The sequence below is a fragment of the Crinia signifera genome, chromosome 5 (assembly GCF_055691185.1).
Source record: "Crinia signifera chromosome 5, ASM5569118v1, whole genome shotgun sequence".
Classification (NCBI taxonomy): Eukaryota; Metazoa; Chordata; class Amphibia; order Anura; family Myobatrachidae; genus Crinia; species Crinia signifera.
In genome coordinates this window covers 58,142,496-58,214,584 of record NC_139221.1, presented here as the reverse complement: position 1 = coordinate 58,214,584, position 72,089 = coordinate 58,142,496, and the positions used below count along the sequence as shown (strand labels likewise).

General features: G+C 42.8%; 1 protein-coding gene across 2 annotated transcripts in view; it reads left to right on the top strand.

The window, feature by feature from the left end:
- The window catches only part of LOC146080243 (uncharacterized), a 332,057-nt gene extending 331,019 nt beyond the window's left edge, over positions 1-1,038 (top strand). For both annotated transcript variants that reach the window (XM_083187285.1, XM_083187284.1), the window contains one exon: positions 207-1,038. In XM_083187285.1, coding sequence (XP_083043411.1) covers positions 207-659 — 453 coding nt within the window. In that variant the 3' untranslated portion in view covers positions 660-1,038. The remainder of the gene's footprint in view (positions 1-206) is intronic.
- Positions 1,039-72,089: the final 71,051 nt, after the last annotated feature.

Genomic DNA, 72,089 nt, shown 5'->3' with positions numbered 1-72,089 from the left:
GGAAGTTGTCCATATCAACCAATCATATCCTACCTAACATTCTATAGTACTTAATAGATACTACCTCAAAGGTAATTGCTTGCTATGGTCCACTTCTTCACTTGTCCATGCCTTCATTCTTCAAATCAGATGGTGATACATTGGCCACAATATCGAATACAAAGTCAAGGAGCATCAAATAATGATTTTGTCTTTCTTTCACCCAGCTGAATGAATTAAACCAAGAAAATGGATGTTTGCGGCAGCAGTTAGAAGATGAGAAGCTTAGATGCCAACAGTTCGAACTTAATTTGCAAACATGCAATCAGACACTCTCTAACCTTTTTGCTCATGTTAAAGTTAAAGATAAAGAGCAAAGAGATTCCCTCTGGCTGGAGTCCCCGCGTAAGAATGTTCTATCCGTCAACCATAACGGCTTGCCATATCAGAACTCGGGGTCTCAAAAACCGTTACAGTTTCTCTCACAACAGAAAGAAACCAAACTTTCAGAGAGGGACATGGGACAGATAATGACGCAAGATTCAGAAGACAAAACATTCTGGATACAATGTGTTGAAGAACTTTCTGGTCAGCTACAAGAGAACGCGGAGCACTGGACAGAAAAAATGAATGGCCTAACGGATAAATTACACAAATTTAAAGGAACACTTAAAAAATGAAAGATTAGCACAGATTAATATATTTTTGGATTTTAATTTTATGCTTTTGATAAAAAAAATGTTTTTATATTTTACAGAAACAATGTAAACATAACATGATAAAATAAAATCAATGTCATAATTACTGAGAACAGGTATTGAGTTAAGTCAAGGAGTAGAATGGCATAAGAAGTCTGTACAGTATGATATATTGCAGTTCTTGGTGAAAATCAATCCAATTATCTGTACTTATTCCAAGAGCATTGGATGTCTTCTATCGGTTCTAATGATCTGCAGTCAATACCCTATAAGTTAAGAGTTTTGCAGGGTACACTTTGGATGATATGTCAGAGTTCAATTGAACGTCTGACATGTAAGATTAAAAAGAGTGCTAAAGAAATATATAATAAGTTGAAGAGTCTGTGTGTGTGTGTGTGTGTGTGTGTCCGTCGCATTGCAGACACACCGTGGCACTCAGAGACACCAAATTCAGCAACAAGATACCTCTGGACCCGGTGGTGTGCACCTCGAAGCCCTTTTTGGGAAATTTCACTTAGAAATGTAAAAAACACCAAGTTTTAATTTTCCTTCATTGATGTTCTGGGGAAAAGATCGACGATCTGGGAAACCGTTTGCGAAGGAACAACTCCACACCTGATTTCATTGCTGTCATTGAGTATGAATGACACATTCTAACATTATGGTGAAGGCTTTAAACAATTAGGAAATAATTGAGGATATACATAAACCACACATAACACACATACACGTACGCATTGTATACGCACACACACACACACACACACACACACAACACACACATTTATACGTAGAGCACCTCACACACTTACACATTGGACAGATACACACACACAACACACCACATGCAGTACAATACAAATCAGTACACACTACAACACACACCCAAAAACAGTACAACAAACACACAGAACACACACACTTAAACATTGCCAGGATACGCACAGCACACTACACACACATATATACGTAGCACACCTCACAAACTTACACATTAGGCAGATACACACAACACACACATAACACACCACTCACAGTACAACACACACCCACATTCACTACAACACACACCCAAAAACAGTACAATACACAGAACACACACACTTAAACATTGCACAGATACACACAGCACACTACACACACAGAGATTTATAAATAGTACACCTTACACACTTACACATAGGGCAGATACACACAACACACACATAACATACCTCTAACAGCACCACACACCTACACTCACCACACACACCCAAAAAAAGTACAACACACACAAAACACACACTTAAACATTGCACAGATACACAAAGACACAACACACACATACTGTATATACATAGCACACCTCACACACTTACACATTGGACAGATACATACAATACAACACACACAACCACATACACTACAATACACACACAAAAACAGTACAACACACACAAACACACAGAACACATTAAAAATAATTTGCCGTTTATTTAACAGTCTGTACCGGCAAATAAAAACTGTACCTAATGTACCGTTTCTACTTTGTTCCCCATATCCGTCTCTCCAGTCCTCCAGCCTGTCACTGCGCTCCCGGGCCAGTTGCACTGAGCAATCTTTGTCCCGGCCAATGCACCCATTGTTCAATACAAAGTGGGTACACTGCACTCACCCTGTTGGTCAGTTGGATATCAGGCATAATTGGTGTTTGGTACACCTACAGGGGGTCCCCAGTTGATGAGAAATTTTCACTACAGTATCATGGTGTTCAGGTGTTCTTTTAGGGACCCCTTTACAATCCCGTTGGTCTCTTCTCCTGGAGCCTACGGTCTCCCTCAGTGATTGACTATCATTAAGGGAGACCATAAGCTCAAGGAGAAGAGACCTACAGGATTGTAAAGGGTCCCTAAAAGACCACCTGGACCCCAATTGGAAATCCCCCTATGTTGACACTGTGACCGTGACACTGTAGTGAAAATCCCATCAATTGAGGGCCCCCTGTAGGTGTAACAAACACCAATTATGCCCACAATATCCATACCCCCACCTATAGATTTGTTTCACAACCCACCCCATCCAAACAATTATCAGTTTGAATCAGAACTTATTTTTTAATCCTACTTTCATTTCTTGATTGTACTTCTATGTACACTTACATTTTTTTTTCACGATTTATTGAGTAAATTGTACTCTTTGTAACATGGCAATTCTTTTTCTCAGTCTTATTCTTCAACTTCTTACACTCAAACCTTATCAATGCACCCATTTATGATTGTGATGGCTGGATCAGTGGATTGGCCCGGTGGGTGTAGGGAAGAATTTGGCCCATTGCACCCATTCCCAGTGGTGCATTACAGTGGTGCGGGTGGTGTGTGTCGCGTCATGACATCATGTGGCCAGGCCCGCGGACCTGCTCCCACACTCAGGGGCTGCCCCACTGTTTGGTAGAGATGCCCGGTGCATGTGCTTTACAGATCCCCTGACCTCAGAGACTGCTGCAGGCAGGTTCGGTGAGGGGAGTGGCAGTGGCAGGGAGCAGTGAATTTTTAATTAATTATGGCGCGGTAAGTAACGCCCACCCCGGTCCCCACGCATTCAGCGCCTGTAATTACACACCCTAGAAACTGTACCATTGAAAGTATAGAAATGGAGGTATGGCCACGTCCCTTTCTGATTTTGTACCGATTTCTGACCCTCAGATGTTGGAGGATATGTCATACAGTAGGTGCTACATCTCAGGAGTGGATGTGGAATTCATCAACACATACAAGTTATCAACTCAGGAGTGTTGTGTTTCAAACAACAACACCACACCTGATTTCATTGCCGTCATTGAGTATCAATGCAAACACATTCTAACATTATGGTGGAATCTATAACAAATTACAATCTTAGGTCTTTGGCACAGCATACTGTAAGATGACATTTTTCAGCAATTTAGGAAATAAAGAAACCCCAAGGTTTTCCCGGGCAACGCCGGGCGGGTCAGCTAGTATATATATATAGAGAGGTAGATGGCCTGGCACTCCCTCAGCTGGGATTCAGTACCTGGGTGCCTTCTGGAACAAACAGGTAGTCTCGTAGGAAGGAACAGACAGCGGCACTCCAAGGGTTTTCAACAGCGTGGAGTGCCGCTTTCTGTTCCTTCCTACGAGAATATATATATATATATATATATATACTGTATGGGTAGAAATTTTTTTTAAGAACAAAATGTTAAAAGCAATCTTTACAATCCTTTTAGAAGGTTTTTTTGAGAAAGTTCCCGTTCTCAGCACTGTCCCTAGTCTTACCCTATTCCTTTTGCAGTATTCCTAGTATTCCTCAGCCAAGAAGTGGCTGTCCGCTGTGAAGGACTTGAGCTCTGGGAGGCTAGTAGGGATTGCCTCCTAACACGGAACATACAAATTTTTGAACATCTGACATATCGTGAGCCGTTGGCAGCTATGCACCAGTGATATGTCTTTGAACGGTGTATTTTGCAGAAAAAAACGTATATAGTTCATTGCGTGTTACTGAGCCTGTATACGGAATTTCATACCTCCCAACATGACCCTCTCCGGGAGGGACACATTGCTCTGCTCCTGCACTTAATGTATGATTGCCATCACCTGTGCTGAAGCACCTTTCTTATCAATGAACCTGTTCAACACAGATGATGGTTATCATGCATTAAGAAGAAAGTCCAGGAGCAGAGCATTATGTCCCTCCTGGAGAGGGTCATGTTGGGAGGTATGGAATTTAAAGAGTCATGTCAATGCAAAAAGGTTCCATAATAACACTGATATAAAATAATAAGTCTATTGCATTTTTACAAATACTGTATTAGGATACATCTGCTGAAACATTGTGAGCCTCAGGACAATCTCCTCATAAGAGGATCATTAATCACAACAGAAAAAGGGGGTGGTTCCCCTGCAAGAGGGGAAAAGGTGGCACTGTGACGTGAGGTGGTTCACTGGCTGTTGCAGTTTTAGGTTAGTCACACCTGATACATAAAACAAGGAAAGAATGGGGGTTGCAGCGCTCAAATAAAATATGTAAATAGGTAAAATTTAAAGATTGGACTAATTGTACATAAAAGATAATTTATTAAATTAAAATTAAAATGTGACCATTTGGTGAGAGATTAGTCTCTGATAAATCAGGAGAAATGCAAATAGTGCCTCACACAGGGGGGTATCTTGGCTACCTTTGATAAAGGACAACCTTTCATAAAGCTACTGAGACAGCGAAATGCATCAGGCTGTTGCCCACACTTGCACTTTGCACTGAACCAGACCAGCCCCAGGATATCTAGCTATTGGACCTACAATTTATTTGGAAAAGGACTTTATCCGCCACGCATACTGATCAGCAATACGGTGATTAACACTCCCCTCATCCGGACAACGATTCAGCTGTATATGTCCTGGCTTCCTACTTCTGGGAGGAATCAGACGCCTTGGTCTTCAACTCAATGTAATTATTATTCCTTTACCATTGACTGTGCTATGTTCCACCGAGGCAGTCAAGATACCCCCCTGTGTGAGGCACTATTTGCATCTCTGATGATCAACAAATGGTCACATTTTAATTTCACACTTTAATTTTAATTTAATAAATAGTTTTATATGTACAATCAATCTAATTTTAAAATTTTACCTATTTATCTATTTTATTTGAGCGCTGTAACCCCCTATTAATCACAACAGTACTGTATATGCATTTACTGAACTCTTGAAAACTCCTATGTGCAATAGGAAATTAAGTTTCCCATTGTCATGAATTGTGATCTCAACTGCCTACACAGGGTTAAACATTCATTCATTGCTGTATCCAAACCTGCCTACAGATATTCTCAGTGAATACCTGTCACCTTGCTCCTCACCTGGTTAGCCCAACCAATGAGCTGTCACCACTCCCTATTTAAACCAGACTCAGGGAAGAACTAATTGCCTGAACAACTGTGTTCCTTTCAAGGATCAGTACATCCTGTTATTTACAGTGACTACACCACTCCCTACACCACTCCCTATATAAACCCGACTCAGGGCTTTCACCGTCACTGCAGTTATATAGATTGGTGCCGTGGCTTAGTGTCATACACATATAAGTTTCTAGCGTTCCACGCCCAATCCATACTGTGTACCTCTAGTTCACCAGATCTGCTACTGTACTATGCTACTTTGAATGTTACCTTGCTTCTGGTGTGAGTCTCTGTCCTGACTGGTCTTAATTGATCATAATGTGAGAGTTGCATGGTGACCTGGTGGCTCCTGGTTCCATTTTAGTGTCCTTGCATAATACCAGTTTGCAGTTCCTATGTGTCAATAGTTGGTCTGATACCCTGTATAACCTATGAGTAAGATTAACATCAAGCCTTCTCAATTCCTGTATGCCTCGGCTCATACCCAGAGCCCTGAGCTGAATCCAATGTACCGTATATCAGAACTGTGCTGCCCCTCCTATGCAAAGGGAAAATCAACCACAAATGTATCCCCAGACCTCCAAGAGAAGCGTATACAGTTAAAAGATCACATGAGTGAGAGAACTGATATGTTCTTCTTGTTTATTTGATCAACTATTGTTACAATTCCCATATTTTATAGAGAATGGATCGTAAAATGGTGATGATCTCCACTGCTTTATTATTTTTAGGAAATCTCTGCAAATGAAACGTTAGGTGCAATCTATTCCTGACCCCACCGATATAGAAAGCACAATACTCCTATTTGAGACTCTGAGGGGCACATTTACGAAATCTAAAAATGAAAAGAACTGATGTTGCCCATAGCAACCTATCAGATTATGGGGCTATTCAATCCCTGCCGCTTTTTCAGATGGGGAAAATACCAGCGGACGCCTATTCAATTCTGTCTTTCCCAACAGCATTGAAGAGGCAGATCGACAGAAAGTTCCCGACATTCAAAGCTGTCAAGCCCATTTTGCCGAGAGCTGCTGTGGATTGTCGCGATCACAGACGTATCTAGACAATCCACGGCCGTTTACGCAGCCACGCCCCCTTTTTGCAGATCAGCAGGCGGGACATTGAATCACAGCATGCTGCATGGCGCAACAGACTGTAAATAGTTACACCTGGCGATTGCCCAGAGTTTATTGGTATCCACGTGTATATGCACCCATGCATCATAGTCACGGACGCACTTGCTGTGCCAGCATGACTGTGTTCTTAGCTGCTTATCAATAAAGACAGCACATTGATGCTTATGTCCAAATCTGCATACAGATAAGTCACCGGTCATCTGACCACAATCACACACACTGCTGCTGACCACAGTATTCCCAGGTATGTCCATATGCGTCCACTACCACTGGAATTCATTGTTGTGTATGCACCTGCAACTTGCTGCTGGGGGGAAATTCACTGCCGCAATACATGAGAACACATTGTGGCAGGGGAGGCAGGTCAGATCTGTATCCTGTATCGCCCTCATTTTGCCCTTAGTGATCCTTGCCTATGTGAGAACATTCTGTTACAGCACAGTTAGCCCCTCTTAAATAGTAAACATACATGTTCAAGGCCAATGAGCCCTGCACGTACACATAGGGTGCGTATTACCAACAGGCCCATAATCTGTAACTATTCTGTTCATAGTATTAATCAGAGCAATGCTTCAACCACTGATTTTATGCCTGACATTAAAAAGTCATCTGATTGACATGATGTGACAGATGATTTGATGAAAAGAGAATTAACTCGTGGCTTTTTGTTAAAAATACTTTATTATTTCAGGAACATACACTGTTCTGTATCACCTTCACTTTTTATTATTCAGATTTACGCTAAGACAGCAGAAAAAAAATCAAGAATAGTGTAGTTGTTTAACTATCCCACTCTCAAAGATATGTAAATCAAAGACGAACCTCAATCTTTTATCATAGAGAGAAATAGTGTAAATCCAGGAGGCCTTGTCAAGCGATTACATTTCTTCATTTCATAGTAAAGTCTTCAGCAGTCCTGATTACATCCTGCCTAGGGGTTTTGTCAATCACTTTCCCCCACAATAAAGATTTGCATTTGCAGTCAATTTTTAAGTTCATTTTCTCCTGAAATTGATACATATATTTTTTCTTTATATGAGTGTCCTGTATTACTGCCGTTCCGGCTTAAGAGTGAAATATCCGAACTGTCTATTGTCATCAAATAGCATTGTATTGGGTCAAACATTTAACCTGCTCTATTCATCAATGCTTGCATTTGTTCCAAGGTGCAGAACTTGTCATATTCCCTCTAAGTTGTTAATTTCTTTGCTGGCATTGCCAATGAAAATGTTAAATAATTTGGAATCAGGTATACCAGAAAAAAACATCATGGCATCCCATTGGCATCATTTGTACCCACAACATTTGCAAGAAAATTAAATTGGTGTTAGATATAATGTTCAAAACCGTGTTAAAATAAAAAAAAAGTCACAATAATAGAATAAATTGTACATCATTTTCTCATATAAATCTATATTTTTTTTAATGTCAATTTTTTTATGGAAAATGTATTACCGAATATACTCAAGTATAAGTCGACCCAAATATAAGCCAAGACACCTAATTTTACCACAAAAAAATGGGAAAACTTATTGACTGAAGTATAATTCTATAATGTCTCACTCCTTTCCTACATCTTTCAATCCATCTTCCAGACCTGCATCTCCCACCCTCCTTCCCTACACTTCTACTTCCCACTGCATCTCTCCATCTTTGGGCCCCAGCTGCAGGCAATGTAGGTGCGGGATGCAGCCTCCGCCTGGGGTCCCAGCTGCTGGCAGTGAAGATGTTGTTTCCTGGGGTCTCAGCTGCTGGAGCCTGGCGGTGCAGGATGCGGCTGCTGCTCAGTCCCAGATGTGGCGGTCTAGGACGCTGCTGCTGCCCGGGGTCCCGGCTTCCGGCAGTGAAGGTACGACAGAACCTTCCATGCGGCACCATAGTTACGCCACTGGTGGCCAGGCCTCCTACACTAGACATGTCCTCAGTGCAGGAGGCCGGTGGCCATGTTCCCAAAGCCGCTGACTCGAGTATAACCCGAGTATAACCCGAGGGGGGCTTTTTCAGAACAGAAAAAGTGCTGAAAAACTCAGTGTATACAGTATTTTGCATCTACTATGAACCGTTGGAGTATAGATGTATAGATGGTGTAGGTCCCAGTTCCGGATCTGGTATGCCTCTAAAATACCCAGCAAGTTCCTTAGGATTCCAGCAACAAACACCCAGGGTCCAAATGGAGTAGGCAAGACACGCTTGTCTACACCAAGACTCCACCATCTATACTCCAAGGACCTGTGGACAGAGCGACACTCACCAACCATTGCATGCTGTCATTTCTTTTAAAAATTGTTTACATCTTAATAAAACTCCGTTTGTTTTGAAGTTATGCACTATGTACCTTCTATGATTTTTTGCATATCACAATCATATGCTGCTGAGGGGTGATTGAAAAAAGTGTACTTCTAACTGGAGAAAGTGGATGTGAAAATCTTGCAATCAAGTGGAAGGACACAATACTTTGCTACCCAGAACAGAGTACAAGGAGGAGGTAGCAACAAAGTAGGGAAGTATGCCTCAAGGCTAAGTATGGAGGTGAGGTCTTAGAGGTTCCACAGCAGCCACTTGCAAGTACAACACATAGACATCCTTGATATTTTGATAGGCAGACTTGGTGGCTCCCCCCCAGATCCCGGCGCCCTAGGCAGCTGCCTAAAGCTGCCTAATGATAAAGCCGGCCCTGGTTGCGTGATGTCAGTTCCTGGTGGGATATGAATGTATTCATCACAACCGCAGAGTAAGTCTCTGGCTTCTCCTGGCCTGCATCTCCTAGTGGGGCCCAGTGTCATTCTATGGTGAGCCTGTAACAAGTGATTTTGGTCAATTTCTCTTGGCTGTGAAGTCTTCGCTAAGTGTACTCATCCATTTACACAGTGTACACATTCATTTGCAAGGCTGTATTTCACTATATCATGGCGGCATCTACCTGATCGCTACCTGATCGCTGACCACTGCACATATGCGGCCATGCGATCTGGTCTGAATTACCTCCATAGTGACAAGCTCTGACATTAGGGACAACACCACTAACTGTATTTTCCTTCATGTAAACAGGTTCCTACTGTAATGCATGGGGGTAGCTTTCAAGTGAAACACTAAATTCCATGTCCAGTAAGACTACTGATCAATATATAACTTTATTTTGGGTGCTGCTGGCCTTCTAAGGGAAGGACAGGTCCGGGTGTTATTTGTGACAAAGAAATTAATATTACGAATTTCAACAAATGGAAGCTAGGGCTGGTCATCTTTTATATTGCATTTGTTGAAATCCTTAATAATAATCAGGGACGAAGAGGTGAGAACTGTTTTCAAAATGAGGAAAAGGTGACAACTGCTTTGAATATTATAGTAACTAGGCTGGTCGAGAAATGGTACTCACCGTGCTTATGCTCATGGTCAAAGAAGAATGTCTGCCATTGTATGACAACAAAACTTTCCCCTCAGCCACTAGCCATTAATTACATTTTATTTTACATATCCCTGAATATCACATTAACTACCCAGAGGGGTGTTCATATACCAGGTAGTGGTAGAGGTAGTGATTTTGAAACACAGAGTTCTGATGTTATCACTGAGTTTAAATTGGAAAAATGGGGCAGTACGGACAGTGTAATGGTAACTGCCCCACAGCACTGAGGTCATGGGTTCGGTTCCCACCATGGCCCTAACTGTGCGGAGTTTGTATATTCTCCCCGTACTAGTGTGGGTTTCCTGTACTCTGGTGTTCTCCCACATAGTGGTAGATTTTTCGGCTCCTGATAAAAATGAACCCTAGAATGAATGAGTGTGCATGTATTGGGGCAGCACGGATACACCATCCGTGCTGCCCCAAAACAATCACACTCATGGTTAGCATTACTGCCTCACATCGCTGAGGTCATGGGTTCCATTCCCATCATGGCCCTAACGGTGTGGAGTTTGTATATTCTCCCCGTGCTTGCATGGGTTTCCTCTGGGTACTCCGGTTTCCTCCCAGATTCCAAAAATATACTGGTAGGTTATTCGGCTCCTAACAAAAAATGAACCTTAGCATGACTCTGTGTGCGTCTGCGTGTACATGTGGTAGGGAATATAGATTGTAAGCTTCTCTGTAAAGCTCTGCAGAATATGTGTGCGCTATATAAGAAACTGTTAATGAATAATAATAAATAAATAAAATGAATGTACTGTATTACAACAAGACAGGAACAGTTTGGATTCAAGTCAGTTCTTCTCACAAGGCAACATTTATTTGTCCCAGACGCCTCAGGTCTCACTTGCTCCCAATCATTTTAGTTCTGAGCTTTCCATTAAAAATGACAATTAACTCATTTGCAGATCTGAATTGATGTGAGAGCTGAGACGCCCATCTCTAATGACTGCAAATATTTCCTCTTATGTACATCATTCATATTAAAGTATATTTCTATGCTTAATATAGTTTAATATAGTCACATCAGTCAATGGAGGCTTCTAGAGTCCATGTTATTTATAGTAGATAGAGCAATATACTATGGGGGTTATTCTGGTTGATTCATTCGGATGCAAATATAAAATCGTTCCGAGTCAACCAGAACCCGCCCTGCGAATGGTAGTACGCCGGCCCACCATTCACACGGCGCGTACGTTCGCATGGCACGTGAATGGATGATTTACATATACATCCATTCGCATGCCAGTGGGAACCTCCCACATCTTTCGATAGTTGCTGACCATCGAAAGATGCGGAGCACACACGCATATATAAAGTGACTGGTCACTGTTATATGCATGTATTTTCTCACTAGCATGGGTGGGCAGCTGACATCCAGTGATGTCAGCTGCCTGCCCCTGGCGCCCACATCACTGGGCGATCATGGGAATGGCCATTAAAAGCTGGGTGTTCCCATGGGTGGGTAGCTCTACCTGCCGCCCCTCCCACCGGCCGCAAGGTTGGGTGCGTGCATGCAGCGAACAGTATGTCCGCCATGGGCGCACGCACCCAGCACCTGCAAATGCGCAGAAATGCATCTGCGCACGTGCAGACGCTAAACATCGCCCCCCCCGTGCGAACGCATATGCACTAACGAACGGACCTGAATAGGGTCCTATATGCATACAAACGAAGAACAAGAGGGAACCTTGATTTTAACATTTAAAATATTTATAATATTTTATTTTCCTTATTAATAATCTTGTAATAAAGGTTCCCTCACCTTTGTTAGATGACATAACTATGCTGGTCTTAACTTCATGCGCATGACCTTATTTATTCCGTGTCTACATATTATAAATGTAGCCAGTGTTGATTTCCAAGCCATTAAGGCACAACATCTGGCTGCCGGTCAGATACGTGCAATCATTTTTAGAAGCTGTCTCTATGTTTTCCAAAGGCTTAGCAAGTAATACTGGTTCTATAGGGAAATCCATATCTATCACTGCACTCTGTCACCGTATCTGCTTCATGTAACTACGATCTAATGTCTGGACAGTGTTAGAATAAAAAAGTAGCAGATCTTTTTGTGTCCACGTTATGTCAGCAAAATCCATCCATTTCTGGTCAGAGGGAGCAGTTCTGACTACATAGTCGATAGTTCTTTTTGATGTTACTCGTTTTTCAGAAAGCGGTTTGCCAAGTGTTTGCTTTATCCACGAGGCCTGAACTTTCTAATTTGAATACATTTCCCAATCCTACTAACATTTGTGTTTAAACAAGGCTGATAAATAGTACATTTTAATATTTATCCTAAAATGGATTATCTCAATTCCAGGTCTGCATTATATCTGTGACATACTGTAACAGCGCAAGGAATCCACTTCATGGTCTCCTACGAAAATGAAATAGCTAATTCTAATACTTGCAAAATGCTCGGAAGATTGATGGTGCTTTCAGTGGGACCAGTTCTCTCAAAGCATCCTGCCCATCTTGTCATCTCACTTCCAGCATTGATAAGTTGACAGTCAAATGATACCATCGCTGTCAGAGGCGTCCATACAGTATCTACCTACCATACATTTCCTCCCCGTGGGGAAAGTAGTTTGCTGTTTTTATTCTGCTATTAGACTGCACCTCATAATTTTCTTTTCACTTTAATATATTTTATCAAAACTATGAAACTTGTCTACGTAAATAACGTGGTTTAGAATTTTTTTTTTTTTTTTATTGAAGCAAAGTTTAATACATTCACATCAAGTAATCAAAAAATCAAAAATATATATGCATGTAAACATTGTCAACAAAAGCGTTAATGTATGAAGTCATTGTTTTGGTGGTCATTATTGTACATCATGCAACCTAACATAATAAAATAATGTTGGCCTAAAGTATTCAACCAATAAAAAAAGGAACAAAAAGAGAAATGATAATCATAATCGTTTGTGCATGCTCGACTCTCCTCCCATCCGACAAAGACAAGAAAAATTTCATAGGGCAATATGGATGGTGTAGTGGTTAGCATTACTACCTCACAGCGCTGAGGTCACGGGTTCGATTCCCACCATGGCTCTAACTGTGCGGAGTTTGTATATTCTCCCTGTACTTGCGTGGGTTTCCTCCCACAGTTCAAAAATATACTGGTAGGCTAATTGGCTCCCAACAAAAAAATTAAACCTAGTATGTCTGTGTGCGTGTACATGTGGTAGGGAATATAGATTGTAAGCTCCTCTGGGGCAGGGACTGATGTGAATGTTCAAATATTCTCTGTAAAGCGCTGCAGAATATGAGCTCTATAAGAAACTGCTAACAAATAAATAAATAAATAGGTGGGTCTGCTGTTAGAGTTTGTGCCATATACCATGTGTTACTGGTAAAAGAGTTATGGATTTGACAAATTGAAAATATAGCTTCTAGGAAATGTTGCACTTTTTAATTCCTCTCCAAAACCACTCCCACCCACTCCATACGAAAAAGGTAAAATAATTTAGCTTTAAATAATTGGAACAATGGTGATTCTGGTTTTACCCATACTTGTAGAATCGCCTTATGTGCTACTGTACAAATAGCAAGCAATTTCCTGGTGCCTCTAGTCACAGTTAGATTATTCGGGAGAATTCCAAAATCATCTAGTTAGTTTACCAAATTTTACATTGCATAATTACTTATCAGAACCCAAAAAGTGTCTAATTAAGTGGCATTGCCATAAACAATAGTAAAGGTCAACTAGCTGATATCTGAATTTCCAACAATTGTTGCTATTTGAGAGTCCTGTTAAAAACCGTCTGTGGGGGGATAGATACGTTCTATGTAATATGTTTAAAAACATTTCCTGATATTTTGAGGAGGAATACATTTTACATGCTTTTAATGTGCTATTTTAAAACATCATTAATATCCAGAGATGGAAAGTGAATTCTCCATTTTGCTATACCTGTAGAGTTTAAAGAATAATCCAAAATAACTTGAAAAAATGTATAAGCAATGGAGATGGCTTTGAAGACTGAGGGGGGGGGGATCAATCTCGGGTCACAACTGTAGATCTGTCCCGACAGAAGTGACCATGGCCCGTTTTCATTTTGCTCGACGTTATATTGCCAGGCGGGATTCAATGTCCCACCTGACGACCAGCGAAAAGGTGGCGTGTCCACATAAATGCCCATGGATTGTCAAGATTTGGCCATGACAGCATTGAATAGCCCCCCTCCCTGTCGGAAATAACGGCGGGGATTGATTACCCCCCCTAAAGGGTTCTTTTTGGAGTCATTTATCAATGGGATTAAGCCAGTCATTATGAGAAATGTGTTTCGTGAGAGAGCTAATATATTGCTGGGCCAACAGAAAAGCTATCGGATAAGAGCCCACAATTGGAAATCTCTCTGCTGCTGCCTGGAATGTAAGTGGCCCTTGATTATGATGGTCAACTAGATTACCAACATTTAAAACACCCCCCTGCGCATGTGTAGACCCCCCACCATCGGAACGGGGCAAAATTTGTCCCCTTTCAAGCCACACTGAATCACCTGCCAAGCCTCAAAAAGTTGTACATGGTTTTGCCCATTTTGAGAACAAATTAGTCCTGCGTTCCAGTCTGAATTAGGCTCACTGTGTGAGGATGTATTCGCGTATTATAATTGATGATTATCTAGTCATAGTATAGTTATTAGAATATGGGGAAACTCTTTTGAACTTTGTCACCTTTATAATCGAAAACAAAAGTGATGAAATTGAGTAAATCAGATTTGGAATGAAACAAATGGGGCATATTACAGACAAGTGGCAGATGGCCGGCAATGTTCTTGTGGACTTATGGAGAACCAAATATGAATAATAAAATATAAAAGTAACAATTGGTCCTTCAGTCGCTGCCAGGATTAGATGCAATTGACAAATCTACAGTAGAGTTAGGTTGAATGAATATTACAATGAATCCAGTGCTGATCAGAAACAGACCAAACTGGTAAGTACTGTAATGTTTGTTTTTCCATAACTAGACAAACATTTGTGTTTTTAAAATTTGTATAATTTATGTTTTAGTTTTTTTTTACACTGTTATGTGGTACTCATCTGGCATGGGATATAAAGAACTTTGGAGAAATAGTTATTATCTGGTTATTTTTACCACCGTTGCCTATAACTCCAGACAACCCTGCAGATTGGTAAACTTGCAGTTTTGGCATAGACCAGGTGGAATTCCATTGCAGCACAGGGCTATGGGCCTAACTCGAAGATGTGCGCAAAGGCAATTTTCTCTTCTTGAAATCGCAACTGCTGATATCAGCAAGAGAAGCTGTCGCCCAGAAATGGAAAGAAATGTCCAGAGCTGTCACATCTCATTCACATTGTGATTGTATACACAGGCTAAACACAAAAATGGGGCACATCGGGCTTAAGGGATGCCCTATGGATAAGCAGACTGAACCTAGCAGTAAACATGCAGATTACATATTTTTATTATGTTAATATTCGCAAGTGTTGTAGCAGCCACTCCCCCAATCAGTTACTTCCTGTCAATCTCCGTGCGATTAAACATCACTGTGAGTTTGATTGCAGCGGTACCTAGTAGGAGAGATAAACTGCACGCACAAACAAGTTCAGCCACTGAGTGCCCGGCTCATATAAAATGTTGTATATAGAGACAAGACTGATAGCCAGCAACATCAGATTTTTTAAGAAAAAAGTTTTTATGGCATATTTGATTTAAAGTGCAAAGTGACAAAAAATACAAAAAGAGGAGTCCAGCTGAAAAAGCATTAAATACTTAGCGGTAACAGCATGATGTAAATAAGAGCCAGTCCTCCTCCACCAAAGACCTTAACACGACGGCCGTTTCGGTGCACACTGGCACCTTAGTCATGAGCAATTAGATCAAGCAACCAGTGCGGGTATTTATGCTACAAGGGGACAGGTTTGATTGGCTGACTCCAAGAGCGCGAAAAACGGCAAATTCCGGAGACCGGAAGTATTGCCACGCGCATACGTCCGTGTATCCAGTGACGTACACAGGCCGGAAATGATGGACGCGTCAGAACGGGGCTGTAGACGCCAGAAGTGATGAAGCTGCACGGTTACCACAGTAACCAGTAAACATAAACAAAGCACAAGCCACACTAACGGGATTAATGAGCGTGATTAGCTATACGCATGGCCGGAATTAGTAAGTATAGCAGCAAAGTTATGGCGAGCCTTCAAACCTTCCCCGTAGCAAAAACACACATACAAAAAAATTTCAAACACATATAAAGAATAAGAAAAAGAGAGGTGAGGAGAGAAAATGTAAAGATAGAAGAAGGCATAATAAACAAGTTAAATAAAGAGATGCCCAACTGACCACCATCAGGTTCACTAAAGGAAACAGTTGAGCGAGAACTCCTCATTAAGTCCCCGTGGGGCTAGGGACTGTAACCTGTGTATCCACATACACTCTTTTTGTAGAAGGAGTTTGTCCCGATCCCCTCCTCGTCTCAATGGTGGGACATGGTCCACAGGCATGAACCTAAAGTCCCGGATGCTGTGTTTTTTATGAAAAAAATGCCTGGCGGCGTATTGCAATCAATGGTCGTCATGGCTTTCTTCAGAGACGATCTATGTTGACCAACACGTTCTTTGAGTAGGTGTATCGTCTTGCCTACATAGACCATCTGGCAGGGACATACGATAACATATATGACATAGCGTGTTTCACAAGTCATGTGGAAGCGGAGCTTGTAATTCTTCCCATTTCTGGGGTCTGTAAATGTGTCACCGGAACATATAAATTGGCAGTTGACACAGCCATGGCACCTGGTTGCCCCCGGCTTCGTAGATAGCCAGGATCGGCTTTTTATGGGACCAATGTCCGATTTGGCCAAAATGTCTCTGGAGTTACTGCTCCTTTTGTAACAAAACAGTGGTGGGTTTTTGCAAGCTAAACCCACCCTTTCGTCGCTTTGCACAATATGCCAGTGTTTAAGTACGGAGTTACGTATATGCTTGGAAGCAATAGAGTAGGTAGAAGAGAAGATTATCCTATCACCCACGGGGTCTCTACTCGTTTTGGTCAGAGATTCTTCCCTGGGTAGGTCTTCACAGTACGTGACTGCTTCACTAATCTCTTTGGAGTCGTAACCCCTCTGTATGAATCGTTGTCCCATCTCAAGTAGTGCAGGTCGCAGTTCATCCTGTTCAGAGGTAACGCGAACCACTCGCAGCAATTGAGACAGAGGCAGTCCATGTTTCAGAGGTGCTGGATGGAAGAAGTCTGCCATAAGCAAAGTGTTCTTATCAGTTTCCTTCCTATAGATTCTGGTGGAAAGTTTCTGCATCTTTTTAAAAACACACACATCAAGGTAGTTGATCGTGGTCTCGCTAAAGGATAAAGTGAACCTGATAGTGGTGGGCAATGAATTAAGGGCATCAATGAAGTCGGTCAGTTGGTCAACACTCCCTGTCCAAACTAAAAATAAATTGTCAATATAACGAACATAAAAATGTATGAACTGGGAAAAGAACGAATGTGACATGATATGTTGGGTTTCATAAAGATGCATAAAGATGCATAAAGAGGTTGGCATATGAGGGGGCCATGTTTGACATTTACATCATGCTGTTACCGCTAAGTATTTAATGCTTTTTCAGCTGGACTCCTCTTTTTGTATTTTTTGTCACTTTGCACTTTAAATCAAATATGCCATAAAAACTTTTTTCTTAAAAAATCTGATGTTGCTGGCTATCAGTCTTCTCTCTCTCTCTCTCTCTCTCTCTCTCTCTCTCTCTCTCTCTCTCTCTCTCTCTCTCTCTCTATATATATATATATATATATATATATTATTATTTTTTTTTCCGGAGTGCCACCCACCTGTATGCTGCTGTATATATATATATATATATATATATATATATATATATATATATATATATATATATATATATATATATATATATATATATATATATATAGACATTGTAGGGGCTCTGCACACACTAAATTAACTGATAATAAATAGTGGAGATTTGGATCATGAATTGATCAATGCATTTAGTGTGATAGCTATGTGTATTGTAGCCATTTTCAGCAATAGTGTTAGGACCTGCAGAAAAGTGGGGTCCCGTGAAGGGGGCTGTAGGCTTAAATCCATTAATCAATTCATGAACCAAATCTCCACTATTTATTATCAGTTAATTTAGTGTGTGCAGAGCCCCTACAATGTCTGTTTAAACAATGTGGTCACAAGCCATAGGGCACCCCAAAACTAGGAAAGGTGAGTGCCGATGTTTAGTGTATGTATATATATATATATATATATATATATATACATAACAGTGTATATATATATATATATATATATATATATATATATACATATATATATTCTCTGGGGTGCTGCCTCATTATTTCTCTCTATCTATACTCCTCATACATGAGAGAAGGCACTGGAGCAGCAGAGATTTTTGTTTTGCAAGTGCCGGGGCACAGCCTCTGTGTATACAGTATATCCTGTATACATATATATATATCACAGTTACACAAACTCTATAACATGAATGTATGTTGCTGGAATATTTGTGAACGGTTGATCTTGCAAATGGCAATAAATGTTAAACTGCAAGATTCAAAAAAATATCTGTGAATATCTTGTTGCAATCTAAGATAAATATGTCTTTATGCAAATCAATCTTGTATTGAGATGTGGAAACAAGCCTCGTCACGGTTCATGGCCAGAGACATCTGTAACGTGTAGTACCCTAAGCCATGTTCTACTGGCACCAAGCATAGTTGTGACAAAGAACCATTATTTTAATAGTTTTTTCGCTGTTATTTCAATTCATGCATATGAAGTGTGATACAAAGATAATGTTCTTTGCAAGTCAAAGGAAATGTGTTCCCCGCGGTATTAAATTCTGGAAACAACTACTGTAGCACAACATAATTGCTTTAAGGAATCAAGGAATTATGACATTGTGGTGCTGGTTTTAAAGGCTGATGGACAGCTGTTCTAAAAACAAAAAAAAACAATTAAGCTGGACTGTGTGTGTGTGTGTGTGTGTGTGTGTGTGTGTGTGTGTGTGTGTTGATAAAGCTTATTGAAAATATCACAATTTATTATAGTTACTGTATGTGCAAAATGAGAAAGTTACAGAAAGGGTATGGATCAATAGGTCACCAGCATTACGGCCGACAAGCATTAGGTCGACACCATTAGATTGACATGCATGACTTTAGGTCGACAGGGTCATTAGGTCGACATGGGTAAGGTCGACATTGAAAAAGTTGAAATGTTTTTTTTTTCCACTAGAATGTCAACACAGTCAACATAAATGCTAAAACGTAACCTAGTGGATGGTAGGGTATGAAATACTGCCTGTTGTCACATGTTGTGCCAACATGGACACAAAAATGTACCACCACGTCCCCTTGCATGGCTCCCTACACTCGCCATGCTTCAGGCACACTATTTTATTCTCCCACCATGCCCTAGTGGATGGTAGGGCATGAAATTCCGCCTGTCGGCACATGTTGGCTCAAAAAACAGTTAAAAACCCCATGTCGACCTAATTACCCTGTCGACCTTGCCCATGTCAATCTTATGACCCTGTCGACATAATGACCTTGTCTACTTAGCCCATGTTGACCTTAAGTCATGTCGACCTAACTGCATGTCGACCTAATGGTGTCAACCTAATGCTTGTTGACCATCATGCTGGTGACCCAATGACCGTATCCCTACAGAAAGAATACCGGGTTTTAAGTCTCAAAGGGAACACACTTTATATTGCAGTGATTATACCGGAACATTTTCATTTATAATACACAGCTAGTAGGGGTACACTTTGTATCCACTTGGCATATCATTGCCACTTCCAGCAATAATGAACCACAAAATCTAACATTATGCGCTGGCATTTCTAAGAAGATTCCAAGAAGATGATTAAACTGGGTCATCATGTCATTTAACAAGGTTAATTCCATTACTACTGTGTGTGGGTTTTCTGTGTATATGTTTATGCATTATCTTTCAGTTTTAGACCCACCACTAAAAAGAGGACACCAGATCTGATATAATAATATATTATATTTTTTGTGTCACACATACATCTTTTACCAGACATGACTTTGAGGTCCACTTATACTTGGGTGAAAACAATGAGTTTCTGATATTTGCATTGGTCTGTCTACAGCGGTAGTATATTAAATATATTAGTGACATGGATTATACAATAACATTACATTAAGGTGGCCCTGCATATGTCATAGGGCATTCGGAGGAAGGCGTACCTGCACAGAGGTGTCATGAACGTACCTGAGCATGTTTATCCACTTTTGGCATCCACGGTGTTAAATATCTCTGCATTTGGTTCTGTATATACATGTATTTGCTGCACAGTCCTGAAAGGGTGCTGGGGTCTCACCTGAGCATTGTTGAGATGCACAGGGTGAATGCAGATGTGCACTAAATCCTATTTGTTACTGCAGCAACCATAGCTAACACCCACAGAGTAGCTTCAACCACTGGAGCAATTACTGCAAATACAGTCATGCGATTTTACTCTGCTATCACTTCATCCTTCATGGCCAGAGCACATACTGACATAGAAACACCAGTGATAGGTGACAGTGAGGTTCCCGATGATATTATAATTAGATAAGCAAAATAAGTTATCTCTGATATATGCTGATGAATGACATGCACATATGCACTTAAAGTTATTAAGCCCAGTTTTATGACGCCCAGCAAACTTTGAAGCAGTTTGACATTACTACAGATGTAGCCTCACTTATTCATCCCAACGGCGCGCCTAGACACAGGTTTTGGCGCCACTCTTCTCCTCTCCGCTCACCTGCTCCGAGGGTTGGGGGGGCCACCCACGGATTACCACGCTCCAAAGGGGGGGTGCATCTCTGCAACACCAGGAGGGGGGGCGCCTACCAGGAGGGTGTGCAGCGGGCGCCTGCCGCGGATGGGGTAGCTGGGAGGGGGGCTTCAGGGAGGATGCCGCTGACGACCAGCACGGGGGGCAGTGGGTTTAATGCTGTTTTGGGGGGAGATCATACGGCTCACTGGACTCACCTGCTGTGATGAATTCCATCCTGCTGGGACCTGGTAGCTTTCTTCCTGCTCTCCTCAGTGGTTCAGTACTACCCTCCAGTGGCCAGCGCCCTAGGCAAATGCCTAAAGCTGCCTAGTGGTGGCGCCGGCCCTGTCTGTTGGACTCAATGATGCAGGATAAAATACAGCATGTAATACACACCTCCACTACTGGGTGCATAATGCTCCACTAATCCAGCAGTGCAGGGGCGTAACTAGGACTTGGTGGGCCCCATAGCAAAATTTTGAAGGGGCCCTCCTTCTACAGGGAGTTGAGGTACACATGTATGGTGCGGGTATAGGGTGACACATGCACAGGTTGATTGGGGGTACAAGGCATCACAAAACATAGGGATAGGAGGGTACATGGTGTCACACACACACGGGTAGGGGGTGTACAGTGTCACATACAGTGAGGAGGGGGTTATAGGGTGTAACACACACATGGATAGGGGGTGTACAGTGTAACATACAGTGAGGAGGAGGTTATAGGGTGTAACACACACATGGATAGGGGGTGTACAGTGTCACATACAGTGAGGAGGAGGTTATAGGGTGTAACACACACATGGATAGGGGGTGTACAGTGTCACATACAGTGAGGAGGAGGTTATAGGGTGTAACACACACATGGATAGGGGGTGTACAGTGTCACACAAGGTGGGGACAGGGGGGAAGCACAGGGTGTCACACAAAAGGGAAGGGGTTACACAGCTGGGAGGTGGTTTCTGGGTGTCACACACCCACACACACAAATGAGGTAGCAGTTGTACACCTATAGTCATTTGGCAGACCACCAGCACGCTTACAGTAGTAGGGGCAGTCAGCTATTACTTGTGGGGAAAGTACACACACAGGAAGCCCCTCTATCCTAACTCAGATAAAATCAAGGTGCTAAAGTATGTCCAGATTATAAACATTTAAAGATCCTATTAGTGTCAGTGACATGAACACACTGCTGGCTTCACTTGGATTCAGAGAGATGAATTGAGTGAAGGTGTAGAGAGAAGGAAGAACTAGGAAGGGAGTTGAGAGAAAGTTACCTTATAACAGCAGCCCTGAGCAAGTCAGCCAGAGAGGTCTCTGATGGGGGCGGGGCCTTCCCGGCATTAAGCCCCGCCCCCTAAATGTCCGCGAATTGCGTCTCGGACAGAAGCCCGAAGCGAGGCCTGCCACCTGACAGTGACAGGCTAGTGAAAACTTTGTGGGGGGGTCGGGGTAGGGCGCCGCTGCTACATCCTCCGCGGCTGCTGCTGCTAACAGTAACCGGGAGGTGCTGGCTCTGCTCCGGCAGGGAGGACCAAGTCTTAAGCTTTGAGGGCAGACTACAGTGTGTGTGCAGGGGGAGCTGCGGGCCCTGGAAACCGCTCGGGCCCCATAGCAGCTGCACCCCCTGCACCCACGGTAGTTACGCCACTGCAGCAGTGGATGGATGTATAGATGGAGCCACGCCATTTGCCAAGAATGGGTCAAGCGTGCATGTGAGATGTTTGCATGCCATCCGTACTTGCGTATAATATTGTATTAGCTAATATTATAAAATACTAAAACTATAAACATGCACAGTTTAGGCTATATATACAGTAGTACTGTTTATGGCTTACCCAAGCAAGCCTGAAGTTATCATTAAAGCTTGGGTGGAGGCACATAGTTAATATGTATCTCATGCTCCCCTAAATAGGTTACATGTGTATGCAACTGTTGTTAAGAACTTCTTGAATTATGTTGGACAGTGAAAGAACTAATGGTTGATCCATTTAAAGGTACATTGCTAAGGGTAAAAATACATTAACTTGTCAGCAAAAATGTTTATACTGTAACTTACATTTGTAAGGGGCCTACACACGGGGAGATGTTCTAAATCAGGGGTGGGGAACCTTTTTTGTGTCAAGGGCAGTTTGTATGGCGAAAAAATCCTTCGGGGGCCATATGTAAAAATTAATCTTACAAATTGTCCTGCTGCAGCCGTCCCCGGTGGCTGCCGCTGAATAGGACTGACAGTCTCCGGCTGCTGTTGATTAAGAGCAATCTCGTGAGAACTACCGACCTCTCGTGAGAATTCTCCTGTACTTGACTCCCAGCAGAGCTGCCGGATGGGTGGGCGGGCCACTCAGACCAGCAACAGGGGCCGCATACGGCCCCCGGGCCTGAGGTTCCCCACCCCTGTTCTAAATTATGCTAGATTGCTCAGCACACAGTGATGTGTCAGCACTGTGTGCTGAGTGATCTGTCAGGGCCAGTGTTCTTCATGAGAACACTGGCTCTAACCGGCGATTAAGTAGATTTATCCAGCATGCTGCATATTAATCGTTGGGTGATACTTAAATGCGGGGCAGCGCATCACTATCGCTATACCCCTACATATGGCGCCAAGTACAGTAGGGGCATTTTCTAAGCGATATAGAGAGATCGCTAAGAAAATGCCCTGAATTGCCCCGTGTGTAGGCACCATTAGGAATGAATGTTTACAGAACAATGTGGTTTCAGTTGCTCTACAGAAAGTAGGTATTTTCCTTTAGCAGGCACCTTTCTATAGAAAAAGGAGTGTTCAGCAGCACCTGATTACCCCAAGTTTTTTATTTTATTTCATGCAGTAATAGTTGCTGGCTAACCACTAACAGAAAGATGATATATGTTAGTAAGGGCAGGTCCTACATAAGTAGTGTGACTTCAATACATGAAACATTGATGCAAACTGGTAATAAAGTCAGTGCTGATATCAGAGAACAATATCCAGTAACAGGTACTGCATGCACCGGCATGTAATCCAATAGTTTGATAAAACCTAGAATTTTTCTGTTCATCACATGTTTGCTTGTGCTTTCTAAAGGCACTCTGGCAGTGGCGTAGCTAGAAATTGTTCTCCCCCCTATATATGTGATAGACCCCGTGGCGGCTTGGGGGAGCGGCGCCAGTGGGGTCTGCGGTGGGTGCCACTGGCTGAGCTGACAGGCGGCCCAGGCAGCAGTGAGCGCTGAGCTGGTCCTGTACAGGCAGCTAATGAAACAGAATGGTAGAACAGCCCTAGAGAGCATGGAAGTTTAATAAAAGACAGATTATTTTAGTGAATGATGTTCCATTGGAAGGGAATTATTGACAGAGCAGCAGCAGATATGGTAGGATGGATTCAGTATGAAATCCCAGCGGTCGGGATCCCGGCGTTCAAAATCCCGACGCCGGAATCCCGACCACCGAAATCCCGACAAGGGGGGGACATGGACCGCCCCCCCTTGCGGGGTCGCTGCGCTCGCCACGCAGCGGGCCCGGTGCCTCGCTACGCTAGGCAAGCTAATTTATTCTCCCTCCAGGGGTGTCGTGGACACCCACGGAGGGAGAAAGTGTCGGATTTCGGCGGTCGGGATTCCGGCATCGGGATTCTGAACGCCGGGATCCCGACCGCCGGGATTTTAACTGCATCCCAGTAGGATGACAGTTTAACCCTTTCAAGTCCAACGGCAGGTCAGGCTCAACAGCCCTAGCGCTAGTAGAAGATCCACTGGTGAGCCACTTTTGCAAAACATAATGTAGAATATTTTCTGCAATTTAAAATGATGGTGCAAAAAAAATTGAATTGCTTAATAGTCAAGACCGATATGGTAAACTTGAGTACCATTACTTAGAGCCTGATTCAGAGTTGCACCCAGATCATGTACGACTACAATTTCACACTGATTCCCAAGTTCAAAAATATGCAAATAGGAGTTTAAGCTTTTTCTTTCTGCACTACCGTGCAATGGGCATGTGTGAGCAATGCTCAAGTTCTATGGTGGATCCTATCTCTTCACCATAGACTAATTGAGCATCCTATATATACAAAGCAAAACTTCCGCTGTTTTCTACAGCATCAGTATAACACTGAATGCAAGATGTGAATCCTGATTTATGATTAAGTAAACCTAACAAAAGATCACCAGTCAAATCACATTGGTGGCTCCTGCATATAAGACTGGTAGCAGATGAACAGAGTGCAGCTTGTGCATAATATCGTCATTGCTCTTTATTTCATGTGCATACCTTAGTCTTATCTGTAGGTCAATTATTTTTTCTTGGTATTTTTTGTCATTTTATTTAGTATATTTGTTACTACAGGTCGAGTATCCCGTATCCGAATATCCGTTATCCGAATTATTCCGAAATACGGACATTCCAGAAAGTGAAAAAAAATATTTTTTTTGCTAAAAACTCACTGGAGACATTTGTAACAGCATCACTGGGGACATGATATGTAACTGGCACTATATATGTGCAAGACAATGATTGCTTGGCATTCAAATTCAATGCTGAGATAGTACACACATTTTGTTTCACGTTTTGAAACCTTGTTTTTTGAACAATTAAAATATATTTGTGTGTATTTTATGTGGTAATAAAATATATTTGTGTGTATATTATGTGTTTATACAGCATAAATGCAAGATACTTCAAAATACATCATTGAAATATTAAAATATTCCGAAATACGGAATAATCCATTATCCAAAATTCTCCTGGTCCCGAGCATTTTGGATAAGGGATACTCAACCTGTATAAATAAAAAATGTTTTACGTTATGTGACCTCTACTTCCTATATTGGGTAACTGGACATTGGAGATGTTGGGTATTGGATCACTGTTGGATATGTAAATGTGTGTTTAGCCACATCAGTCATTTATCCCCAAAAACTTTAAAATGCTTACATTTATAAATGCTCAATCAAAAACAGACAACCTCTAAGTTTAGATCTCCATGCAAAAATAACAAAAACAGTAAGTGTCCTATGTAAATTAACTGTGCCATTATAAGATTGCATTGCTATGGATCAAAGAAATATTAATCAACACATTGAAAAAGTAGTGAACAAGATATTAAAATATGTTTTTAGATGTTGCAATGGTTCTTTGTTTCCAGCAGGATCCTCTTTGGATAAGTTGACTTAACCTCTTACATGGTCATTGTTTTGTCAATGTGTAAAGCTACTGAGCTTCAGTGGAACTACATTTGTTTTAAATAAATCAAGAAGCAGAGCAATAAACATGTAAACTAATGTAAGTTATGGTAGCTGCAATGGTAAATAGAGTATACAACCAGGGGACACTGTCACTTGGGGTTTGTTGAGCCCAGGCTTGACCTAGGTGTTAGCTAAATACCAATGAAAATAGTTCACAGAAGCAAGTGGGTACAATGAAGAAAGTTTACTGACACAATGGTAGATGACGGTACAGATGAATACTTGAGAAGGGGTGTTATTTTAAGGTCAGAGTTATACATAAGGCAAAATGGAATACTTTAAAGGAGCTGAAGACTTGATCAGGATACTGGACCTGACTTGGAGAACTACCCTGGAGATGGACTGGGAGAGCAACACTGGAACCAGACTGGGAGAGTAACACTGGAACCAGACTGGGAGAGCAACACTGGAACCAGACTGTCACAGGCGGAGGACTGGGAGGGTTTGTGTGGTGCTCAGGAACCACTCTAGGACTAGCAGAGGTAGGATTGAAATGAGCAGGTTTAATAACGGAAGGTTTCATAAAGGATACACAAATAAGATAACGTCTCTTTGGGGAGTCTGGGAAGCAAAAGGGTACTCAAATACATCTTTGAGCAGGGCTGAAGAAAATGGATAGGTATCAAACTAAAGTCTTTGAAATAAAGTCCTTCACATGGAAGTTACGCTCTTCCGTGGGAATGAGAAGAAAATCTCTGCAGGGTAGCGGGAAGATGGTAAATGATTAGGCTCCGGAGAAAGAAGTTACTTGCAAATGAATGGACTTGGCAACTGTGAAGAAATGAGGATGACAGAATTACTTGAGGCGTCCAACTTGAGTGACTGAAAGACGTGGTATGTGGCTGGAAGAATGAGGTGGAGAGGAGTTGATGGAGATGGAACCGGACTCGGATTGGATACTGCAGCATGTGGACGGTGGCGGACCACCGGGGAGTACTGGCGTGACAACGTGACAACCAGCGGGTGGACAGACATGACCAAATGCTTGGATTGGTTAGAGCTGAAGAGGCTAAGAAACTTGGTCGAGGAACCCAGGAACGGCAATGACCGCAGGACTGTGAAAGCAGGAATGAGCCGAAGTGAGCCAGGAGTCTCCAGCTGCGGACAGAAAGGAAGACTTTTTGCACTAACTCTGGACTGCTCCAGACAGCCTTCCTGAATCCCTAGGGAGCAGCTGCCATTGGCTGACCAGCTCAGTTGGGCAGAAACCACCCTGGCTGACCCAATGAAGAATTTGCCCTCATCCAAGATGGCGGTGCCGGCCTCACGCCGGCGCCCAGAATCAGAACTGCCGCCGGGACCCGCCATGCTCACCGAGCCTCCTAGCCCCTGTCCTGCCGCCGCCAGCCTGCTGCTCGGGACCCGCTGCACCCACAGAGTGCTGCCGGCGGACACGGAGGGGTGAATAGAGAGCCCGCCATGTTCTGCTGTGGCTGCCTCTGACTCAGACTGGGAGAGCAACACTGGAACCAGACTGGGAGAGCAACACTAGAACCAGACTGGGAGAGCAACACTGGAACCAGACTGGGAGAGCAAAACTGGAACCAGACTGGGAGAGCAACACTGGAACCAGACTGGGAGAGTAACCCTGGAACCAGACTGGGAGAGTAACCCTGGAACCAGACTGGGAGAGCAACACTGGAACCATACTGGGAGAGCAACACTGGAACCAGACTGGCAGAGTAACACTGGAACCCAGGGCATAAAATCGTCATGCAGAGGTGGGGGAATGCATTTCTCTATGCCATCTAATGACACTCCCTCCCATAATCCCATTAGGCAGAGTCAGTGGTAGGGTTTTTGGTATCCCTCTGCAAACTAGAATGCTTTTCTGTGAGAATTACTGTCCAGGGCCAATGTGGAGGTTAAAATGTTCCAGCTCAACATTAGGAGGTGGAACTCAGTTCCCCCTCCACCCTGTTCCCTCTCGCTTTAACCCCTGCTGGAACCAGACTTAGAGAATACAGTGACTTGAAGCAGAGAATTACCAGAGGACTGGACCAGAGACAATGGAGCAGACTGTAGAATGAAGCAAGTAATGGAGTCTGGACCCAGCCTAGAGCAGGAAAAGGTGAGATTTGCAGGCTGTAAGGTTCTGGAATCCTGGAAGCTGCCTGGAAGCAAGTTCAAACAGCATCAGAGCTGATAAGCGACGATGCACAATCCCGTGACTGCCCTTGGGTTGCACTGATTGGAGGGCATGGCAATAGGAAACTGCAAGAACTGGAAAGGATTCAGAATGGAGCAATCAGTGTGCAATCACCTAGCAGGTATTGGCAGCAGAAGATCTTCCACAGCTAGAAATTCCACAGGTTTCAATTATTAGCAATGCACAGTCTCTCAGTAAACATGTATGCAGTCTAGCTGCAGCAGGAATAGAATTTGAGAGCAGGCATGACCGGATATGTACTGTATACAGGATTTAGGCAGGATTGTGATACTCTAGTAGATACACCTGTCTAGCACTGGATACAGTAGCTGCTGTGGTACTCTTTACCTAGATGGGCGCCCGTCGTGGTGATCGCGGGTACATTTATGTCTGGCCGCGACGCGACCGACGCGATGCCCGCGATTTCCCATTGAAACCCATGTTAAACATGGAAATCGTGTCGGTCGCGTCGCGGCCGGCCATAAATGTACCCGCGATGCCCGCGACGCGATGCTCCCGATTTGCCATAGGAATCAATGTTAAAAGGCCCGATGGACACAATTTTACTGTTAAATGCCTCAATGGACCCGATTTGGCCATAGGAATCAATGTTAAATGGGCCACAGAGCCCAAATAAGCACAATTAACCCTTAAATGTCCCCCCAAATTTTTAACGCCACCCCACGATCCACGCCAACCCGAAGCGTGGCGAGCGCAGCGAGCCCGCGAGGGGCGGCGGTACGCGTCCTCCGACCTTTTCATGCCCTACTATCCACTAGGGCGTGGAGTGAGAATAGAATAGTGTGGCGAGCGCAGCGAGCCACCGAGCCCGAAGCGTGGCGAGCGCAGCGAGCCCTGCGAGGGGACGCGGATACCTTCACAGTTATACGCGTCCCCTCGCGGGCTTCACAGGTGTCCGTGGCGACGCGGACACCTGTGAAGCCCGCGAGGGGACGCGTCTACCTGTGAAGGTATCCGCGTCCCCTCGCGGGGCTCGCTGCGCTCGCCACGCTTCGGGCTCGGTGGCTCGCTGCGCTTGCCACACTATTCTATTCTCACTCCACGCCTTAGTGGATAGTAGGGCATGAAAAGGTCGGAGGACGCGTACCGCCGCCCCTCGCGGGCTCGCTGCGCTCGCTGCGCTCGCCACGCTTCGGGTTGGCGTGGATCGTGGGGTGGCGTTATGTCCCGTTAAGGGTTAATTGTGCCTATTTGGGCTCTGTAGCCCATTTAACATTGATTCCTATGGCCAAATCGCGGGCATTGAGGCATTTTACATGAAAATCGCGCTCAATCAGCCTTTTTAACATTGTTCCCTATGGGAAAATCGCGGTCATCGCGGGTAGCAGATGCCCGCGATGCCCGCGATGACCGCGATTTTTACCCCCGACGCCCGCGATTTCAATCGCTGGCGCCCATCTAGGTAAAGAGTACCGCTGCTGTTTACAGAGCTGCCTGGATTCTATATGGCATGAAAAAAATATGGAGGAAACATTCAATAGCTATTCTGGTCCATTTTGGCATAATGGCATCACATAATGGGCGGTATTCAATGTGAATACCTGCGAGGTGCAGCGAATCCTTTTTAGGATTCGCTGCACATTCGCCACGTTCCGGAGCCGGCGGGCTCCGGTATTCAACGTGTCAGGGGCTCGCTGCCCCTGACTGGCGAATATGAGCTCCTGCGGCGATTGCCGCAGGGAGCCTGAGGACGGTGGCAGGCAGAGAGATGGAAGTCTCTCTGCCTGCCCCAGAACTTTGTGGGGGGTAGGTGGGCTCCCCGGGTGCCAGGCAGCACAGGCTGCCCCCCGGGGGTGCCAGCAGCGGACCCTATATTCACTATACCCGATCGTAACGATCGGGTGCAGTGAATATATGAATATGTAATGAGCGGCTCGGCTCCGGCGCCCCCTCCTGGCTGCTGTGTAAAAAAAAAAAATATATATATATATATATATTTTTTTAAATTAAATATATATTCATGTGCTTACAGCACATGAATAAAAATAGCATGCCCCTCCTCAGAATAAAATTCCTGATTTTTTGACACCAAATGTAAAAAAACAAAACACTTTATTTTAAAAGTTCACATTCCACTTCTCCATCAAAAGATAGCGATTGCTACTCGGTGAATCATGGCGAAAAAAACCTTCGGTACTTATGAGTTATCCGGGCGTCCGATTTTTAAATCGGGTCGGATCGGGACATCGCATCGCATCGCATGCGGCCATCGGATGCGATGCGATGCGATGACCCGATTTTTCCATAGGAATCAATGTTAAAATGGACTGAGTCCATTTTAACATGGAATTCAATGGGAAAAAGGGTCCTTTTCATACCCCTACTATCCAAGTGGGCATGGAGTTGGATATAAACCTGTGGCGAGCGTAGCGAGCCACCGAGCCCGAAGCGTGGCGAGCGTAGCGAGCCTCGCGAGGGGACACAGAATACCGTCCCCTCGCGGGGCTTGCTTCGCTCGCCACGCTTCAGGCTCGGTGGCTCGCTACGCTCGCCACAGGTTTATATCCAACTCCATGCCCACTTGGATAGTAGGGGTATGAAAAGGACCCCTTTTTCCATAGGAATCATTTTAACATTGATTCCTATGGAAAAATCGGGTCATCGCATCCGATGGTCGCATGCGATGCGATATCGCATCGCATCGCATCTGATTGTATGCCTTAACTTAAGGCATACAATCAAAAAATCGGACGCCCGGATAACTCACAAGTACCAAACCTTCAAATGTATTCGCCATGTGGTCATTGAATAGGGTGATTCACCGTTTTTGTCAAAAATTTGCCAAACAGCACAAATTCGCCATAAAAACATGGCGAATCAGGCTCATTGAATACCGCCCATAGTAGTTACAGTACTTCCGTCAGCTACAGTAAACATGCATGCTCATGATCTCCTGTTCCACACATCCAGGCTCTGGTGAATATGGAGACCATTGACAGTGAACTGAATGCTGTCATGGTTGGGGAACCAAATTAATTTGACGTGTGTTACAATATGTTACACTACATCTTATCCAGCTGCTGTTTAAAAAAAATGCTCAAAATGGTATCAAGGAATATAGTGCCACAAGGGATCCGCAGTGCCCAGTTTACAGAGCTCATAAACAAGTAAACAAAACAATAAAACTATGACTTACAGTTTAAAGATGATATAGGACAAATACAGGGTATATAAATATTTCTGTATCAGCAGAGAATAATAAAAATAAGTATTAGGGTGGCGTATATGGCATTGAATGAAATATGGAAATGGTTTTGTAAAAGAAGGAAGGGCACATCAGGGATAAGGGCCCTGCTCCTGAGAGGTTATATTATATAGGGGAGGGGCAGACAGGGGTGACACAAGTTGTAGTAGGGGGGGGGGGGGCTGCAGCCCATAGGTAAAAACTGCCACTGCTTAATACGTATTTCCATTAGAGCTATGGTCAAAATTTTAGCTAGACCAGTGTTAACATTAAGGTTATAAACTTAAAAAAGAACTCTGCCGAGGAACAAAACTATGATAAATAAAGTAGAATATTTATCTACTAATTACTGGTTATTTTTATATCCAGTATTGTTACAACTCTCTTTCATTCATCCCCCCTAGATGTAAAGTGTTATTGCTGAAATAATTCATTCCCTCTTTGACAAATTTGCATTTTTTTCAGTCACCGCTAGATATAGCATTTCTGAAATTCATCAGCTCATTTCAAGTCCTGAACAAATTTATCTGCATGTAGTTTCCACAATTTCCCAACATACGTTGATTGAAGAGAATTTCATATACTTTAAAGACTGCTATTCAGGTAAACATATTTTTGATTATCAAGCATCTGTAACCAACACCCCACGGCTCCTTGTTAGAGAACCTCTGCCTCTTTTCCCGAGGCTTTGACTGATCATGCAAATAGGCTTCAATCAGTATATAGTTTATGCAACAGAAAAATTAAAGTGCTTACAATCCATCAAGAAAAGCTGTCACAGCATCCTGCCGAAACACTTTGACAAAACACACATAGGGCTCATGTTGCAGTAATGATGAATGACAGCAAAGTGTATGGCAAATCCTTTTAAATATTCAAATACAGCATATATCATGACAGAGATCCATAGACAGAACACCTCGGTGTTGGCACGTGTGTTGAGATTGCCACTGAGAGGCCGGAAGATGTATTTGTGTATTTGGTTTTCACTAAAGTGTTTTTAATCTTTGATCTTTCAATGATTCTTAGCGAGTTCTAATCAGAAGTGAAATGGTCATTATTTATTGTGCGTGCATATATTCCATAGCCGGCTAAGTTGACGTGATTCTTTCAGACTGACCCGACTGCCTGCACTTCATCTTGATACAGTATAAACAGTATTGTACAGTTGGGAAGTTTTTAAAACCTTAGAGGTTTCTTCTTCGGAAAGACGACAGATTTGTGAAAGCTCTATACAGCTGATGTGTCTATTATTGTACCTTTTGATGTGAAATGAAAGGTTATTTGGCGGGCTATATTTCAGGAAGTGACTTGCAAAACAAATGAGGGGTCATTAGAGAAAATGTCACGTATATTGTGCCTATCCTAGAGAGATCTTTATACCCAAATGACACAGTGCATTTCACTATGTGCTTATGATACTGTGATATACATAAATTGATATTGCGCAAAGGAAAATCGAGACTGATTTGACGGTATACAGTAGGATGAATGACAATAAAAGAAAATGATCGCTATTGGACAGAATGCTAATGGTAATACCCACAGACTGGGATAGAATATTACGTGTAGACATTGTTTGTCTTTGTGTTATCATTGTGGGTTCTATGTATCAAAAAGCATCAAAGTGGCACAATTATTTTGATCTTTATTGTGACTAGACTGTTTCATTTAAAGCTAAATTAAAGTATCAAACCCCCCATGAGTACCACTGCCTCCCCAGGTGTGCCTATGCCTCCTACTGTAAATATATCCCTATGTGCACCTATCATCTCCCCTTCCCATATGTCCCACTGTCCCCGTTCCCTGAGTGTTCCTAACCTCTGCCTTTCTAATTGTGCCTCTGACCCCCCTCCCCAGGAGTGCCTATGATCTCCCTTTGCCATACGGTATATGCCTCTGACCTCCACCAAGCATACCTCTCACCCCCCTCCCCATGTTGTCCTCTGGCCTCTTCCTCCCTATGGAGATTAATTTATCACAAGCGGGAGCTGAGCAGTGAGGATTTTAGTGAAAAGCAGCGTGGCTGGCCTGTGTGAGAGTATCCATGGGGCTCATCCATAGTATATTTGTCTGTTGTGGCATCAACAAGTCTCTATCTGAGGAGTTCTTTAATTAAAATTGAAATATTGTATAACCATTATTAGCAAATATAGGACCTTATTCTGGTCCATTCGCAGGGCAGCGTTCGTTCGCACAGGGCCAATGTTTGTTGTTTGCTGCTGTTTCTGCGCATGTGCATGTGCTGGGTGCATGCGGCCATGGCAAACAAACTGTTTGCTGGGTGCATGCACCCATCCTCGCGAGCGGAGGGCGGGGGGGTATGGAGCAGCGGTATGGTTGCCACCTCATCCCTTTAAAACTGGAGACATATTAATTACACAGGTTCTGTGTCTGATTAAAAAAATACAGTTGGAATGAAGTCTGATGGCTGTTTAAAAAAATAAAACAGTTGAAATTGAGTCTTGAAGTGAGCCAGCCACGGAACCTGTGTAATTAATATGTCTCCATTTTTAAAGGGATGAGGTGGCAACCCTAAGCGGCGGTGTGGCTCATTAGGATATGGGAATGCCCATCATTTCATGGGCATTCTCATGCTAATGGACCAATGACGTGCGTGTGGGGGGCAGCCAGCTGCCCGCCCACTTCCCTTAGAATGTGCACGCAGATGTAAGGTTGCTCTGAGCAACCTTAGATATGTGTGCACGTTTCACATCATTTGATGGCCATGCGAACGTACACGCCATGCGAATGGTGGCCTGGCATACCACCATTCGCAAGCGGATCTGATTGACTTGCAAGGAGAGACTCAACCAGAATAACCCCCATAGTTTGTAGTACAAGTGTGGGTATACCATACTGTTGGCACACTTCCAGCACTGGTACACACATACAGTACATACTGAAATAAATAGATAAATACATAAGTAAAAAAATAAAAATGTGAAATCTAAAAAATTATATAAAACATATTTGAATGTTTTTATCATTTACCCTTGTTTCATTCCATGTTTGGCTCTTATGGCCTTTCTGCAAAGCTACATGTGTAATTGCATTGTCTGTTCCCAAATTCATACTTCCTCCAGTAGTAAGCCATACTCCCTCCAGTAGTAAGCCATACTCCCTCCAGTAGCAAGCCATACTCCCTCCAGTAGTAAGCCATACACCCTTCAGTAGCAAGTCATACTCCCTCCAGTAGCAAGCAATACTCCCTCCAGTATCAAGACATACTCCCTCCAGTAGTAAGCCATACTCCCTCCAGTAGCAAGTCATACCCCCCCCCCCCCCCAGTAGCAATTCATACTCTCTCCAATAGCAATCCATTCTCCCCCAGAAACAAACCATACTCCACACACCATAAGAAAGCCAGTAACAAGTCATTCTCCTTCCAGTACCATATAATATTCCTATCAGTAGCAATCCATACTCCCTCCAGTAGCAAGTCATATACCCTTCAGTAGCAAATCCTACTCCTGCTACTGGAGGGAACATGACTTGCAACTGGAGGGAGTAATGTATTACCTTTTTTTGATAACTAGCCTCATCTTACTTCTGTGACACAGCTTAATGATTCCTCTACAAAAAAAACAAGTATTGTACTGTAATTATTCCTCTAGTAGCAAGTCATACTCCCTCCAATGTTAAGCTCTCTGACCCCTCCCCCCAACATTTTTGACTTTATGTAAAGTCAAGTCGCCTCACTGCTTTCCCTGACGCCTTATATCTGACTAAACTCAGCCAGTCCATGCAAGGTTAATGCTCAGCATGCTGTGAGGAGTAATGCCATCTGCCTACACATCATGGAGGAACAACAACCACAATCAATTATAAAAACGGTTAAAGGTGCATGAATCTTATATTGTTTGTGGTGATGGTGGTGTGGGGGGGGGGTGGTAGATCGGAGGAGTAATAAACCTTAGGTATAACGGATTGGGAGTTGGTGAGAGGCATATGGTTATGCGGAGGGGTAATAGGTATAAGGAAATAGGGGGTGGGGTGGGGATTGAAGAGGGGCGATAGGCATAGAGATGTAAGGGGTATAGAAGGGGTGCTATCAATAGGGAGATATGGAGTAGAGGGGGTAATAAGCATAATAATTTAAGAGGTTGGGGAGCGGGTGATAGTCATAAAGGTATTTGAAGTGGGGGGGGATAGGCATATAGATATTACATTTGGGAAGAGTTGATAGGCGTAAAGCAGGGTGGAGGAAGCTTTTTTGTGCCAAGGGCCATTTGTATAGGGAAAAAATCCTTCGGGGGCCATATGTAAAAATTTCTCTTACAAATTGTCCTGCTGCAGCCGTTTCACGCCCTGGCGGCTGCCACTGAATAGGACTGACAGTCTCCGGCTGCTGTTAATTAAGAGGAATCTCGCAAGAACTACCAACTTCTTGCGAGAATTCCCCTGTACTTGACTCCTGGCAAAGGGTGGGAGGGCCACTCACACCGGCTACGGGGGACGCATACGGCCCCAGGGCCTGAGGTTCCCCACCCCCGGCATAAAGGATATAAGTGGTCAGTAAAAGTGATGGATATAAGGTACATAAAGGGTGTGTGTGTGCGTGTGTGTGTGGGGGGGGGTGATACACACAAAGTACTTATGCTTTTTCTTTTTCAAAATTACAATGTGGTGTAATATAAAATGTGGATACTACTGTGTGGCCACGCCCTTTCCTTGTTAACCGACACATTTTATGTTGTGTGTTCTCTCTTTACATAATGGAGGGGATGGCCTAAATTTATAGTTTGCAGGGGTGGGGGTCCAAACACCATAGCACTGGACATGCTTCCAGTAACAGGAGCCATCCAATGTTGCTGTCTCATCTGCCTGATCTGTTCTATCTGGTCACTACTGTCATAGATGGAGGATCCGAACAAATTAGAATCTCTGCATAGGGTCGAATAATAATTTTTTGACGTTACACTAATTAAAAACCAAGTTCCCCTTGTACTTGTGTGGTCTTTAGGAATATTGCGTGTTATTATCTTTGGTCTCATTCTTCCCAGAGTTAACCAGGAAATATAATCCAAAAACGTGTTCACAATTATATTTTGCATTAAGCTGAGAAAGAATGTGCTGTTCTTCAGCATTTTAAATTCATTTTTCTCAGCTTTGTTCTTTAATAACTAGGTCATCAGTTTGGGTGCTGCTGCTGCTGCCGCTGCTTAAAATGCATTTAGCATCCATATGTATCCTCTCACCTAAAGGCTTGATATTTTTTAATGAGATTATATCAAGAAATGTACAGACTGGAGACTGGTAACATCATTTCAGTATGTAATTCCCAGAACCCTGATCAATTTCAGCAAAGCAATTAAGAATGCTGACTTTAAAAAAAATGATACCACGATTATACATTTTTTCCCCATTCTACTGCACTTTTTAAAACATATCACTGTTATTTAACAATAACACATTGGAGAAATGTTTCCTCCTTTTGCATTATGAGTATTTTCTCCTTTCTGTAGGTTCATATGATAATGCTGAACAGTTTTCTGTACACACACACACAACCATGGATTAATTCCATGCAAAATTGCTGGATAATCTACGATAAAGGGACCCAAGATACAGTAGCCGAAGGCAAAGGCTACTTATGCTTTATTTTCTAAATATGGAAACAATTTAGACAATACAGACAACATAAGGTTAGAATCAGTGTCATACAAAGACACACACAAACACAAATAATTATATATATTAGTCATTTTTCAAATTTTAGATGTGTGTGAGCTTATTTATGTACAGTATAATCATAGCTTCAATCACAAAATAGGACAATACAGATTAAAATACAAAATAAAAAAAAAGACATAAAAATCAAAGTTTGTCATCTTGAAGAGTTAATTCTGAAAGAGAGATGACCTTTATCCTTATATACTCACTCATTTTTTTTTATCAAGTCTCTCCAAGGAGACTCATCATATGCAGGACTCTATGCACAGTACTGTCCTTATCACCTTCTTCCAGAAAGTGGCAGAGTAATAGGACTTTGTAAAGCGAAATGAAGCCCAGTCTGATGGCTGCTGATTAAAAATTGACTCTGCCACATCAAAGAAGAGTTGAAGGTGAAAATGATGATCACTTCTCTCTCCCAGGGATCCTGCACTATTTCTTTTATTCAACCTTGAAAGGTTCTTTCTGAATAAGATAATATCCCTTGAGTCTATTCTAGCTAGGCAGCATGAAAAAATGTAGATCAGTATGTCTATTTTTTTTTTATATGTATAAAAATATGGGATTTTGTTAATGACAGAGCACTTTAAAGTGGTAGTTTGTACAGTGTGTGTTAAGTGCTGGAACAATCATTTGAAAATGAAGTTTAAGCGTCGCAGATTAACTCTTTTGATTTGATAATTATTAATTGGCGGCTAAAATTTGCCAAACTCACAATGATTTATTGGGGAAAAAAACAGCATCAGTGCTGTATTTGTGTCTTACATCAATTTCACTTTGTTTATTTTATATTTGGAACATCTTATTATATATACCAACATTTGGAGTTAAATCAGTTACATCACTGGGCAAAATGTATTCACATTCACCAAATGTAGTTATGCTCAATTGGGATAAAATTCTACCTCTAAAAAAATAAAGCTAAATAACTTATAGTATAATAAGTAATAACATATAGTATTAGGTCAGTGCCAAATTATAATATGTTATAAGTGGCTTCTATGTTTTTTCTATGCCACACTACAGTAAATATAGTGTTATAATCTGTGCAAGTGACTGCCAAGCCAGAGTGATGCATACTTAAGTACTCTCTCAGAATCTCCAGGAGACAGTCATAGTATTTCAGTGAGATCTCCCAGGATCCCTAGAAAGTAGGTCAGCCTCATGTACAGTATATTGTATCCTATTATACCCAAAGGAATGGCTAGTCTGGAGGCTTGGTGAAATGATTTGCCATGAAGTGTAGCCTCTTAACCCCGCTATACAATGGCCAATGCCATATATCACAGAATTAAGAAGAGGGAGGTGTCTACAATGATGTCTTCCCCCGTGGAAGAGTTTACTAGAGGGCACCAGCGAAAAGATTGGCTAGGACCGGCTCTGGTCAGACTGAAGAGGGGTTTGGCACTGGGGTGTTTAACTTGAACTTGTACTTGTCATCATCAATCACTCAGAGTCATTAGAGGGCAGAGGGGTGCAGTGCAGTGCAGACAGAGGGGTGTTGTGCAGTGCAGAGTAGACAGAGGGGTGTTGAGTGCAGTGCATGCAAACTGCAGAGGGGGTTGGCACTGGGGTGTTTATCTTAAACTTGAACTTGTACTTGTTGTCATCAATCACTCAGTCATCATTACATTAGTGTGCAGAAGGGTGTTGTGCAGACTGCAGAGGGGTGCTGTGCAGTGCAGACAGAGGAGTGTTGTGCTATGCAGTGCAGACAGAGGGGTGTTGTGAACTTGTGCAGTGCAGACTATACACCATATATACTGTCAGAACAAGCAAAACAAGTTCATTGTGTGATTATTCTGCCTCCATGGTCCACGCAGTGTTATCCAAGGGCCGTCCATAAAAAAGAAATACAATATAAAAATACATTTTGCTGTTCTTTATTTTTTTGTTGTATACTGCACCCCAATAGTATACACCACAAGTTGCGTGTGTGATTGTTCTGCATCCACGGTCCACGTAGGGTTATCCATGGGCCGTCAATAAAAAAGAAATACAATATAAAAATAAATTTTGCTGTTCTTTATTTTTTTGGTGTATACTGCACCCCAATAGTATACACCACAAGTTGCGTGTGTGATTGTTCTGCAGTATACAAGCTGCACATTAAAAACAAATTAAATGTAAAAAAATCCTGATAATTTTTTCTCATCTTTAATTATTCATTCTTTGATATTGTGAGGAATAAAGGGTCAAAATGGTCTGGAAAGGGCTGGAAATTAATGTTATTGACCAAATCCAAAGCTTTACATCGCCGTTCGACAAACACAAATCCAAATCTCGGAAATGAATCCAAGTCCAAATCTTCGGCCCCGGCGCTCATTCCTAGCGCATACAAATTTGCCTACTTTGAGCTGAAAGCCGCTCAAAACAGCAAGTTTGAGTGGCTTTCAACTCAAAGCCGCCCAGTGTGTATGCCCCGGCGATGATCGGTGAGCAGTGATGCGCACTCCCACATCATCGCCGGTAAAGCTGCTCATTTGCTGGTGTTACCAGCAGATGAGCGGCTTTGAAGATGGCTTTGCATAGCTCTGCGCTATGCAAAGCCGTCCTCCCCCTCCTCCCCCCTCTAACGGCACCGGGCAGGGGGAAAGTCGCTCAGTGTGTATGCATTGAGCTGCTTCCCCCCCAGCGCTGATACCAATCATCGCTGTCCATACACGCTGGGCAAAGTCACCGAGTGTGTATGGACCTTTACTTTCCTGTTACCAAGTATGATGCCTGAGCAGTAGTGTAAAACACAAAATTACTGTATCTATTATGTGGTACTTGCCTACAGTAGTTGTATTAAAAAAGAAACCTCTGCAATTCAGTAGCATACATCAACCCTTCTGTAAACGGTAATCAATTTTACTTACATTTACAGTAAGTCACACTTTCAAATATGCATGTCATTCACATTCATGAAATACTAATCTTCATGCATTTTAATTAGTACATTAACAGAAATGCTAGCTTATTAAAAAGCAGATTATTAGAAGATAAAACACTGTATTACTGGTACATTGAGTCAAAGATAATCTTTCCCGAGGGGCATGATTTATTAATTTGGTAAAATTATTTTACTGTATGCTTTTGATTATATGTATGGACTTTTTATGTTAAACTAAAAGCTATAATCAACAGTTGCTTGGTTAATACAACTCTTGATTTATAACTTAAAAATCATATTACGTTTGCATATAATGGAAGAAGATGGTAATGTAGCTTAAGAACAACACCCCTTTGAGTGGCTGGACAGCCTGACCAAGCAGATGTGTTCTTACGTACGTACCGGAAGTTGCTGGTCCAGGTCTTGTGCACATTATCAGATGAGCCAGCTAAAGGTTTGCGGGAGGCAGTGGCAGTGGCGGAATCTGTTTGTGGTGGGCCCAGGTGCAAAATTATCATTTGATGCCCCCTCCTCCACCCCAACCCAAGTTCACAATATGCAACATGTCAGAGGGTGACAGGGAGAGGTAAGAGAAGCGAGTGTGTCATGGGGAAAAACAGTGGGGGACAGGAAGAGTGTGACAGGGGCAGCAGTGGCACCATAGTCCTCAGGGGCCCCGGTGCACTGCATCTGGTAGTTCCACCTCTGGGCCATGGGGCAATTAGGTTGTGGGGTATGCAGTCATTAGGTCAACAGAGTCTAGGTCAACAGTCAACAGGTGGAACACTATTGGTCGACAAGCAGAAGGTCGACACATAAAAAAGGTCGACATGCATCAGTTCGTGGTCAAAAGGTCGACACGAGCAAAGGAAAAGGTTGACATGAAAAAACGTTGACATGGAAAAAGGTCAACATGAGTTTTTCATGATTTTTTCTCCCATGCCAACTGTATCCCATGTCAACCATTTGCTTGTGTCGACCTTTCCACCATGTATAGCTAATGCCTGTCAACCTTTTTTCATGTCTTGACCTTCTGCATGTTGACCAATAATGGTCCACGTATTGACTGTTGAACTCATGCTTGTTGACTTTTAATGATCCACACCCAGTTGTGGAAGCCCCCACCAACAAAATAGATTGCTCCTGCTGTCCAGTGGGTTTAAATATAATTTAATGATGTATTCATTCTGTATGCTTATAAAATACAAGTGCACAAACTGGTGTATCAGTAAACTGTGTATATGCACAGAGTATTGCATCCAACAATGTGCCGGCGATAATTTCTGATCGATGCCTAGAAGTAAAGTCACATAAAAGCCTATTTGCAGTTGTCCGGTGTTGCAGAGGGCGGAGCCACACAACTCTACACAACGCCTTACCAGATGATAAGTGAAGCCAGCAGTCTGTGTGAGCTTCCCTGTAGAGTGTTATTCTTAAATTATGGAATTATGGGGTGTATTCAATGAAGCCGGCAAGGGGGTTAAATGACTGGATCGCAGAAAACAAGTGATCCTCGCTGTTTAACCCCCCGTGCCGGCCGCTCACCCTATTCAACATTCCGGGGGAATGCTTGCTGTCGGAGGATGGTGAGGATTCCCCCAAACAGCGAGGCTCATGGCTAATGCAGGGAGACCACTGCATTTAGCCACGAGCCTTGCTGTTTTTGCAGCCGCATACGCCGTTCTCCCCTCGCTCCAAAAATGTAGCGAAGGGAGAAACGTCGTGTGCAGGGGGTCAGTTGAATATTGACCGTGCGAGCTATGACAGTGAGCAGGCAGCACTGCTTGCTGTCACAGCTTGCCCTCCACATTGAATACTGCCCTATCAATCAGTGCAGATGCAATGGTTTGTCTGTGTTGGGGATTTAGCTAGCCCCTAGTCTTTGCAATGCCCATACACACTGCTAGGTGTCTGCAACACTTCCAGGTCCTTAGTCTTGGGAGGCTTTATGCTAAATATTCTTTACAAATGGCTACCTGTATTCTCCATTCAGAGAGGAGGATTAATTCTTGAAATGGAAGTGATGTGGGTATAGTGATGTCTCCAACTTGTATCAGCCTTCCTAATTTGGAGCAATGTTTGCAGCAAATTGTGGGCCTGTGGTGCTTGGGTGTCAATATCCCTTCTAGCCTCATCCCTACAACTAACCCTGTAGTACTGTACCTCTAGACTACACAGCCTAACTTCTAACCTACAGTACCACTAGCAGCTTAACCCTAACCCACCAACCAGCAGCCTAAACCTAAAGCTGACATTCCAACAATGTGAACATATAACCTGTTAATATTCAGAGAATGCTGATATGTTGCCATTTTAATGGTGTCAACATTATAATTGTCAACATTGTGGTGTCAACATTATTAATGCCAACATTTTTATTTTCAACCAGTTGTGACTACATCCCACCTGCCTGCTAATCTACCCAGTATCCTGAGCTTTAAAATAAAACCATCTAGCTCTTCCCCATTGTGTTCTATCCAGTGGTCGAAGTGGAAATTTTAAAGTGGGGGCATGGAAAAGTGAAGGATGCTGCAATGCGCGCACCTTCGGCGCATGCACTCCAGGAAAAGGGGTGTGGACACTTTAAAGGGCGTGGTCACTTTAATTGTGGCATGGTCCTGTGTAGTGTGCCATGCCATATACCTCTTATATAAATTATGCAACACAATAGTAGACATCATAATACTTGCCCCTTAAACTTTATGGGCCTTATTCTAGTTCACTCTTAGAGGCAAATTACTTCTCAAATGGACAAAACCATGTGCACTGCAGGTGGGGCAGATATAACATGTGCAGAGAGAGTTAGATTTGGTGGGGTTTTTCTTCAAATTGAGATCTATATTGCAGTGTTTTTCCCTGCACAGAAGCAAAATAACTCACCCAAATCTAATTTTATCTGCACCTGTTACATCTGCCCCCCTGCAGTGCACATGGTTTTGTCCATCTGAGAAGGAATTTTCCTCTATGAGCCAAAATTCAAATAGAATGAGCCAAAAAAATCACATTAAACCACACGGATGAAGCAAAAGTTCACCTTTAGGTGCCCATACATGTGCTCCGTGCATTTTGAACTAGATCGCTTTGCATCTAGTTAAAAACATATGCAATGTGCTAAAGCATTGTGCGTTTTCAACTAGATGCAATGCGATCTAGTTAAAAAAATACGTGAAGCACGTACTTTTTGTGCTTTGCGATGCGGAGGACCGCCCATCATCTCCCAAAACATGATTGCTCTGTGTATGGGCACCTTTATGCCCAAATGAAAGTGCAAAAATTCACATAATGCCACCTGGACTGAGCCAAAATTCACATCATGCCACCCAGACTGAACTAAAATTCACATAATGCCACCCTGACTGAGCCAAAATTCACATCATGTCATCCGGACGGAGCCAAAATTCACATCATGCCAACCGAAACGGGCTAAAATTCGCATCATGCCACCCAGATTGAGCCCTAATTCGCATCATGCCACCCAGATTGAGCCCAAATTCACATCATGCCACCCGGATTGAGCCCAAATTCACATTATGCCACCTGGATTGAGATAAAATTTATATTATGCTACATGGATTAAAGAAAAAAAAGGTTTGTACTTGTTTCCTAGAAGGGCGTCCAGTTTCACTACGTATGGTACCGTAGAAAAATCGCATTCATGCTTTTGCGTGCGATGCGATTTTCCTATGTAATTTATTCACTGCTATTTTTCCCTCTGGGCGGTGTGATCGCATCGCATGCGATCGCATTGCACTGCAAAATCGCATGTGATTGCATGCGATTGTATAGGGTGCGATGCCATTTACTTTACTATACTGTTGTATAAGATGCAATGAGATTGAGGCACCCCCACAGTATCCACGCCACCCCGAAGCGTGGCGAGCGGCGGCGGAGCGTGTCCTCCCGACCTTTTCATACCCCCACTATCCACGTCCGCGTGGAGTTGATTTCATATAGTGTGGCGAGCGCAGCGAGCCATTGAGCCCGAAGCAAGCCAAGTATAGCGAGCCCCGCGAGGGGACGCGGAATTCATGTAACGTAATACACGTCCCCTAGCGGGGCTCGATGCGCTCGCCACACTATATAAAATCAACTCCACCCTGATGTGGACAGTGGCGCTATGAAAAGGATAGAGAACGCGTTCCGCTGCGCTCGCCATGCTTCGGGGTGGCGTGGATAGTGGGGGGGGGTGCCTCAATCTCATTGCATCTCATACAACTGTATAGTAAAGTAAATGGGATCGCACCCTATACAATCGCATGCAATCGCATCGCATGCAATCGCATTGAACCGCAAAATTGCATGCGATTGCATGCGATTGCATGCGATGCGATTGCATGTGATCGCGCCGGCGGTAGGAAAAATAGCAGTGAATAAATTACATAGGGAAATCGCATGCGATCGCATCACACACAAAAACGGCATGCGATGTGATGCGATTTTCTTACACAGAATTGCCCACTAAGCAATTTGCTTAGTGGGCGGCCTGCTAGGAAACAAGTACCAAAAGTTTTGCCACACAGATTGAGCCAAGCTTTACATATAATTTGGGGACACAGGGACCATGGGGAGGCAGGTACTGCGGGGATGCAGGGACCAAGACAGGGGGACGCAAGGACAGAGACCGGGGGGGGATGCAGGGAGCGGGGGGATGCAGGAACTGGGACCGGGGGGGGGCACAACAGGAGGGGACAGGATGCAGGGACCGGGGGGGGATGCAGGGACAGGGAGCGGGGAAGAGGGAAGCAGGGACAGGGACCAGGGATCAGGGGGGAGGGGAACACAGAGACAGGGACCGGGGGGGAGGGGGACACAGAGACGGGGACCAGGGGGGAGGGGGATGCAGAGACAGGGACCAGGGGGGGACCAGGGGGGGACCAGGGGGGGCAGGGACCGGGGGGAGGGGGACGCAGGGACCGGGGGAGGGGGACGCAGGGACCGGGGGAGGGGGACGCATGGGCAGAGGCACAGACCAGGGGGGAAGGGACAAGGGGGTTATGCAGGGTCAGGACAGAGACCTACCAGGGGTCCAGAAGTGATGCCTGGCAGATCTCCAGCGGCGGGGAGGATGAGAGCAGGGTGCACCCTTCTTGCACACCCGGCACAGAGGCTCCAGCGGCGGCATTACTGGGACCCGGGCGCTCTCCATGTTTGCGCCCGGTGAGGGGGGAGCTCCTGCAGCGCAAGTAATGTGAGCCGAGCACACTCCATGCGCCCGTGAGGAAGCTCCATCGGCAGCAGTGATGTAAGCCAGGCGCTCTCCGTGTTTGCTCCCGGTGGGGGGAGCTGCAGCAGCCGGCAGTAAGTATGCCGTGTGCTATCCATTTGTGCGCCCGGCGAGGGAGCCCTGGTGGAAGCCATGCAGGTAGCTGGGCTCTCTACATGTATGCACCCCAGGGGAAATACTGTAGTATGAGCCGGGCTCACCTTAAAGTGCCACCCGGCAGGAGGACTTTGGCGGCACCCCAGAGCAGCATAGAGCAGGCTGGCCCTCTCCATGCTTGCTGCTGCTGCACAGCAACGGTCACTGCTAATATTGTAACAATAAAAAATAAAAAAACTTCCAGGTTGAAAGAAGTGTCGGTATGCTATACCGCTGCATACCGGCCCACTTCAACCACTGGTTCTATCTTGTATTTTCCCCCAGAACCCAATCTACTGTAGAATTCCTGCTGTTGATAAAAGCTCTGGGAACGCTGATGCTGCTTTACAATGGAACCTGGCACTTCTGCTCATGTGGTTTGTGACTCCAGGACTACTGTAATTTGTGCTACAAAATTCAGATTGCATTGCTGGCTATTTATTCTGTTCAGTAGAACAGTTCATACAATGTAGATATTGCCTTTCAGCCTTGTGTTTTCTCTATTGTGGTGTTGACAGCTTATCCAGCTACTGACATATCTACAATGGGGAGAGATGTGCTTTGGCCTCTTTTTTCGGTTTTGGTTTTGTATCAGTATCTCCCTCTTGTTTTGGATCTGTATTTGGTTTTACCAAAACCGCCCTTACTGGTTTTGATTTTGGATCTCTATTTTTTTTTTAAATCATAATAACCGCTAAAATGACAGAATTTTGGTCTGATTTTTGTTCCTACAGTATTATTAATCTCTGTGTCTTTCTTTTTTTTACTAATTTCCAGTCAATTTTGATCACCTCACATCTCACAATATTGTTTTAAACTTTCCACCAATATTAGTCAAAGACAGCAGTTAGTTGGTGGGTCACGCTAAGGGAGAGAGCAGCGGCACAAATACACAGCACATTACTTATTATGTCACACAGTACTTTCCATTAGTCACAGTACATCAAACAGTAAAACCCTTGTTCATATTACACCCAACTGTAGTACCCTTATACATGTAACACCACACAATAGTACCCTTATACATATTACACCACACAAGAGCCTCTTATACACATTATACTATGGAAGATCCACTCTCATCCTCCCTCTTCCTTCCCTTCCCCCCAGGACCACACAACAGGGCTGCCGATGGCGTCAGCAATGCGGGAGGTGCTGGCATTGCAGGAGTGCCGTCTGTGTCCTTCGCACAGGGGTTTACTGGCTGTGTTTGAGGTTACAGTGATGTCTGCAGCACATTTATGTTGGCAGGGCCTGTGATTTCTATGTCGGCAGTCTGGCACAACTAGCTGATGGGCTGGATGCGCTATCGCAGCTGACGGCAAACTGACACAGGGCTGTAGGTGATCTCTGAGAGGGGGCTGGGGTTGACCATATATAATATATATGGCTCTGTGCTCCTGTAAAGTTACCATATACAGTATGCACCTGTATATGGTACATACATCTATAGCTGTATACGGCGCATACATATATAGCTGTATTTACCTGTTTCTTGCTTTTGCGGGGGGGTTTCACAGGTGTTGCTTGTGGGGAGGTGGGGGGTTGCAGCTGTATCTTCAAGTGCCAGGGAGTTGTGGCTGCAGTGGCTGCATTTGCAGGTGCTGGGGGAGTCATGGCTACAGGTGCGGGAGGGGATTGGGAGGGGGTTCTATCTTTCATGTTGCCCCACTGAACTCAATAGGGAAGGGCCATGACAGTGGCCACTGATTTACATGGGCATGTGGAGATTGGCACCCTAGCTAAAACCATAAGATCCGACAGCGGGATCTCATGGTTTTGGCTTGGTTGGGCATCGGGGTCAGAGGGGGAGATCTGAGCTGAAGCTTGGAACACCCTGGATCCACAAAGTTCGGGTGGTTTGGATTCTTTACAGTTGTCACTCCTGTACCTCCTCATTGTAGACAATCCTTACTCCCCATTCAGCTTCTGGCTGCTGGGGTCAGTAGTGTCTGGCCCCCATTAACACACCAGCCAATTATTAACTTGTTGCTATTGGATTCCCTCCTCCTTCTCGGCTCTGTCCACCACTGCCACTAGGGTCCTATTTGCACCTGCCAGCAATGAAAATGTCCCTCCCAAAACGGCCGCCACCTTATTGAAGACATTTATTATGAATGCTAGAAAGATTCAGCAGCCAATGTGACCCCTGCACCAGTGGTGGATGGAGGTGGAACGTAGGCAGGAGCAGGTACCTGGCACCAGTAGTGTTAGCAACTCACAAGCTATCCTGTACCTTCAAGGAGGTCCTGGCGTGGTCTGTGGTGGGCTATTGTTACACCACTGAGTACTACTTGGCTCTCTAGTCTGACCCTTTTTTAACCATATTCTTTTCTCAAATCCTATGTGATCCTTATTTCTTTATACGGATATGTTAGTCTTTACCACCTCTGATGGGAGGCTATTCCACATGCCCACTACCCTTTCTGTAAGTAATTTTTCCCTGAACATATCTCCCTCCAGTGTCAGTGCATGTCCTCATGTTCTAATACATCCCTTTCTGTAAAGAATGTTCCTTCCTATACCTTGTTAAAACTTTGCATGCACTATTTTAGTTGCCCTTCTTTGTACCGTCTCTAATGTATTTATAACCTTCTGGAGATATGAACGGAATGCCGTATTGAGATGAGATGAGGTTGTACCTATGACCTAAACAGTGGCATTATGACTTATTTCTTCCTGCTGCTGATTGCTCTCCCTATGCAACCAAGCATCTGACTTGCCTTCCTCATTGCTTTGTTACATTGCCTCCCTGCCTTTAAGTCCCCTTAAATAGCGACTACTGCTGTAGATCCATTTACTCCTCAGTAGTTTCCATTATAGTGGAATCTTATGTAAGATTATTGGCAGCTACAGTATAATCCATTTAAAAATGTTTAAGTATTTTATTAAGCCAGTACTTATATATTGACATTTCAACAATATCAACATCATGGCATTGTTGTGTCAACATTTTATATGTCACTAACATGGCAGCAGACTGTCAGTCAATTTCAGTCTACAGCTATAGTGTGACCAATGATGCAGGTCCCATACTTTCCTTCTTTGACTTCTTGCTCTCCAGGAGATGCCTAGAGAGGGGAAGCAAGTGGTTGGCAATGGGGGTGGTACCAAGTTAATTGTGCCATTAGTTTCTACCCCCATCTTGATTGGCTAAATTCTATATAGGGGCAGGTCTAAAATGATGTGATTAGCATAAATTTGCATGATTAAGTCACAACCTGTCCATGTCCCCACTTCACTTGGAAGGAGTCACAATTCAGGGACAGAGAGAATGACAGCAGGGGCATAGTGACAGAGAGAGTGAAGGAAAGGACGTAGGAACTGAGGGCCAGATGTACCCCACCTGTGTCCAATATGCCTATGACTGCCTTCATTTCAAATCTGCCACGAACCAGCAGGAAATCTTACTGGCTACTGATTTTGAGAGTTCAAATAGGCATATGAATAACACTGTATTTGAATTGACGGAGGGGGAGGGGGGTTTTTCAGTCAGTGCTAGAAGTGCCTTTGTATACTGGCTCACTTCCAGCACAGTGTATATCTGTATAGTAATTACCACAGATGTGGTAAGTGTACAGTATGTAAGCAGGAGAACAAAGACTTTACTAGTACAAGTTTTTTTGCAAATCATGGAAATATGCTATTTCCAACTCCAAGTAATAAAGTATATTAAATACAGTTACTTTGTTTTTACAAACAGTAAGTGATTAAATGCACTCTAAAATCAAATGGTGGTACCTTTAATTCCCGCACTGAATAACAGTGAAAGATTTCAAGTCTATAAAGTTTTTTTTCTGGCACAATATAATTTGGAAGATGAAATCAGTCATTTTTATATACACGTGGGTATAATATGTCAGATATACAATTAATGTCTTCTACAGTTACATGGAGTGAAAATGCAAATAGATAGTACTGTATACTCAGCTATATCTGAAATGTAGCCGGAGTCTCCTTGAAATGTAAAATTAATCTTCATCAGTGCTTCCAAGTACTAGAAAGATCTATGGAAAATCTGTATCCATGATAATTAAATATGATAATTTAGTATATATATATATATATATATATATATATATATATATATATATATGTGTGTGTGTGTGTGTGTGTGTGTGTGTGTGTGTGTGTGTGTGTGTGTGTGTGTGTGTGTGTGTGTGTGTACTAGTGTGTGTATATGTACTGTATAAGTATTTTACCCTTAAAGAAATAAAATAAAAAAAATTAGAAAAAAGATAGTTTGTTATTTAAGAAAATGTTCCATCAGACATAAATGGTGGGAAGTAATGCAGCCCTAGTTGGCGACTGTGCGGGATGCCGGACAAACTCTGACTCTTTTTAAAGGGGCAACCACTTACAGGGCATGGTTTTGCCTTGTAAGTGATCATGCCTTTGAAAAAGTCAGAGTTTGTTCGGCATCCCGCACAGACGCTGAACTTGGGCGGCAATACATCCTGCCAAAAACTCTCTCATTTTATTGTACACTGTAAAATGAAGCAGATTGGTGAGCCGCTCCTGGTATCATTGATCTATAAATAATATAGTTTGTGCATTTGAATTGCCCAGTTTTATGCAGATTAGACCATGGGCCACAGAACTCTCAAGTGGGCATCAGCATGGGAAACATCAACAGCTGTTCAGGTTTGATCCCCGAGTATAAGCCATTATCGGCAATATCATTGTGCATCTTTCTTTAATACCAGGTCTGTTGCAATGATGGTTTCATTATGCTTCAATGCCTTCCGTACAACATGAGATTTGCCATTATATAATTTTACATTTAAAAAGTGGATAGAAAGTCTACTTACTTTTGCAGTGAATCTTACTGGACTCACAAATTACGCCATTTGCCAAAATATGTCCTCTGTGTCATTCCAAAAGAACCACGAATGCTGAATAAGCAATGAGAGAGCATAAACCCCTGATGGGTTCCCCAGGTTACACTGGAAGGTCAGCTGACATGTAAATTAGGATGGGCACAAGGCCTATCAGAGCAGTGGGAGGGTTATAGACAGGGTAAGAAAAGGCACATGCTAGCATGTGAACTTCCTCTGTCCGGAAAAGCCCCATCCACCCTTCCCTATTTTTCTTCTCTCCTAGGCGGCGGTAAAGAACGGTCATCCTTGTAAGATCTTGAGGTGTGTGTGTAGATAGTGGGGTGTCACTCTCCCCTGACATCTATGGTCATCGGCCATGCTTCCGCCCGGGGGGTGGTCACCACTACCACGAGTGGATGACCGGGGAGAGTGATCACCAGCGATGGTGTGTATGGTAGACATCTTTAACCCCACTTTCCTATAGTGACCGTTCTTTGGTGCCGCCACTATTATATATAGTTTAGTTTAATTGTCAAATAAATTTGATATTCATTTTGAAACGCCAGCACTTGTGTCTGTGTCTTTTTTATTAGATAAGTTTAGTTGTTAAGATTTAGGTTAAGGTTATGGTGAGTTGAAAGGTGTGGACCTGGGGGATACCTGATGGGGAGTTTATCAGAAAAATGGTTATATACAATACCCAAACGACATGCTGGTAAGACGTATTTTTTCTCTTTTTGTGCATATACAGTACAGTATACTTTAAGTTAGTATAAGCTAGCACTAGGTGTGATCTTATAACTGTACCCTGACAACTGCTTTAAAAATCTACCACCATATAGAAAATTATTTACTTTTAATACATTCTAGAAGAACTCAAGAATAAACTCCACCATGGAGCAAAATGTCCAACTATAGTCAAAGCTTCATATGTAGTTGCGATTCCAGCCTCATGGGAATTTATAAATAAGGGAAGCTGACATCAAGTATAGCACGTAAAGTGTCATTATTAATCACAGGAATGTGTTTCATTATTTTCAAAATGTCTCCATTAATATTCACATAACTTCACAAACAACAGGCTGCAAGAAACTATCAATAAACCATGCAACCAGCTGTAGAAATGATCCTTGTGCCGATATACCAGGGCTGGGCAATTTCGGCCCTCCAGATGCTGATGAACTACGCATCCCAGCATGCCTTGCATCAGTTTCAGCATGGCCACATAGCAAAACTAATGCAAAGCATCCTGGGATGTGTAGTTCATCAACATCTGGAGGGCCGCAATTGCCCAGCCCTGCGATATACAGTAAGTCTTATGAACCCTTGGTAGGGTATATAAAATGGGACCCAGGGTCTTCCACAATCAGAAAGTCAGCTATATGGGGCAGTGATGTGGGTACTTGTGTATTATCATGGCGCCCACTAAGCTATTTGCTTAGTGGGCTATTCTGCGTAAGAAAATCGCCTCGCATGGGCCATTTTAAGGGCCGTGCGATGCGATGCAATCCTATTTTCCTATGTAATTTATTCAGTGCTCTCTTAGCCCCAGGGGATTGCATTGCATCGCAATTGTATAGGTAATGTAATGCCATCGTACACCCTATATATGCGGGAGGTGCGATGCGATGCGATGCAATGCAATGCGATCCGCCGGGGCTAAGAGAGCAGTGAATAAATTACATAGGAAAATCGGATCACATCGCATTGCACGGCCCTTAAAATGACCCATGCGATGCGATATGATGCGATTTTCCTACGGTGAAGAAACTTGGGCGCCGTGATAATACACAAGTACAGTGATGTGTTCTGAAAAATGTAGTGTGGGAGAGTTGCCACAGTCTAGATCTCCCATACACACTGAGAGATTTTCACAAAAGATTTATGCTGAGCGAATTAGTATGGGAGATTTGTGTTAGGCAAAAAAATAATGTAGTCATTTAAATAATGGGTTTGTATTACAGGAGTGAGGATAACATAGATCGCTTAGATTACTTCTTAAAACATGGGCAATTTGCAGTTTCTTTCTAAGCGTTCTGACAAGATACTGTATATACTGCATGCTTGAATGATTTAGATCGGCAATAGCATTGTGTAGGGCCACGCATTGTTATCGCCATGGGGCATACACACTTAGTGATTTAGACAAATTGCTTAAAAATTCTGCAGAAATCTCCCCATGTGTATGCCCCAATAGAGTCATCAAGTCATTCATTTTGTAATGCCCTAGATATTCTTGAATAATTTAATGTTATGCATCCGGTAAATATTACACAGTGCATATTTCTCATTATCAAATAGTTGGCAATTAACTTCTTTGTCATAATATCTCCAATTTCATAGAACAACTGCTCCCCCATTTATCAGCAGGTCGCATGTCCAAAATCTAGTTGCCAATCAATGATCTCACTACCATCTCGATTTTTATCATTTTTAAAAAATGTCTCATTACTAGAATTTTGAGATTGTGGATCGTGTCTTCATCAGTGTTTCCGTTACTGGAATGATTTACGGAGAATCTGAATTTATATCCTTGAATTGAGTGTGTGTGTATTTAGTAAGTAAGTTATGAACTCATTTGTACAGCAAGCAACTAGTCTAGCAATAAGGCGGGCACAGACGCATCTCTTATTTGTGTCAGTGGCCCATTCAGCAGGAGCTGTATTCAACTCACTGAATGCAGCTTCATCATAACTTTAAATAGGGATAATTGATCTCTGCGGAGAAAGCTGGAGGACCCATGACTAAAGGCACAAGTAGCAATTATGATGCAGATCAGATGGATTTTTCCTAGAAGTAAGAATTTAGCAATTTTTCTATTTAGATTGCTCAGGATAAAGTTACTGCTGTTACTAGATACTGAGCTATATAAACAGAGAGTAGAAAGCGAGAGCTGTTTAAGATGATATAGAATGATCTGTTGAATATGACAATGGTGGGTTTCCTAAAAGAGACATTTCTGCGGTTATATTAGCTGTGAGGATGATTTGGGAAAAAATTGCACTTCCTTAGGGGCCACTGAAGTCTTAATATCAGAACTCACAAATGAAGATGAGTTTAAAGGAGTTGGCAGAGGTGTCACAAGGGAGCTAGGGGCCGCACACCCCATGGGGGTACAAAAGTAGGACTTCCATGACGACATGCCCCATGCTAGCTAAGCCTCATCCCCCTTTCAAGTGCAGGGGGCTACTGGCAGCATGCGTGCCACTGACACTGAATCAGGGTGATTGATAAAGCTCAAATGAAATGGCTTTTAGGGGCACATGTTTTTCGGTGGTCCTGGGCAAATACAGTATATTGCCAACCCCATAGTAGTCCCATACACAATATAGTTCCACTTACAATGGTTCCCTGCTCTCAGAGGTTTAGGAGGTCATTCTGGTTATCACGCACCGTTGCGAATTTATGCGCATGTGCAGTCGCTTGGTGTGAGTGACCACAGCAAATTGCGACCATCTAATGATTTCAAGCCCACACGCAAAACATCCATTCACATGCGTGTTGGGACATTTGCGGTGCGTGCAGCCGGCGGGCATTCGCACAGACGGCAGAAGGCTTTTAAAGTACACACAAAGCTGCGAATTTCTCAGCTTTGGGTGTCAACCAGAATGACCTCCATAATTCCTTATTTTCTTTCCTTAATCTCTACGTAACCTGTTTTACATTAAAGCCTCACTTTAGGTGTGACTTTAACAAGCTCCCTATAATCTTAGAATGTTGGCTTTGAAAATTAGCTATTTATTTTTTTAAGGTAATTAAACCTCACTTAATATTACGGGCATTATTCCCCTTCCTTCTCCCACGTTTTTTCACAAGAATTAAGGGAATTGTATGAAGGTGTGCGTTTTATAAAGCATTTTAATCAAGTAAAATGTATTTTGGTAGAGGTAGTAACACAGTACGTGTGGGAGCATGTTTTATTAATGAGCTTTATTTGCAGTACTGCGCCCATGTGACTAAATAAAAAAATACTGCTAGATAATTAATTCTATCATGTTATGTCTTAGACCCATGTGTGCTCTATTAAAATAAACTTTGTTCCAATCGACAAGAAGCCAAACTAAACTAACAGAAATGAAATGTCTGTTATTGTCTGTTTTGATTTCACCTCTCCTAACCTCATGCTCAGTATAAATATATGAAACTAAGAAAATAATTTTATGATTTCAAAAGTCTTGGTTGTATGAGAAGCTTAAAATTTATCTCGCTACCAAATGAAAAGAATGCCTGATGAATGCTTCAATGACTCTTATAATAACAGGGATCGGCTTGCTTTTCCAGTAGGGCAGAAAAGTACAGCGTTCTAAGACAAACATACAAAATTTGTGTACACAATGTAAAATAGCAATATGCGCATTTGATATCTCCCTGACAAACAGCACGGCGCGTTAGATATGTACAAGTCTGTCAAAGTTATTAAAAGGAAAAGACGTCGGAACTATAATTTTTCAAAGCAAAAATGACAATTTCGATAACCAGAACGCACAGTACAGAAGACTACTTTGTTTTCTTAGATCCCGGACTGTTCTTTTTTTTTTTTGCTTTATGATGTTTTGATTGGCAACGGAGCCGATGGACTAAATATTTTAAAGAGAAAATTAAGAGACACTTGATAGGAGACATGCTGAATTGCGGGATATGAAATTAGGCCAGGTTGCATATTTATATATATGTATATATGTATGTTCTGCAGGAAAAAGCCAAATTGTGGATTTGTCAATTTTCCAAGCTTTGTCTTAAGGGAATGAACAGTATGCAGGATTGTTGGTGGTCTGCAAACAGCATCTTGTTTCATTTGAAGAAATTATTACGTTCTATTTTTTTTCCAGTGGTGTGTATATTTTATTTTAAATTACAGCCAACAAAAAGACCATTAAATCTGATATATAGAACAAACATGTTCATTTACTAAATGTATTCTGTGTTTCCAGTAGCATTTAGGTACAAGGATATTCAAATATATTTATATAAGATATCCAAAACCAAAAGAAGATTAAGCAGAGAATGTGGGGAGACAAAATGAAGCATTCATTCAGCCAAATCATTCTGGGATAGAGGAAAGCACATTTCTGGGGAACTGATGGATGAATTGGGAGCTTACGCCAAATTATTTTATTCTGATATTTCTCATATTCTCGACTGGATGCAGTGGCGTAGCTATCCAATGCGTGCCCCCCCTCCCTACAGAAATTACCAAAATGCTCCCCCCCTGTCCAACCTGCCACCCCCCCCCCCCTGTAAAAGAGATCTGCCCCCCCAACCCTGCCTTACCCTTCAAATGTCCCGCCGCTGCCGGGACTGCAAATCTCCTTTCCTACAGTCCCAGAGCTCATCCTGGCTCCTGGTAATGAAAATGACTATCACAAAATGGCTGCCCCCTAACAACAGACCATTTTTGAGGATGCTAGAGGAGGCTGCTGCCTCCTCTAGCATCCTCAAAAAGTATCTGTTGTAAGGGGCAGCCATTTTATGATAGTTATTTGCATTACCAGGAGCCATGAGGAGAACCGGGACCATAGGAAATGAGATTTGCGTATGGCGCCGGCGGCTGCACATTTGAAGGGTAACGCAGGCTGGTCCGCATATCAATAGCCCCAAAGACCCCCCGGCGCCCACACGTAACTTAGCGCCTCCCCGCGACTGCGGGGTTTGCAGGGCTATTGTTATGCCACTGACTGGATTTATCATGCATTTTGCATGGGATACATCCTGTCATTTATTATATGTATAGCTGTTTTTATGATTTTAGCGCTATATGCATGAAAAATTGTGAATATAAACACAAAGTAAAGCTCTTCCCATGACAGTTGCCCTTCACATTTTACCCTTAGAACATTATGGGGGTAATTCAGGGATCAAGGATCTCAAAAGCAAAATCTTTCTCCAGTGGGCAAAACCACAAGCACTGCAGGTAGGGTAAATGTAACGTGCAGAGAGAGTTACATTTCGGTGGGTTATTATGTTTCTGTGCAGGGTAAATACTGGCTGCTTTATTTTTACAATGCAATTGAAATTTTAGTTTTGACACCACACCCAAATCTAACGCTCTCTTCACATGTTACATTTGCCCTACCAGCAGTACACATGGTTTTGCCCATTAGCGATATTTTGTTTTTGAGATACCCCCTATGTCCTCTATATGGGGGTGTGTGTGTGTGTGTGTGTGTGTGTGTGTGTGGGGGGGGTAATGGGATGCACACTAAAGACTTATAGTTTCACAAAGAAAGGCAAAAAGGTGCAGGCTCCAAACATGAAGACAGGTAAACAGTTATAATAAACTCTATTTGAGTAAAATAAAAGTTTTAGAATAAATTTTGGCCCAAAAATATGGGTTCACCCACAGTGACCAGGTGACCTTAACAGGTTCACCCCCTGGCCCAGCACAGCCCAACCGCTCAAAGGCATCATATAAATAAGATGCAGCAGTGTGAAATTGAAGAAATGTAACATTAACAAGAGGTGGTTCTAGAGAGGATGAGGTCTGTGTATTGTACAGACTCTGTCTGGGCCCCCTCTCTCTAGCTGTCAGCTTTGTAGACTGATCACTAAGGTCACTAGGGGACCCTAGTGCTGTCCCAGAGTCTACTGCGCATGCATAGGCCTCTGGAAAAATGGTGCGGCAGCCATTTTCCAATAATGTTCTTATTGGGCATCGGTGGGATCCTGGAATTTAGGGCAATTTTTTCTGTGATATCAATCCCATGATTGGAGTATTTTAAATGTTACAAAGTGTTACATTAATGGAAAAAAATGGTTGATGTGCTGAAAAGTGTTACATACGTCAGCAGGGCCGGCAAGAGAATTCTCGGGGCCCAGTACAGTGATATCTCTGGGGCCCCCCAAACTTATCAATTTCCACACACTCTCATGGTGTGTACACAGCACAATGCCCACAGTATTGCCACTTATGCACATTGCTCACAGTATTTCCACTTATGAAGCTGCCCATAGTATTGCAGCTTGTGCACAATCCTCATTACCCATAATGAGCATCAAACAATAGTTACCTACCTCCAAAGGCACAGCTACCCTCCCCATAGTACACACTTAGGGCCTTATTCTGGTTGGTGCGGCCGGGCCGTACGCGTACGTTCCGGGGTTTTTCATGATCTGCGCATGCGTACAATCGCCTATGCGCAGGCACGAACACTCCACAACGCTTACGGACGGGTCTCTCCGTGCGAAAAAACCTGTACGCGAGAGTACGGGCATTGGGGGCGGCATAGGGGCGTGTTGAGGGGAGCGGCCGAAATAATGAGGGAAAATGGGCGTAAATATGGGCGTACACGGGGGTGTGCACCAAAAATGAACGGTGCTACTAACGCACGATCGCCTAAAGCACCGTTCATTTCGGACACAAAACAGGCGGCCGCCAACCGCCACCTCAGACCACCCCTACAGATACCGCATGCCAGCGTGCGCCTGGGTTTGCTAATTTACACTGATTACTACTCAAACACATACACCTGAATGTAATAAGCAATGCTGCAGTCTATTAAGTCAAAACCATGATTTCACTACCTGCAAGCCACACACAGCACTCAAACACATTGGAAGCATATCTTTCTATACTTCTATACATTTAAAGGTTTGTTTAATTTACGGTAAGAATCTTTTTAAGACCTGCTTATATATGCTAAGGTAGGTATTTGTTAAACAGTTATACACATTCACTACGTGCTTTCATAGACTTTACACAGTAGCACACTCAATCTACACAAGTCGACATGTGTCAACGTGTTCACTCTAATACAAACATAGGTTTTGTATTTATGATACAATAACATAAACCACATCTAACACCTACAAAGTATGTTTCAGCAATGTTTTAAGCCCATGCCCACTATTTTGCACACAATCTTCAATTGAGTTAATAGAAAACAATAATTGAATAACAATTAGAATAATTAATTAATTGTCAGAATTGTAGTTGAAAGGCAAGATTTGCAGGTCCATATATGTGAAGGGTATTCCAGCGTGCACGGACGTACGCTCACTCTCACGAGCGGTGATATAAGCTGAGTTTTCTATTGAAAACAATAGGGACCCGTCCGTGCAAGCTGGCGTACGCTCAGATAGCCGCAAGAAGTCGGTGGGAAGACGGACGAGAGACGTCCGGAAACGGTTGCATACGCTCTGTTGTACGCCAGTTGTCGGGTGTAAGGGCTGGTCCGTCCATGTACGTTGGCGTACGCTCAATTGTACGCCACTCCCCTTCGACGTTGTTTCTGGCCGTACGTATGCGGCTGATTTGTGGGTGGACTTAACCCCAACGGCCGCGTACGGATAGCGTACGTTAATAGTGAACGTACGCACGTTTGGCCGCTCCGATCAGAATAACCTCCTTAATCTCCCAATGTACAGTCAAATCCCATTCCACATATTACCCGATTTCCTCCCTCCACATAGTAGTTTGTTATACCAGGACTCACCCTTTTGTTGTAATGTCTCCTCCAGGAGCTCCTACTGTCCATGCCAGTGACTGCTTAGGGCCCCAGGGGCTGGCGTGGTCCTCTTAGCTGTCATCAATTGCTATACTTTGGGGCCTCTCAAAATGCAGAGGCCCGGGACAGGTGTCCCCCTTGTCCCCCCCTGTCACCGGGCCTGTACGTCAGTGATGTGATGTGAAGTACAGTAAATGACTCATGATGCCCTGCTTTTTACTACAAAGTTTGAACTATTATTAAACCAATGCAAAGAAGATATATATGAGTATATTCTTTGTATTTTTCATATACTTTACTGTACTATGCATTTTCAAAACTCCAATTTATACTGCAGAATGACAGTAAAGGCTCTGCCTCACCTTCCTCTTGTCACTGACATACGAGTCCCAATAATGATGGTGCTCTATTTGTAGCCTTAGCCACTGTGTCCAAATAGCAACTGCTGTATTGGAGCACTAGAAAGCTCTAATGCAGGGTCTACCTTATACCTCAGCTAGTGATGCCCCTAGCCAGGTGACCCACATGCCTAGTGGGAATTTCACCACTTAGTCATCTCCAAGAAGCATGAATAAGATCCTTGAATACATTACACTGAGAAAGGTTGATTCTAAGGGATATTTTTACTAAAAGATCATTTTGGATCTATTTAAAATCAACCGAAATAGAACCAACATCCCCTCAAAAATGTACAACAAAATGTCTTTTGTTCCAACCTGTTTTCAATGGTGCATTGGTTTCTATTTAAAGCTCTTAATGGTTTTTTTTTGTCACCCTCAATAGAACAATAAAAAAAAGACTCAAAATCAACAAAAAAGTCAAACCCTAACCAACTCTCCCTAACACTAACCCCCTCTCATATGGCCTAAGGCTAACAGTCACAGCTTACTTATGATTGGGATGTCAGATGTCAGGGTTTCATCGTTGACATTTCCAGAGATGTTAGGATTCCGATGCAGGTGTTGAATCCGTAAGTCAGGATTCCGGTGCCGGGACTTTGACTGCTACCATCATGACTGATGGCATGCTGACATAATTTAGAGATTACTCCAGGTCAGCTGCTTATATTCAGTATTCAGCCAGGTAATGATTGCCTGGAAGAGGAAAAATTAGTTCATATAGTGCAGCCTGGTGTCTTTAGTCGCAGATTCAATCAGGTGTGGCAATTGGGCACCTGCACATGTGGAAGGGACACTTGCCTAACTGTGCAGCACCCGGGGTCCAGGGAGGCCCACTCCGTACACCCTGCACCCATTTTTCCAATACATACTGTACCATCCAGACACTTGGCAAAAAAACAAACCGAGTACCCGTGCCAATACAAACAGCGAGAGGTGCTGAATGTAGTGTTTACATTCATCGCTTCTCACTCTGAATAGCGGCCAATCTGGAGCTAACTTTCGGAGAGTTGGCTCGTGATAAGCCGTTAGGATGCCAATAGCGCAATTACATTCAGCGCTTTTTTGCTGTTCGTACTGGCACGGGTACTCGTTTTTTTTTTTTTCCAAGTACCTGGATGCCTACAGGGAATGAAGGTAAATATAATTTCATTCAACAGGTACCCATATGGATTACCTACTGGACCAGGGGACGGATACCTACGTGTCAAGGTAGGTAAGTATCCGTATGTATAGGGTATATGTAATAAAGTTATACAGTTCTGGGGTGTCAGTGTGTGTGTGTTTATTTCATTATTTGTACTGTTGTGGATCTATAAGTTCCAGCGGGCCCTTTAATGCCCTGCATGATGGGACCTGTGGTTAACCCAAATACGCCTGGAAATTGAGGAGTATTTTCCAGGCGTATTTAGTGGCAATTAGCGGCCGCATATTACCTATGGCTGCTTAGTAAATTAGGAATCGCCATTCGAATGAATGGTGATTCCTACTCGAACTCTGTCGATGGAGTATACATTCGTATTTGTAAATACGAATACGAATGTGCCATGAATACAAATAGGTGTATTTTCCACATAGCAAATGCTGAAAATACTTGTATTTAGTTGTATTTGCATACGACTATGAATACGCCAAATCCAGGCATATTTCTGTTAGTAAATTTCCCCCATATCATGATGATGTGAATCCATCCAAATATTGAAATGTTTTTGCTGTCCCTATTGAAACTAGATATGAGCCACTCTCTATTCTGGGAAGAGATGTGATGGAATACAGTCTACATGTTCGATTTTATATGAAAATATCTCACTACAGTATGTCTATGTATGGTTTTGTATCTTGTCATAATGTTGACTAATACAATGCCAACAGTTATGTGGACATCACACTGTTGACAGCTATATCAATGATGTTTAAATGTGTTGACATGTAAAAATTACCAGCAATTGAGGGCTAGGGTGTGGGAGGTTTATTGTTGGGTTAGGGTTAAAAAAACTTACTGTACCTTGCAATATCCTCCAAAAGTCAACCTGATGTCACTGCTGGGCCCAAAAGACAGTGCTGGATCTACGGAACCCACTGTACCCAGCAAGTCCCCATTGCACCACCTGGGACATTTTGTCAACATTCTAGCCATGTTAAACTTTACTGTGATGCTACGCATGTACACAAGCATCACAACATCACCAACTACACACCGCAAGCTGCGAATAATGACACCCGCTATTGCATAATGAAGTTCATAAGGATCGTGGATGTAACTATTTGAACATGCATGTGAAAGTAAGCATGCATCCTGTGAAAGCAGTTGAACCCACAGAAAGTCATGGGTGCTGACATTTCATTAGTGTGGACATTAGTGTGGACAAGTATTTATATGTGGTCTATGTTGATAAAATATACTACATTTGAGATTCTAGATAAAACACAAAAAACTCAAGATCCATCCACAAAACAAAATGACATGCGTCTGGCCCTAAGTGAACCATGCTATACTGACTTGGTTCTATATCAAGGCTGCAACCCTAATGTTTACAGTAATCCCCACTTCAGACCACTTCAGTTATTTTATATAACTTTAACCAAGCATTGTCAAAATACTTTAATGTGTTTTACACTATAAACTGCATCAGAGATTGCAAAGCTTATTATTATTATTTTTAGCAACTTCTGTGCGTTCTTTAAAGACTTCATGCTGGGTAGCTGAGAGATTCTCACTGCTCTTAGAATTGTATATGCACAAAAGCAATCTCCGACAGTGATGTCCTTTTTGGCAACCTTTACAGTAACACCTTAATGCAACAGGAAAACATTATTTCCAAGTAGACCCACGGGTGCTGCAATCATTGTAAAAGTTCTGCAACTATTGTAATCTCTCCTTTAATGGCAAAAGTTTTTCGTTTCAGAATATCAATTGGATTCGAAAAATTATAGGTGGTGGGCCTGTGTGAGTTGCACACAGACATTGCTGCATTAAGTGCTAAGTATCTTCGTCTGTAATCTGCTCCTTTCCATCTCCTTGTGAAAGCAGCTACTGTATCCTCACTATCAGCATTTGTGGCAGCCCCATATCTGCTGCAAGAGATCAGTCAGAGATCAGATGGATCGCTGTTAATGCGTAACTCTGAAAGACCCACTATTCCTCCTACACACTTATGGGGCCGCCCTACACAAGTAAAGATTTTTGCCTATTTTATAAGCGATCTGAATAGATTTGACAAGAGTGCTTAGAAACTAAATACAAACCGCTGTGTGTGTAGGCAGCGACTTCAAGAGGGGGAGGCAGGTACTTTTTACCTGGGCCCATGTCCGCTCCCCCTTTGCAGGGAGCCGGGCAGTGGGGAGAGAGATAACAGGCTGCAGACACAGCACAGCCTCTCTCCCCAGCTCAGCACACAATGCTCAGTGCCGTGTACTGACCTGGGGAGAGAGACATCTGCAGCAGCTTGTCATCTCTTTCCCTCTTGTTTTTTTTCACAGGGACATGACCACACCCCTGTAAAAAAAAAGGCCTTTCAGTGCTAACCAAACAGAAGGCGCTAAAGCCGATCTGATCGGTTACTGTAGGTTAGTTTTGCTTATTATTATTATTTTATTATTGTTATGCTTTTGTTGATTAGTTGAATCTAAACAACACATCATTGTGATCATATCTAGTGTGGAAGCCAACATAGAAAGTTTTTACAAAGTAAATGGAGAAATCATTTTATATGTGTACTATATTTTTTCTCTATTTCCATATAATCAAAATCATTTTAGGAAACCATTTAGATACATATTACAGACAATAATGTGTTTTATATCCAAATTCACAATATCAGTTTATAGTAAATATAAACAATATTTAAAATACTGTTATATGGGGGGTACCTCACTAGCTGTGTTCATTTATCGCAGCTGTTTGATCACCAGGGGCTATTCTATTAGACCTGACTGACCGCCGTCTCTTATACCTGGAAAGCGTATAATAATATATAGTACAAAACCATATACAGTACCTGTTATGTGTGCCTAAAAGTCACGATAAGTGGCACAAAAATACATACAGTAGGTCTGCAACTTTTTTGTGGACCTTATGAATATATGCAATGTTTGTTCATTTTAAAAAACTACAATATTATCATTTTAGTCACTAAAAATGTGTCAAAAAATGTATAATTTGTTGCTAAATGATGCTTAGTTTACAGTGTATTAATATAAATAAAGTCGAAACAAATATAGTACATAGTAAATGTTTGTGAGAGCCTAAAGCTTAATTTTATTCTATCCTAATTTTAAGGGCATTGATATGCATTTGTGGCATTCAACATAATGTAATTATTCCAATCAAATTCTTCTACATACCATATATACTCGAGTATAAGCCTACTTTTTCAGACCATTTTTTATGCTGAAAAAGCCCCCCTCGGCTTATACTCGAGTGAAGGTCCCACTTGAGTCAATAGGTTTTCCCCGTTTTTTGTTCTAAAATTAGGTGCCTCGGCTTATATTCGGGTCGACTTATACTCAAGTATATACGGTATATTATTTTATATATAAATGTAGAATGATTATTTGTGATGATATTTTTGAAAATCCCTGGGCGCACTAATTAAACACTGCATGAATATTTAATAAGATAATTAATTTTAATTCCCATATTCCCCAGTGATACAGCTGTAGGCAGTCTTGCATACATCTCGGGCAAGGAATAAATGAGCAATATCTCTTTAATGCAAAACATGGGAGGCTTTTCTTATGATGCTACATCATTTATTTATAATTGTCCTTATTAAACCCATTTATATATAATAGACTTTATTAGACTAAAGTGGATCTAGGATGGTGGTTTCCATTTAATCTCCCATATAAGTAAAACATCATTACAATGTGTGAACATCAATTGCAGATAAACAAGCCATAAGACAAAATATACTGTAATACTATGTCAGCTATAAAACATACATCATGTATCAATTCATTTAATAAAAAATGATTTGCACACTGACAGCAACAATGACTTTATATACTGCTGCACACAGACATCTGTCTCACAACTGTAGTATAAGGATCATTTCCACTTAGCCCAAATTCTTAATGTTATCATTGCGTTGGTGGTAAGCTTACCAAAGTCAATTTAGCATTGTTCAAGTCAGTGGTTTTTTTTTTTCTTATGGATTTCTGACTTTTTTTTTCGTATAATTTTCAGAAATTGGAACAAATATGTGAATTAATTTTAGAGATTAATAAGATAAAAGTTTAAGTTCAGACAGTGTAAGGTGCTATAAATCAACCTTTAACTGTAGGTGGTTCCAGCTGTCACAATTTCAGGAGACAGTCACAATATTTTTGTGACAGCCCCGTGTCCAACCCTTGGGCATCGCTGTGGTGGGGACAGTTGGGAGACCATCTGTAACTCGCTGGTCTGCTTTAGAGATAGATTGGTTTGGGGCATGGCCAGCAGCTCACAGAGTTGTCACAGTAAAGGGAAATGGGACGTGACTCAAAATAGCGACATTGCTGTGAAGCCATACCCTTTTTTCAGGAATGCATGGCAGGAAGGAATCCCAATCCCATACTTCAAACAGTTAGTAAGAATGCAGTAGGCCTAGCACTTTTTTCTTAGTTTATAGAAAAAACAACTCATTGCAAGAGACCTAAAGTATTTAAAGTTCTTTATAAGAATGCTTCTAAAAATATGTATTTCCATTGTTAAATTGATTGGATTTTTATTTTGATAGCTATCCGTACGCAAGTTGATTGACATAAAGCTGGCATTTGTTGGTGGTAACCAGCCCTTTCCTGTATTTGCCAGGGAAAACACAGGTGTGCCCAGGTGTTGGAAGGGAAGTCATGTGACGTCAGCTCCGCCCCCGAACAGCCTGTTTCTATCACAGCCGGCAAGTAAGTCCTGTGCTACCCACAGTCTGCACACACCGAAAAACATTTGATGGTGAGTGATAGCGAATAGATTTGCAGTTGTTCATAGGGATGCAACATTTTTAAGACATTTTTGGGATTTCACTTTGGCTGTCTAGGTGAAGATTACCTGATCACAGGGCTCTGCAAAGTAGCAGCCATGCGATCAGATATGAATAACCCCCAATACAGGAGCAGCTATTTAACCTGAGCAAACCCATAAATAACTGTTGTCTGGTTAGCCAGGACCATCTGTAATAGTGGCTCATGTTACTCTTTCAGAGGTGGTTGCATCCTCTACCCCCTTAGAACATTTAAGGGTAGTATAGCAAACATACTGTATGTATATTGTAAGAGGTACCAACCACATTAAAACAGCATAACTGCAGTTTTGTAAGTAGACTTTAAGGTGGCCACAGATGAGACATTCTTGCCTGTAACGCCAGAATACACATACACAAATCTAAAAAATGAATTAATGATCGCTGATGCAAGGGCAATAATCAAGTAGTGGCAATGGGTACGTGGTGCAGGCATTGGAAGGGAAGTCATGTGACGTCAGCTCCGCCCCCGAACAGCCTGTTTCTATCACAGCCGGCAAGTAAGTCCTGTGCTACCCACAGTCTGCACACACCGAAAAACATTTGATGGTGAGTGATAGCGAATAGATTTGCAGTTGTTCATAGGGATGCAACATTTTTAAGACATTTTTGGGATTTCACTTTGGCTGTCTAGGTGAAGATTACCTGATCACAGGGCTCTGCAAAGTAGCAGCCATGCGATCAGATATGAATAACCCCCAATACAGGAGCAGCTATTTAACCTGAGCAAACCCATAAATAACTGTTGTGGTGCAGGCATTCCAACCATTTCTCTGGCAATTTACAACCACCATCCTCAACACTCTCCCCATAGAATGCACATTATAACTGTAGCCCTCAAGGAGAACACAGCTGAACATTGCTACTGCTCATTCCTGGTAATTGAATACATGCAGTAATGTTTCATACAGTAGTTCTCAAATGAAAAATCCCAGTGTTTCTCCATGTTTTGGATAATATTTAAAGTATTTATGAGACTATGGGGATATTAAATCCCAGACGCTATTTCCACCAGCAGAAATTTAGGACGTCGCCTATTCAATGCTGTCGTTTCCAACAGCATTGAAGGCAGTTTTCCACAAAACAGATCTGATTTTATAACACATCGGATCTGTTTTGTCGGAAACGGCCACGATTGTTGAATCACGGTCATTTTTCGCCAATCCACTGGCTTTTTCTCCAATCTTTTGACTTTCTGACAATCGACAATCGGAACATTGATTTTCGGATGTTGATTTACAGTCTAACTGAATGAAAACGGAGCGGGATTCCGACTGTTGGGTCGTTCCGGATTGAATACCACCCTACTGTATGTATAAAAATACTAAATATAAAGTGGTTTAATCTCAAGCAGAAAATGGGATCTGTTTAAATGGACACAACTGGTAAGTGTTGCCTTCATAAAAACCATAACTAAAGATATTTTAAATTAGTATGTGCTGTGCAGATTTCAGATGTGTAAAGAGCCAAAAATCCACTTTCATTAAGTACAACAAATGAGAGACATTATTCATAGTCATTTAAATTACATATTGCTGTAATTTTAAGATATTCTGCAAATGGCAAAAGCAAAGAGGGCTTATTAAGGCATTCCAAAATTACTGATTAGACATGGATTACTTCAATCAGCAAGTTTAGACGAACAGATTCAACAGATTTGTTTCGGTGTTACTATAATTACGGGAAAATTTAAGAATAGTGATCCTAAAATAATAACTAACAAATGTATCATGACCAGTAATTTACACTAAAAATAACTTTGGTATCAATAAGAGTGTAGTACGTTTTTATATACACTGTTTCATTACTATGCAGAGCCCAGCTCCTGTCACTGAAGAGAAGTATAGAGGGGGTCTCTAGGGGCTGACCAGCATCTCTGGGAATGCAGGTCATGCTCCCGCAGTAAGAAAATGGGGATGTGTCTCGAGGCCATGTCCCATTCTTGTGAGGCCACACACCTTTGTGGTAACACATGTTGAAATGTTCCCAATGTTGCCATGTGGAATGTTGACATCCTAAGTATGCCAACATTGTGCCAGAGTCTACTACACATGGGCAGGTCTCTGGAAACATGGCGCTCATCATACTTTCCTGGGGACACCTCTATTGCACATGCATGGATAATCAGAAAATGAAGGCAGCAGACATTTTCCAAGTGATTTTTACAGCAGCACAGCCGCTGCTGGGACAGACAAAGAGGTGAGTATAATAAAATGGGTGCAGATTGTTTGATGTATGAGCCCTCTGGACACATGGGCCCATGTGCACCGTACACCTTGCACCCATTATAGATATGCCAGTGACTAGACTACCAGGGAGAATTTGTCAACAGTTCATCGTGTTGACATGATATATACATGAAGAGTGTTGATCTGGTCTTTGTCGACATGCAGAGCAATTCCACAATTCAACCATGTCAATGTTCCTCATGTTGACCTGATGACTGTCGACATGATATCTGTAGATAGTGATATAGGCATTTTAGAACTAGCCAGAAATGGTATGCGGTCACTGGGAAGACTAATGGTCGACAGTGACTAGGTCGACACCTTGCAATGGTCTAAATTCACAAGGTTGACATTGACAAAAGTTCGACACAAGTTTATTATCGACATAGACATGGTCGACATGAAAAAGGTTGACATTAATTTTTCAATTTTGTTTTAAAGAGGTGGTTTTTCATGTTTAACTATCCAAGTAGGAATATAATAGTGTGCTGCATTCACCATGTTTCGGGCACGGGTTGCACTTATATGGTGTCCATGTCAACATATGTTGACACAGACATAAAAGACCATGACAAACTCATGTTGGCATTATATATACCCCAACATGATTATGGTGACGGCGCTGGGCCATGGGAATGCTCAGCGTTTTATGGGCGTCCCTATGAAAACTCTGTGCATTCCCATGGGTAGGCGGGTGAGCCAATGGCTGCCTGGGGCCAGCGGCTGCCGCCACATGCCATTCAGGCGCTCGTAAATAATAGTCAATTGAGACTGACTTTTGTTTGCAAAGGCAGGAGAAATCATTTGATGGTCGGAGACCATCGAATGATTCTTCCTGCTAGCGGCTCATGCCAGGGGATGTGTTCTCGTCACAACCCCTCGTGGCGGCGGATGACAAAGCAATCTGAAATTCAGGTGGGAAATAATAGGCAAAAACATTCTAAAAAAAATTGTCGTTTTGTGTTTGATGGAGTTAAATTTTTAAATTGAAAGAAAAACAATGATTTTCACATCTTGTTCCTGTTAATTCTATTTTCTTTATAACTAGAATAAAATATGCATTTACGGTACTTGTGTATTATCTGGGCGCCCAAGATTTCCATCGCACGAGACAGTTTTGGTCGCATCGCATGCGATCCGATTGCATGCGATGCGACCAAATTGGACCCGATTTTTTATTGTACAGGCACCCTGATGGGTGATTACTATGTTAAATGCACCCCCATTGTTAACGCCAACCCAACTATCAACGGCCACCCGAAGCGTGGCGAAGCGTACTTCACATGTAATCCGCGTCCCCGCGCGGGGCTCGCTACGCTCGCCACGATTCGGTCTCGGTGGCTTGCTGCGCTCGCCTCACTATATAAAATCAAATCCACGCCGACGTGGATAGTGGGGGTATGAAATGTTGGCGGACGTGTACCGCCGCCCCTCGCTTGCTCGCTGCGCTCGCCACGCTTCGGGTGGCCGTTGATAGTGGGGGTGGCATTAACAATGAGGGTGCATTTAACATAGTAATCACCCATCAGGGTGCTTGTACAATTTAATATCGCATGCCATTTCTAATGGCATGCGATGCAATGCAATATTTTATCATACAGGGGGTCTGTGGTCCCGGAAATCGGGTCCCATCGCATCCCGATGCGATGGGCGGCCAGATAATACACAAGTACCGCATTTACTATTAAGAAGGCTAGCTACCATCCAGATGAGATTGTCTGCTCATATATTAATTGTGTTACTGAGTGTTTATGTTGCTACAGTATAACAGTACAGTATAACACACATCCACACAAAGGTTTCTACATACATGTACAATGCACTCTCCTCTCTTCATCTTACATCTACTTCTGTCCACGGTCTAATTGCAATATGATACCAAGGCAGTCTAGTTAACTATAAAATGCCAGTGCTCGGAAACAAAGCTCAGAGGAGATGCTGCTGTTTTATGACGGACCATTTGCCGAAAATGTAAAAGGTGAGATAATGCTCTCAGAGGAGGCATTGTGCAGCTCCAGTCTCTCCTGATAGGAAATGATTTGAGTAGTCTACAAAGAATTAAAGGGACATTGTCATAATCTATTTTACTATTTTGAAATAAACTGGGCACATCTTAAAACATAGAACCGCATATTAAACTGAGCAGCAGTTTTTCGTTATACTGTAGGAATAAACATTTATTCAGAAGTGATTACTTCATGCTGAAGGCACGTTTCAGCTTTATGGTTGCAGTGTAAATAACAGGTAAAGTCAGGTAAAGTACTTTCATCCACAGCAAACTAAAATACTTTGGGCCTTATTCAGGCCTGTTCGCTAGGCTGCGTATACTAGCCGTCTAGGAAACAGGTCAGCACCACCCACTGCCCCGCAAAATGCCAGCCGCGCTGCTCGCATCCACTCACTGGCATGCGAGGAGATGTGTACGAGAACACATCCCGTCGCAAGCGGCCGAAGGAGAGAGAAATCGTTTGACAGTCGGCAACCAATCGAATGACTTTTCTCCCCTTCGGAAATAAAAGTCCTCGAAAACGGACCTTTCTGTCTGCTGCAGATTTGCAAAAAGGGGGCGGGCGCTGATGTCATGTGATGTCAGTCGCCACTCGAGCAGGCATTGGCCCGCCTGTGTTCCCAGGGGAATGGCCAGCATTTTCATGGGGATGCCCATAAATTGCTGGCCGTTCCCCTGCTCTAGCCCCGTGTCCGCCACCACTCCCTTTGGAGCAAACGGCTCGGTGACTGTGAAACTCACCAAAGCCGTTATCGCTCCTTTGGTTTGCCCATTCGCATAAACGCACATGCGCAAACCCCAAAGATTGGCGGAGGGGTCGAATTGAGACCTCTGTGAGCGGGTCTGAATCGGATCCTTTATTTGCAATAAATATCACTTATTAGAGGCTTAATTTTGGTTTTTACGCAATGCCGACATTCACGCAACTGAATAAATATCGGCAGACTGAACATGTGCTGCAATCGCTCTGCACACAGACCAAGGTACCTTTCGGATGCCCCTCGTGGTGAGAATTTTTGTAAATGCATATTGACAGTAAAGGGCCATGTGGGGGGAGATAACAGGAGTGGTGTCCTAACTGTATGTTTGTCAGTGCTGTGCTTGGAGTGTGTATTTGCCTTCAGCGGAGATCATGTATGTACAGAAACAAAGCGCCAGTGGCCCTACTGATTCTGCCAGACTGCATGACTATAGACTCACTCGGGGAGTCCATGTTCCTCGCTATTGCATCAATGCTGCGTATGAGTACGTACTTGCTGAGGACTTTGCAATTGTTCCGGTGGGCATCTATATTTTTTTCTGGGTGGCAGCTTCACTTGTGATGATTAGCAAGTCCATAGCCCAAAGAATCACAGCTGGTTAAGCATAACTTACGCTATCAATTATTGACTTTCTTTGGGTAGTAAAATGATGATAGTGCTGCTGTCTTTAGTTTAAGTGTCCTCTAATATTAAATATATTGTTTTAATTGTGCTGTCTCAGCCTATAGGAACATTTCTTCATGAGGTTGATGCAAAGATGACCTTGTAGCCATGACAGCCGCTAATCTTAAAGCAAGCATGGAAAGTATGGTACACTTTCAGGATTGCCCATCTGCATCTCGTAAACCCTGTCAACCACAGTTTGCAATTACATCTTTATGCATAGTAAATGCCCTGATATGAACTTCATCTCCAAATGCCTCCATCTTGGCTCGCAAATGAAGGATTATATGTTCAAAGGCAGATGCAAGATATCACAAATAAAAAGGACTCACATTTTGCAACATTGATTTACTGCTACATTGTAAATCACTTTCATTGGCCAGTTGTGAGAGTGGAATTGAGTATTTCTAAAAGGGAACCAGGCAAACATACATCATATATACAGTAGGGATTGCTGTATCCCATACATGACAAACAGGGCAGACGAGACATTGGACAGTTACTGGGAGTGGCCGCCAGAGGGGATATACATTCGTATGCCGAGAATCTGATGAGATGCAGCAGCAAAAATAACCAGGGTGACACTACACTTCCACTGCACTCCCAAGCCCCTACAGGTGCCCGCATACTGTAGTTAGTTCCCATTTTTTCCCTTTCACACTGATCACAAAAACTTTGAGAGAGCAAGAATCCCCAGTGATGTGATCTCCAATTATCTACTTAGGTGGTGTCGGACTGGGGCATGACTGGGGGAATGCAGCAGGGGTCCATAGTTAAGAAGTGTGGCCCACCATTAGAGAGTACACTACCTGTAAGAAAAATGTATACTACAGTGCCTGGTCCCATGTTAACACTTTGAGTGCCAAGTGAATTTGTCATAACAGGTGTGAAAATTGCCCCCCCCCCCCCCCCAAAAAAAAAAATATTCATCAAAATGACCTGTAATGTTTACCTTATATATGAAATATAATCTTTCATATATCAGGTATATTAAATATATTTACCAGTCCACCTTAGGAGGGAATTATGATTAGGTCAATCCAGTCCTCGATTGGTCTAGAGAATTTGCTGGTGGTCTGTAGTAACCCTAGTAAGCCACCTGATCCGGTATTCGTGAGTCCTGTATTGTTGGTATGCAGGCTGTATGTTGGTACATAGGATGTATTGGCTGTATAGAGTGCTGAGACTGGGCTCCTGAATAGTATAGCTGCACAGATGTTCCAGTTTCAGGGCTGGTTCAGGTACATGTGGTGGTGAGACTTTGTATGGCAATGGAGTGCAGACAACAAGGATCCTGACGTATTTAGCTGCATTATCAAAGGTCTCTTATCCACACCTTTAAGCATTCCCTTAAAAAATCA